The sequence below is a fragment of the Balaenoptera acutorostrata genome, chromosome 8 (genome assembly GCF_949987535.1).
Source record: "Balaenoptera acutorostrata chromosome 8, mBalAcu1.1, whole genome shotgun sequence".
NCBI classification, from domain to species: domain Eukaryota; kingdom Metazoa; phylum Chordata; class Mammalia; order Artiodactyla; family Balaenopteridae; genus Balaenoptera; species Balaenoptera acutorostrata.
In genome coordinates, this window is record NC_080071.1 from 59,569,437 (window position 1) to 59,630,848 (window position 61,412).

At 42.5% G+C, this 61,412-nt stretch overlaps 1 long non-coding RNA gene across 1 annotated transcript; it reads right to left on the minus strand.

Annotated features, from left to right (window-relative positions):
* Positions 1-1,012: 1,012 nt before the first annotated feature.
* LOC102998749 (uncharacterized) lies at positions 1,013-34,109 on the minus strand. The gene is made up of 5 exons (XR_451777.2): positions 34,003-34,109; positions 27,779-27,913; positions 26,416-26,511; positions 21,361-21,464; positions 1,013-1,263 (listed from the first exon to the last, which is right to left on the minus strand). It is a non-coding gene; the product is annotated as an uncharacterized LOC102998749 (long non-coding RNA).
* Positions 34,110-61,412: the final 27,303 nt, after the last annotated feature.

Consider the following 61,412-nt stretch of genomic DNA (forward strand, 5'->3'; position numbering starts at 1 on the left):
GATGGACTTGGAGGTTATCATACTAAGTGAAGTACGTCAGACAGAGAAAGACAAATATCATTTGCTATCACTTATATGTGGAATCTAAAAATATTATACAAAGGAACTTGTAAATTTACAAAACAGAAATAGACTCAGACATAGAAAACAAACTTACGGTTACCAAAGGGGAAATGTGGGGGGAGGGAATAATTAGGGATTTGGGGTTAACAGATACATGCTACTATACTTAAAATAGATAAACAACAAGGACCTACTGTATAGCACAGGGAACTGTATTCGATATCTTGTAATAACCTAAAATGGAAAAGAATCCGAAAAAGAATATACATGTATAACTGAATCACCTTGCTGTATACCTGAAATATTGTAAATCAACTATACTTCAATTAAAAAAAAAAGAAACCACTGAAAAAAAATCTCAAACTACTCAGAGGAAATCCAATGAATTGTTTTTGATAACCAATCTTAAAAACTGAGAGTTATGTACAAAAACCACAAAAAGTGGTCTATTGTGACTCCTAAGAAAGATCAACAGAAAAGGAACTTCTTAAACATAAAGATAGCTTCCCAGCTGCCTAATTTATTAAGAAGAAGCAAGAAATTTATAGCTTCCTACTCTTTCCTGGGTGTTGTTCTACTCTTTGTCTCCTAACTCATATAGTCAAGAAGATGACAATGGTTTCTGGAATATTCCATAAACATGAACTCACAGTCTCAAATCATTTAAATTTGTGATTCTATTTTTTTCCTCTCCATTTTATTCCAATCCATTTTATTCTAAAGGTAGGGATGACATAATAATAAATGGAGGATGCCACCTACTACTTGGGAAATATAAGGTGTGGAAAGTCATTACATGCAATAAAAATTCAGTGATTGACTAGCTTGCAGTTTCAAATATCTACAGAACCCTGTGTTCACCCACAGGCTCCACTGACGATGTGATTTCTGCACCTTCTTATCAAGCCCCACTACTGCACTATGTGACAGTTGAATCACTGCACATAAAAGAAAAGGGAACATTAATGCAGGGAATGAGAGAAAGGCTAAAAGCAGGATGAACGTATGAATAGAAGCCATAGCATTTGCAGGTCTCCTTGTTTTGGGGGACCTTGGGAATACAGACAGATTAGGATTTGGGGTGACACTGGACCAAGTCTGAATCATCCCCATGCATTTATAACCTGGTTATACAAATGCTCTTGTTCACTGAAGGATATTCTTCTGGCACCATAAACACTGTGGAATATAGCCTTGAGTCTGTAAAGAAGCAGAAAATACCACTAAGAATCTAAAACAACCATCACAAAGCTCAAGCACTATACCCCAGGAGATTTCAGCCTGTAGGAGAGGATCTCTGGTTCTTACTCTGAGCTTTATCAAGACTAATTTACAAGCGTGGGTGATTTCCCACTCCACCGTGCATTAGAAGTAAATCCCTGCTCAGACATCACCTTCTCTAGGAAATCTCCCTGTGTGAGCCTAGATTCCCTACACAGTTCATTCAGCAGCATAATTGGTGAGCACTTCCCACAGGCCAGGTGCTCTCTTTCCCAGTACCTTGAACATCTCATTCTGAATCACGTGGCTTGTCACAAGCTGGTCTCCCTGCCAGACCACTGGCTTCTTGTGGGGCGAAGTTTCCTGCCTTTGCATTTCTATTCTCCTAGTATCTAGCACATAAAATACACATAAAAGATGCTCAATAAGTATGTGCTGAAATGCAGTGTGTGACAGCACACCATAAAGGAGTCAGGGGTCAGGCAGGCAGAGGGTCATATACGGCTGCTTTCCTTGGAGGGATCATTCATTCAACAGATAGATAAGTAGTTTGGGGTTCTTCAATAGAGCCCACCAGAGAGTATCAAGTAAGTCAACCACAACAGTGATTGAGAGCTACAACATTAAAATAATGGAAGAAACTCAGAACGTTTAGTCTGAAGAAGAAAAGAGCTGAGGTGTGAGCGTGGGCCACTGTCAGGAGACGGGAAGCACCCAAGGGAGGAAGGGCTGTACCTGTGGACGTCGAAAGCCAAACAAAACACAGCGACTGGTCAGCCGGGATAGAATCCCCACGGCTCCCGTCTCAACCTGCCCACTCCCTGCAGTCTCTAAGCTGGGGCTCCCTGGACACTGGACTTCCTCCCTCCCCTGATCGCCTTCTGGCATCGACGGTCGCACATCAGAGCTCCCCGACACTGACGCTCGGCCACCCCATCTTCAGCTGCACTCTAGTGACTGCGTGTCCTTTTGATGGATGTCTCAGGTTTCCCCAAAACGACTTCCACAGAGCTCACTCATCGTTTCCTCTCTTCCCTCCCACCGCCCTCACCCCAAGGCTTGTAGGTGTCACAGCATGACACCCTTGGCGTCTGGAAGGAGGGCAGAGGTTTGAGCCTGTCCCAGGCACATCCCTCCTCTGCTTATACCACGGGAAACACTTACGTGGGCACTTCTCGGCAGCTCCTCTCCTGCCCGGAGCCTGGGCCTCATCCTTGACCCTCATCCAAGCCCAACTGCCTTTGCAGCTTTGTCTCGTGTTCCACAACTGCACTGAGTCCCTCCCACGGCCCCTTTGACTCACTGTCTAATCCCTTGGCGATAGGTATGAAGGCATCACTGGCCTATTGGGCTTTTTCCTGTGTTCCCCCAATGTTTCTGACTATTCTAGAAGCTTCAGAACTCGTCTTTTCTCTACCTGCTCATCTCCTTGAGGGAGGCCCCACCTTTTACCTTTGCTTCCTAATGAGCCCTCAAATAGAAACCCACAGCCCACTCCATTTATAGATGGAATCTTCATGACCCACCCCCCCATGATTTTGTGATACACATATTTTTTAATTCTCAAAATACATGTATTCTAATTTAAATAACAAATATATGCTATAACACCTTGGAGGAGGAGGTGCTGTCCTGAGATCCAGAAAACGATGGTTTGTCCCAGCTCCACAAATGGTTGGGAAGGCTGCGTCCATCCAGCAGAGCTGTTCTTTCCATTCTTTTCTTTACCGGGGGTCGGACTCACTGATTCAGGAGATATTCATACAAGAGGGCACCCCCCCAAAAAAAAGTGTTCCTTATTTGGGACTTCTTAAATAAATTATGCTGCATCTATATGATGGACTGCTAGGCAGATATTAAAATAAATGAGGTAGAGCTTTATATGCTGCTATGGGAAAATATCCAAGAATGATGTTTATAATATTATACCTTTTGTAAAAATCATCTCACAAAATTATGGCGTATTCATAAAAATAAATTCTAGAAGGAATTTCAAGGAAATGATGACAGTGGTTACCTTTAGGAAGAGAGACAGGGCTGATAAGTGGGCAGGGGAGACTTCACTCTTCATCTTGTACCTTCCTGTATTATTTGATTTTTCCAACTGGGTACATGTACATGTTCATAATCCCTTTTATGAAACCCTTTAGGCCAGATGTATTTTGGGATTCTAACTTTTCCAATTTAAAAGATCATATGATCTGTCTACCAGATATTATATAAAATCTTCAGCAGAGTCTGGGGCAACATACCCTATTCAAGCTTGTATTTCCTCAGTGAAGTGTATGATTATCCACACTGAGATTTTTTAAAAGACTATGAATCTCATCATTGGATGAGATCAAGTCAGGTTTCTCCACCACGTTGGTTTTCAGGGCTTTTTGGAATTCATAATTGCAGATAAGGGACTGAGGACATATATTAGCACTATTTGATTTTTCTTATGATAACAGGGTGTGAGCAATGAGATAATGGATGATTTTTTTTCTTTATACTTTGCTATATTCTATTCCTTACTTTTCTCTGCATGCTTTTTACTCCCCAGAAGCAGTTGACAGTAATATGCTCAGAGGAACAAGAACACACACTCACTAGGAGAGAGTGGCAATCCCTAAATGACAACTGAGGGCAAAAAAAGCCAGTAATCCAACAAAGGACAAGTAGCTCTAAGTTCTGCTGGGTGTTAACAATTTGGGTCAATTTGTTATTGCTTCGCAGGGCAGAAGAAGCAGGGTGAGAGCATTCCCCATTGAATTCAACCTCACAATAGGAAAGAGGGAGATAGGAGAACAGTGCCCAGCAGGCATTCGAACTGTAAGTATTAGTGCAGCGGAAAATGGCAAGAGGACCAAGAGAAAGCTCATGACTAAATTCTAACAATAAAGTGTACGTGTAGGCTTTTCTTTACTTCACAGTTTTCATGGAGTGGCACCTTTGCTATTCACAGGTGGCACACACCTTTTGATGAACCCATTGATCCTGTACGTACTTGAATGAAACTGTCTTTATTTTAGGGACTTTTGGTACTTCATTTGTGACTGCCTCACTGACAAAGATTCATGGACAGATGGCAGGAAGAACAGATTTCTAATTTTATTTCCAGGCTGCTGTTTTTTTTTTTTTTTTTTTTTTTTTAATCAGAATCTCTGGGGTGACAGACTCAGATATCAGCTTTTTTTTTTTTTTTTTTTTTTAATTATTTATTTTATTTATGGCTGTGTTGGGTCTTCGTTTCTGTGTGAGGGCTTTCTCCAGCTGCGGCAAGTGGGGGCCACTCTTCATCGCGGTGCGCGGGCCTCTTCACTATCGCGGCCTCTCTTGTTGCGGAGCACAAGCTCCAGACACGCAGGCTCAGTAATTGTGGCTCACGGGCCTAGTTGCTCCGCGGCATGTGGGATCTTCCCAGACCAGGGCTCGAACCCGTGTCCCCTGCATTGGCAGGCAGATTCTCAACCACTGCGCCACCAGGGAATCCCCTCCAGGCTGCTGTTTGATTCATGTCTACACAGATGGGGCTGTATTGGTAGCTCATGATGTAGTTGGATCGGGACAAGGTATTGACACCAAAATGATACGTGTGAGGTTGTTTCAGTTTCACCATCAGCCAAGATTAGACTTTATAAAATATTCCCAGACACTATTATATCACCTGTGGGCTTTCTAATGCAATGACCAGAATTGCCCACAGGTGTCCCTAGGTGCTCATTCTGGATTACCTGTCAATGAGGCAGCTGGGATTTGGGAAGGGGGCTTCACCTCCCTTCTCTAGTGAGAAGGGTTTCACCAAAACTCAGCTCCCCAGGGACCACTGGCTCCTTCCCTCCTGTAGAGAATCTGTAATTGCTCATGGGCTCCTAAGCCAAGATGCTGGGCTACCAGCATTCCCAGACAACTCTTGTACATAATTAGCACCCCAAATTCAGACTTCCTGGTACCAGACAACCTGTTCATTGCCTCATCAATGAGCCCACTTTCTCATGCTCATGCTATCAAAGGGGGACCCATAGTAGAGTCAGGGCCCTTCCTCTAGAATATGGACCCATGCTGCACGTACGGTGGGCCTCTCCATGGGTCGTGAAAGGATGGGGAATCTGTTCTTTCTCTTTGCAAGGACCCCCTTTCCTCAATACAGACTTTTTTAAACCCATGTCATGTGGCATTGTGGGATTTGTTTTGACCTCTGACACTTGATAGGTTTGGGGTAGAGTGAAGCACTGCCTATTTAAAAGTTTTTAAACTCTTAAAAATATTTGGTTGTTATGTGTCCACCTAAACCATAGATTATGAATCTCCTTATCACTTTTCAAAAGGGATAAAAGACTTTTCTATAGGTTTAGATTAGTGTCCTAGAGCACATTCTGTCCACTTGTTTTCCTGTGCAGGTAGCCAGCCATGAATTAAAGATACTGATGTCTTGTATACATCTTGGCGAGATAAATACCATGACTGTGCCCAGCCTTGGTCTCCACTAGTGCAGATGTCAATGGAAAAGCTGTGTGGGTGATGATTTTACTGACACCAAACCTCCTCTTAAATCTCAAACCCTTTTTCCAGAGAAGCCCTCTGCTCTAGTCCAGAAAATTTCTCATGATGCCTTCCTCATGAGCACTGGACAGAAGGGGGTAAAACACCATCTCATAGTGTTTCTCTGTACCACCTGAAATAGTGGGCACAGGATTACTGTTTAGCAGCGTAAGTTCTATTTTTCCTTAATACATTTTAAGAACACCACCCCAAGACCCTAACTTCACAAAGGCAGGACACACTGCCTTTCTTCCTGAACCATTATTTGAAGTATAGAATGTAATATGATCCATTCATTCCCAGCCTGGCCATGGGAGAGCACAGAAGAAGGGGGCTCAAGAGGAACTCTCAGGTGGAGATAATTGGATCTTGAGCCAGGAGGTTATCTCTTTGAAGGCTTGAAGTGTAAATTGATACCACTCCTGTACCCTTGCCATTTCACTCCCTATGTCCAAGCAGAGCACAGTTATAACAACCCCCTACACAAAATACCTCCTTACTTGAGAACGATGAACACCCCAGACAGCCCTCTCAGGGGTTCGGAGAGCCAAAGATCATGGTAGCTAAAAAAGGACAAGTGCAACGTTCCACTTTGAAAGGGTGTGGGCAGAGATCTCCCTGGTTTGGTCCGCCGAACTTGAGTACCAAGGCCAAGAGTAACCTACTCAATACTGGTAACTCTGTAACCATTCGGGTTACAAGGATGTCTTCTTTAATAAGTGTCACTTAGATGACATCAAGCACTGTAGTTACCTAATCTTATTCAGTACTTAAAAGAACCCTTCAAAGTAGGTATTAGGGTGACCATATCATCCAAACCAAGATACTCTGGAGAGCAAAGGAAGTCATCAATATTAACATAAAGATAAGAAGTGTAACCAAGGGATTGTCCTGGGCAGACCAGGTGTGTGGTCACCTACTGTGAGTATCTCCAGGTCACAGATGAGATCCCTGAGGCATGGAGAGTGTAAGTCTGCTGAGGAGAAGCAGAGCTATTCAAGCCCAGGGATGTCTGACTCCAAAACTCACGTCTCTTCACACCATGCGGCCTTGCTCTTGCCTGATGTGGGAATAGTTCTGGTGCTCGCTGCTCTGGGCAGTGGTTTTCATAGCCTTGCTAAGTATTCAGCAAATCTTAAATGGAACCTTAACAGATCAAGCAAATAAGAACAGAGCTGTTTTGGTAGAACTGGCCGAATGGGGCTCACATCGTCTGGCTTCCCTCCAGCCTCCTCCTTTACCTCCTGGGTGACCCTCTAAGCCCCACCATTTCTACAGGGAACACCAGGGCCCGGCCGCCACCTAGATGTGGAGTCAAACCACATGGAAGCTATTTGGGGAAGGACAGAGAATATAATGGTCGGTGCCAGGTGAGAACCTCTGCTGCATTTAGAAGTCCTGACCATTTAATTCTCTGTCACTCTGCTTTTTCCACCTGCAGCATTCCTGCCAGACGCTCACGCAACACCGTGAGCCCATTAGTAGCCAGAATCCTAATGACACCCGGAAGGGGCAGGTGAGCTCCAGGTGTGGCTGAAGCCTGCAGAGCTCCGGTGGGCTGTGTGGCGGAAGAGCTTGCCTCATGTTCTACTGCATCCCTCAGGGCTTCCTTCTCCTCCCCTGCCCGGTGCTGCCCCACCTTCAGGAGCAGACAGATCACCCGGGCATCTTGTTAAAATGCAGATTCTGATTCAACAGGTCTTGGTTGGGGCCTTAGAGGCTGCATGTCTCTCAAGCTCCCAGGTCATGCCTATGCTGTTGGACTGCACTTTAAGTAGCAAGAGCTTAGGCGACAGACACAGATCAGCAACACAGATTTTACAGAATAGAAGTATCTGATTCATATGGACATGTTTTCACATCCGGAGAAGCAGCTCAGAGATGTTAAATGCTGTTCTTGTTTAAACGCAACTTAGTGTGTGTCTGGTTATTAGCAAAAGAAAGTAGAGCTTACACCATCCCGTTCACTTCTGGGAATTTACAGAGAAAAAGCAATACGTTTATAGGAAGTTCTTGCACGAGAAGCTGTTAAGTTTGATCATGTTTTGAAAAACATCTTTGACTAATTTACAAATATGTGCTACTTTCCATATGCACATTTTAAACTTTCATGGGAAAACTGGATAGGTATCCCCTGGGTGGCAGTTCTTGCTCTTCTTCCAGGAATAAAATGTTCATATTACAACATGACCCAGATTTTAAAATTGAGGGAGCAGAGGTTCTGCAAAGCCACATGAGCGCTTAATTAGTGCTGTTCGAAAGGCACTTTGATGTTTCATGGGAAACCCTCAGGGAGCAGTGATGGATGGGACACACTGGCAGCAACATAAGTGATCTACCAAAGTTACCTCTTTTTCACTTTGTTCCTTTGAACTTAAAAATATACTATGCATATTTTAACCATAGCCCATAGCTGTAGCTCCACCCTAGGCCCAGGAATGGGGACAGGAAAATTTTGCTTGGGGTCCCTGCATTTAAACCTCCACCATAGACATTTACCTTCATCACTTTTACAATTGTTCTTCAAACAGGTTCACCAAAACAGTGACTTTGTCTCCTCACCATGCTTGTTGTTCACTCAGCAAATTAATATTCCCAGTAATAAGAAGTATGAGTGCAAGAAAATGGGCATTTTCCCATGTTTTGCTCCTTTTGTCCAGTTTTATATTTTTCCTTTGAAAACATTTCTCTTTTGCAGGTTAACGAAGCCTTTACTCAAAAGCATTAGTCTTTCTACCACTTGGATATTTTAGGTAAGGGGTATTTAATACTGTCCTAAAATTATTCTCTATTAGAAGAGAAAAGAAGCTTTGAAAAGTCATGCTTCATTGCTTACATTTTTAATATTATTTATTTTATTTTACTTTCATTGAAAGGAATGTTTCTTTCATTAGGGAGAGGAATGTATTATCATGCTGGGATGGTGGAAATTTTTGAGATAAGTCCCATAATTTCCTACATGTAATGTCTCGTTACACCTAAAACAACCACAGGTTTACAAGCTAGTTGTTGATGGTCCCGTGCATAGTGTCAACAGCTTAGGAGAGAGGGATTTTTGCAAAGCTTTTTAGTGCTGTCTGGCATGGATTTAGTGCTTATGCTTTTTGGTCTCAATAATTAATAGGATGCAACATTTGTTGCTTCCTAGTATATCTTGCCCTCCAGAAATATTGCCTTACATTCTGCCTCCTGAGGGTCTCTTGTCAAATGGAGGCTTGATTATAGTAGCTGTGAGTCAAACCATAGATGACCAAAACAGCCACATACAAATAAAGTTGAACAATGTACTACATCAGACAAGGGAGTTTGTCCAAGCAGGCAACAGGGAGATCCCACTGGAAGCAACAAAAACTAACCCTGCTCTTACCAGATAAGCATATATGGGCACATCTTTTGGGCTTATTGGGAGGGTGGTATGATATCCTGGTGATGGCCATAAAGTCACAACCTACCTCTGGAAGTTGGTTGGGATCCACCCAGAGTGGGGTGCAGGCTCAGGGCGGGGCAAGAGCCTTGTTCCTAGATCTGTCAAGGCCAAGCGAGATGACTTGCCTACTTTTATACTGGAGTCATAGAAACACGGACAAATCTAGAAAGAGCATGGAGTCAGCCCTCTGAAAATCTAATTGTGCCAGAAAGCAAGGGAGCGCTTAAAGAATGATGAGGATAGGTCAAAAGAACACAGAAAGTGTTGAAGAGGTTTTCCCACTGGCCAAAGCTGGTCATGAATTTTTGTTCTTTGTTTCTAAGATCAGTTTTCCTACAGTGTGATCATTTTTATTACTCTTTTTAAGGCACTAACTTGCTATATTTCTCTAAACATAAGACCTCTATAAGGAGTCCCAAGATACCGTGAGTAGGAGATTGCTTGCTGACCTTTGCTTTTTATAGTCCTCTAATGACCTCATAACATTCTGTGTATTTCTTAAATTTACTCTGCTGTTGGCCTATGACCTGTTTTGCTTTCTCTCGGAAAGTAAACTTAGATGTGAAGCCAAAATATCACCAGAAAACCCTCCCTGCTTTTTTTGCTCTTTTATAGTTGCAGAACAAGAATCATAACAGCTGTAAAAGGAACAGACTTCTCAGATTCTATATGACCATCACAGTCTCCTCCCCGTAGGTGGGTCTACACAGGAAGCCAAATCAGAACCAGAAGTTTCCCCAACAAGCACAGAATCAGAAGGGAGGTTGATGAACTGGCTCTTCAATGCAATCATACAAAGCCAGGCTCGCACATCACCTCACTGGCAGCCAAACCAGGGAATGCCAAACTTGGCCGAGCTTCCCCGCCCACTGCCAGTATTTGGCTCTGTTTTTTTCTCTTCCCCAAGCTCGCAAGGCTTCTCAAACTCCTCTTCTGATTAATGTGTTAACATGGGCACTTCCTGACAGGTATTCTGAAAAATATTGTACAACTTTTTAAATGTATATGTCAAAAGCAACCTGTCTACAAGAAGAATGGTAAAAGAGGAGTTGTCATACTCAGAAAATATTATAATCTGCACTATTCATTTATACAATACTAACATTTATATATGTTATAATATATGTTATAAACTTATAACTATAAACTAATGCCATGAAATACAACAAATGGAAGAATTTGTTATCAAGGGATGAGTAGAGCGAACTGAAATGATTTTAAGGTAAATATGTTTAAATTCCATTCCTCAAAGAAATATACTTATTTTTTTAAATGGGAGGATATGAAAAAGTTGGTGACTATGAATCAAGCATAAGTTCATATGAAAAGAATTAGTAAAATATCCTGACGATGAAAAATATGGTCCTTGAACTTAGAAAACTTGAGACTTAAAAAAAAAAGAAAATTTGAAACTAGACATAACTTTTAAATGAAAATATGTGTAACAGGTTGTCTTTAGCCCCAGGATTAGTGAATAAGTACCATTTACTGAGTGTTTACTTTGTGTAAGACATGTTGTTAACAATTCTTTTTTAATTGAGGTATAGTTGATTGTGTAAGTTTAAGGTATACAATGTGTTGGTTTGATACATTTATATATTGCAATATGATTAGCATTAGCTAACACTTCTATTATATTATTGTATTTCTTTTTTTGTGGTGAGAACCACTAAGGTCTACCCTCTTGGCAACTTTGAAGTTTACAATTCAGAATTGTTGATATAATCATTATACTGTGCATTAGATCTCCAGAACTTATCTACTAATTGCAAGTTTATACCGTTAACAACATCTCCCCAATTCCCCACACCCTAATCCCTGGTAACCACCATTCTACTCTCTTTAGAGTATAAGTTGTTATGAGTTTGGCTTTTTTAGATTCCACATATAAGTGAGATCATGCAATATTTGTCTTTCTGTGTCTGGCTTATCTCACTTAGCATAATATCCTCCAGGTTCACCTACGTTGTTGCAAATGTCCCGATTTCCTTCTTTTTTAAGGCTGAGCAGTGTTTCGGTGTATATATAGACCACACTTTCTTTATCCACTCATCAGTCAATGGATACTTATGTTGTTTCCATATCTTGACTACTGTAAATAATGCTGCAATGAACATAGGAGTGCAGATATTTCTTCAAGATAGTGATTTCAATTCCTTTGGATAAATACCCAGGAGTGGAATTGTTGGACCATATGGTAGTTCTATTTTTAATTTTCTGGTTTTCCGCAGTGGCTGCACCAATACATTCCCACCAACAGTGCACAAGCGTTCCCTTTTCTCCACATCTCACCAATACTAGTTGTCTTCTGACTTTTTGATGGTAGCCACTCTAACAGGTGTAAAGTGATATCTCATTGTGGTTTTGATTTGCATTTCCCCAGTGATTAGTGATATTGAGCATCTTTTCATATACCTGTTGGCCATTTATATGTCTCTTCTGGAAAAATGTCTATTTGGGTCCTTTGCCCATTTTTCAATTGAGTTATTTGGTTTTTTGCTATTGAGTTGTATGAGTTCTTTATATATTTTGGGTATTAACCCCTTTTCATATATATGATTTGCAAATATTTTCTCCCATTCCGTAGGTTGCCTTTTCATTTGTTGATTGTTTCCTTTGTTATGCAGAAACTTTTTAGTGTGATGTAGTCCCACGTGTTTACTTTTGCTGTTGTTACCTGTGCTTTTGGTGTCAATTCCAGAAAAATCATTGCTAAGACCAATGTTAGGAAGCTTTCCCCCTATGTTTTCTTCTGGGAGTTTTATGGTTTCAGGTTTTATATGTACATAATTTCATATCCTGCCTTTTTTTCCCATTTGATATGTTTTTATCATACCTATTTGCCACATTATTACATCATCTTCATAACTATTATTTTTAATGACTATGATATTAAGACTGATTATGGTGAAAATTTGTAACTTTAATTTTATAGGGAGATGGAGTAGTATAGGTACTTATAAACCTTAAAAATTCTATTAGATTACATATCAAAAATTTTATAATTAGTGACATCAGCAGCACGGTGTCATGAGTCGTTCCTTTTTTCTCTCCCTGTTGATTTACAACTAACTAATTGGACATCCATAAGCAAAAAAAAAAAAAAGCACCCTGCAAGGCGTAACAGGACACCTGTGAGATCCATCCCTCTGTGCATCTGAAAGAAGGTGGATTGGACCCTAGAGGAACTGGCAAAGAGAGGGAATTGGAGGCAGAGCTGGTGGCGGCAGAGAAGGCTGCGAGCCAGCACGACTTTTCTAGCAGAGGAGGTGGAGGGTGAAGGCAGTGGGGGGCAGGGAGCGGGGCCTGCCCAGCCATGTGCTGAGCTGTAGGGATCAGTTGCTCTGTTGCTCTCTCTCAGGAGAGGCCAGAGTGACGGGGGAGAGGAAAAGGAAAGGGAAGCGGGCAAAGAGAACTGAAGAAAAACGTCTCCCGCTGTCTGCCTCAGGAGGCAAGAGCACTGCCCAAGGACCTCTGCGACTCCTCTACTGGAGGACCTCCCTATCAGGCATGGGTACACTCAAAGCCCCAAGTGCTAACTGGCTCACTGGCTCTGCCATCACCTTTTGCTTTTTTTTTTTTTTTTTTTAAATACACTGCCCAATCTTAGCAATTAATTAGCGCTGGTAAGAGAAACCAAAAACTTGTGCTATAGCACCACCTTCTGGAAAATAAAAGGAATGCTCTTAACTACCAGTCTGTAGAACGGTTAGAATCAAAATAAAGCCTTGCCTAAATGAGAAATTTGCTACTTCAAATGCAGCGACAGAGGTACTTTTCACCAAACACCGTGAAAAATCATGGTAATATGGTATCACAAAAATAAAGTGACAATTTTCTAGCAAAGACATGGAATATTGGGATCTAACTGATAAAGAAATTAAAACAGCAGTTATGAAGAAATTCAATGAGCTACAAGAAAATTCAGGAAGACGATACAATGATCTCAGGCATAAAATTAATGAACAGAAGGACTACTTTACCAAAGAGGTTGAAAATCTGAAAAAGAACCAAACAGAAATTCTGGAACTCAATAAATGAGATGAAGAATGCATTACAATACTTTGGAAATAGAGCAGATCATATGGAAGAAAGAATTAGTGAGCTCTCAAAGATAGAAATATAGAAATGATTCAAGTGGAAGAGGAGAGAGAACTAAGATTTTTAAAGAGTGAAGAAAACTTATGAGAACTATCTGACTACATTAGAAAAGCCAGCATAAGAATAATGGGCATCCCAGAAGGAGAAGAAAGAGACAAGGGAGGAAAAAACATATTTAAAGAAATAATAGCTGAGAGCTTCCAAAACTGGGGAAGGAACTAAATATACAAATCTACATAGCTATAGAACATCTTATTTTTGCAACACAAAAAGACCTTCCCCAAGAGACACTATATTAAAATTGTCAAAAGTCAACAGTAAAGAATTTTAAAGGCAGCCAGGGGAAAAAAGCAGTAACCTACAAATGTATCCCCATTAAGCTATCAGCAGATTTCTCAGCAGAAATTCTATAGGCCAGAGAGAGTGGAATGAAATATTCAAAATAGTGAAAGATAAAAATTATCAGCCACGAATACTCTCTGGCAAAGTTATCCTTCAGATATGAAAGAGAAATAGTCTTTCCCAGACAAAAGCTAAGGGAGCTCACCACCACTAGACCTGCCTTATAAGAAATGTTGAAGAGAGCTATTCAAGTTGAAACAAAAAAAGGAAAGTACACAGAACTCTGATTAAGGTGATAAATAGTTAGTCAGAATTAGAATACTATAACTTTTTTTAGAATAATATATTATATACTTACCTATAGCACAAAGGTTAAAGGAAAAGGATCATTAAAAATAACTATAGCTACTACATCTTGGTAATAAAATCACAGCATAAAAAGAGATAATTTGTTACATCAAAAATATAAAAGGGGGAAAGTAAAAAGATGAAGCCTTTATAGGAGAGTGAAAGTAAAATGCTATCAGAAGAAAAAGGACTATTTTGTTTATGAGATGTTTTACGTAAACCTCATGATAACCACAAATCAAAAATCTAGAGTAGAGACATGAAATATTAAAAAGGGGGAGACTGAGCAAATCATCATGGAAAACCACCAACTTAAAAGGGAAACAGAAACAGCAGGAAAAAGAAACAATGGAGAGACAAAATAATCAGAAGGCAAAAGATAAAATGGCACTAGTAAATCCTTACATGTCAATAATCACCCTAAATGTAAATGGATTGAACTCACTAATCAAAAGGCACAGAGTGGCTGGATGAATAAAAAAACCAAAAAAAAAAAAAAAACCCGAAAACAAGACCCAACTATATGCTGCCTGCAGGAGATTCATTTCAGCTCTAAAAGACATATAGGCTCAAAGTGAAAGGATGGAAGATGGTATCTCAAGCAAATGGAAACAAAAATAAGGCAGGCATAGCCAACTTATAACAGACAAAATAGACTTCAAACCAAAAAGGGTAACAAGAGACAAAGGAGGTCATTATATAATGATAAAGGGGTCAATACATTAAGAAGATATAACAATTTTAAGTACATACACTCCCAACACCCAAGTACCGAAATATTGGGTTGGCCAAAAAGTGACTTCGGTTTTTAAGTAAAAATAAAAGACACATTTTTCATTTTCACCAAGAACTTTATTGAACAATGTATTCACCGTTTTGTTCCACTACCTTCTGCCATTTTTCAGGCAACTTCATAATTCCATCTTCCCAAAACTTTTTATCTTTGTGAGCAAAGAACTGTTCCAGATGCCTTTTATAGTCTTCCAGGGAATTGAAATTTTTTTCCTTTAAGAGAATTTTGTAAAGGTCGAAATAAATGGAAATCCAAAGGTTCAATGTCTAGTGAATACAGCGGATGAGTCGGAACTTCCCAGCCAAGCCGTAACAGTTTTTACCTGGTCATCAAAGAAACATGCGGGGCTTCCCTGGTGGCGTAGTGGTTGAGAATCTGCCTGCTAATGCAGGGGACACAGGTTCAAGCCCTGGTCTGGGAAGATCCCACATGCCGCGGAGCAACTAGGCCCGTGAGCCACAACTACTGAGCCTGTGCGTCTGGAGCCTGTGCTCCGCAACAAGAGAGGCCGCGATAGTGAGAGGCCTGCGCACCGCGATAAAGAGTGGCCCCCACTTGCCGCAACTAGAGAAAGCCCTCGCACAGAAACGAAGACCCAACACAGCCATAAATAAATAAATAAAAATAAATAACTTTAAAAAAAAACATGCGGTCTTGTGTTATCCTGATTGAAGATTTTGTGCTTTCTGTTGATTAATTCCAGATGCTTTTCGTCGAGTGCCGCTTTCAGTTGGTCTAACTGGGAGCAGTACTTGTTGGAATTAATCCTTTGGTTTTCCAGAAGGAGCTCATAATAGAAGACTCCCTTCCAATCCCACCATATACACAACCTCACCTTCTTTGGATGAAAACCGGCCTTCTGTGTTGTTGGTGGTTCTTTTGGCTTGCCCCAAATCTCTTCCATTCCACCTTATTGTACAGTATCTACTTTTCATCACCCGTCACAATTTGTTTTAAAAATGGAACATTTTTCTTACTTTTAAGTAGAGAATTGCATGCAGAAATACAGTCAAGAAGGTTTTTTTTTTGTTTAAATTATGTGGAATCCAAACATCAAAGCGATGAACATAACCAAGCTGGTGCAAATGATTTTCAACGCTTGATTTAGATATTTTGAGTATGTCGACTATCTCCCGCGAGGTATAACATTGATTATTCTTAATTAATGTCTCAATTTGATTGCTATCAACTTCAACTGGTCTACCTGTCTGTGGAGCATCGTCCAGCAAGAAATCTCCAGCACAAAACTTCGCAAACCACTTTTGACATGTTCGATCAGTCACAGCACCGTCTCCATACACTGCACAAATCTTTTTTTTTGCATTTCGGTTGCATTTTTACCTTTCTCGAAATAATAAAACATAATATGCTGAAAATGTTGCTTTTTTTCTTCCATCTTCGATACTAAAATGGCTACACAAAAATTCACCAACTTTGATAAGTTTTTTTAAAATGCATGCTGATATGACAGCTGTCACAATACAATCTAACAAAATTGTTTCGAATGAAGTTAAAGACAACTAAGCGCTACTAGATCCATCTTACGGAAAACACCAAATGAACTTTTTGGCCAACCCAATATATTAAGCAATTAATAACATGTCTTAAGGCAGAAATAGACAACATAAAATAATTGGAAGGGATTTCAATATTCCACTATCATCACTATTGCTGATCATCCAGACAGAAAATCAACAAAAATGTTGGAATTGGACCACACTTTAGACCAAGTGAACTTAACAGAAATATACAGAGCATTCATCCAATAGTCTAATATACATTTTTCTCAAGTGCACATGGTATGTTCTCCAGGATAGATCATATGATAGCTACAATATAAATCTTGGCAAATTTAAGAAGATTGAAATTATATCAACTATCTTCTCTGACCACAATGGTATGAAACCAGAAATCAACAAGAGGAAAGTGAGAAGATCTACAAATATGTGAAAACTAAGCAACACACTTCTAAACAACCATTGGGTCAAAGAAGAAATCGAAAGGAAAATAAAAAATTATTTTGAAACAAACGAAAATTGACATCGTACAGATATGTACACACCTTATTCTATGGCACCAGTGAGTTGGTACACGAATGTTCCACACACTAATCACATATTTTACTTGTTTTGAATACAGGCTGAGAGAAGCAACTCTCTTTCTTCTGTTTCCTGGGCATCACCAAACTGTTCTATTAACTAAAATTATTTCCTTACCTTCTTTTTTTTCTCATACAAGTGTAGAAGGAGAATCCTTGAATTTACTTATTCACTCAACAAACATTTATAGATTGCATAGTTGTAGGCAATACTACAGACCTACTGAATCAAGTAGGGTCCAGGAATCTGTGTTTTCAACAAATTTTCCAGGAGTGTGTGATACCCACTGACAGTAGGAACCACTGACTGATGATTGACTGTCTAGGTAACCACTAAGGAGATCAGTCAGGAACTCATCACAGACAGGCAAGAGATGGAAGAAGCATAAATTAGGTCAGTAGAAGAGTGAGGAAGAGGAGACAGATGTTCAGAAATGTGAGGTAAATTGGCTGGTGTTGATGGGGTAGGCAGTAGATGGGAAGAAAAAGAAAGAAAGAATAGATCACAAATTTCCAAAATGGAGATCTAATCACGGTGGTGTCAGGGACTGAAATTTCGAGTATAGAAGGAGATGAACACTTAAAAGACAAAAGTATGAGCTCAGCTTAGTTCTGTTGACTCCCAGGTATCTATGAGAGACCCAGGTGGAAGTGTCAAGAGGAAGGTTGGAGATCCAAGTAAAAATTTCAGGGCCTGCGATGAAGATGTAGATTTGGAAGTGATCCACAGAGAAGTGGTAGTTGAAACCACACCAGAATCCAGGATCATGGCAGGGAGAGGGAGAGAGAATAGATGGGCCAAGGGTGAAAGCTTGGGGGCCTTAACTCCACAGTGAAGAGCTGAACAACTGTGCTCTTTAACATTTTAATATAACCCAAATGTTTTAGCACATCACAAATATGAACAAAGAAAATGTTTGAAAGTTTATTTCAGCGTAAAATTCACAGTTCCAATCATTAATTCTTCTTGAACCAAATTTTTGTAGGGCTAACTTCTATTTAAATAACTTCTAGATTAAAAATGTAGTCAAATTGTGTCAGAATTTAGTCCTTGGAATGAGGGAAAGAGGGGGACTGATGCTGGGATGTGAACCCACTGCTAAAGAAATTGGCTGGGACATTCTCCCCTGAGAGAGAACAGGTCCAAGACCCTGGCCACCATCCTCAGACTTTGAAAGACATCCTAGTAACTAAAAAAGGATCTGAGAGTTCCTTCTATTGGTCAAATGACTTTGGGATGAATGAACCTTGTTCTAAAGGTTAGACCACAGGAGAATTGGGGATCTGTTTCTAAAATCACCATTATGCAAATGATTCATTGGACCATTGAAGATTAGCATTATTTGTTTTTATAAGCAAATCCAGGCACTTTCCTAAAATCTGCAAAAGAACATCAGAAAGTCATTTCTTGCATCTGCAAGTAGAATATTGAGAGCTGGAGATTCCTGGACTCCAGAGGAGTCAGTCACTAAAGGAACTACATCTTTAGATGATACTTGGAAATTCTTAGCACAGTATAAAAAAGTGAGATTCATTTCTTTCTGTGCCTTAGATGTGAAGGAGTGTTTATTCAAGGTCTTGGACTTTATACTCCGGGAATCTGAAACTTTCTCCCAAAGGAATCGTAGACACCCATGGTCCAAAGCTGCACAAAATACCTGATTAAACAAAAAAGTACTGATATCCCAGAGGAGCTCCCTGTGTCTCTGCTGGCACCAACATGAAATCCAATAGCAATCTATTCCTCCGAGGTAAGCATCTAAGCCTTCCTTTAACTTGTCCTGTAAAAAATTTTTTATGAATGAGTGAACCAATCTATCTATCTCTCAGGGGAAAAAATCATATTGAGGAATTCACTGAGAATAAAACCCTGAGAGATACAGAAATGAAAAACACAAGAGAGAAAACACAGAAGGGAAAACTACATTGAGATGATGCCAGAGTGTAAAGGCATGACTACAGCTCCTATCAGCTGTAACAAGTTCTCAGGTGTCTCTAGCACCAAGACATTCATTTCAGTGTCCAGAGTCCTTGGGGTTTTTTGATAAAACACAGAAGCCATATTGGTGTCCTTTGCAGAGTATTGGGAGGTTTTGTAGTCCTTGTATCGTCTGCCAACACCAGAGGACTTGGCACTTCTCAAGCTTAGCTCAGAGGGATGCATTTGAGCCAATGCTTAAATAAAATAAAAAGATAAACCTGATTCCTTTCACAGGCCCTCACAGTTCCATCCCCCTTGTCCCTCATGTAGCAGTGGATGACAGGAGGAGCCAGGGTCCCCCAAGGCAGAGGGAGAGGGCCTGCCAATGCAGTTTGCATCTACTTTGCTCACTTCTTATGGCTAACAGCCCCCCCATAAGACCCAAAATGTTTCCAGGTGGATCCTGGCTTTACCCAACCTCTTTGACTCAAGACTATCAAATGGATCCTTCCTCGAGTGTCTCAGACAAATATGTACCAAAATTTCCAAATTGGTTTTACCAAATATAAAAATTAAATAAATCTGTATATCTACTAGAAGAATAGGGCAAAGCATTTAAAAACAAGAGTGTAGTACTTTATCAGTAGGTGCCCTTGTTTAGTATTGGATTAAACCATATTAAATTGTTGGTGTTTGACTATTTTTGACATAAAAATGATAATTTCGTGTGGTTCAATCTAACAGGTGAGGAATTACTGGGATAGCAAAGGCTAATGGTGCCTAATCTGGGAAAACACTAACCAAGGCAGATTTGTCTCCAGATTCACACTGATGTAGGAAGAAGGACTAGCTCCCCAGATGCCAAAGATTCCTCAATGTTCCCACTTATAATCTCATAGCAGAAATCCTTTTTCCTCAAATGCTGTCAAACGTCCCTTATGAGCCCCTAAAAATTACTAAAACTCAGGTATTTCAACAGCCCACTCTAAGTTTAAGAGAAATTAACTGTTTTGCAACTAGAAAAGATTATGTAAGTAGAGCGTACCACTGTGAAGAGCAAGGGACAGTATGGGAACAATTGGGGACCTACATTATTCTCCCTGACCCTTGACCTACACACTGTCCAGCTTTAGAAGACAGACACTTCACTCTCTTCCCTGAAACAGGGTTTTGAATTGTCTAGAAACAAATGAACTCCTCAGTTCTCAATTAATCAGTACATCTCCAGAAAGAAAAAAGTCAAAAACAAAAAACTTCTCATACATATTTAAAAGTCAGTTCCAACAGTGATACACACACACACGTATACACACATTGAAAACTTCCCAAAGTTTTCCCGGTTGAACAAACTACTGAGTCCTTGAATTAATAAACAATATGGACATTGGTTTTAAGTGAGCATTGTTGGTTTTTCTGTAGTCTCTTACTTAAGGACAAAATTCTTCTCTAGAAAAGTTTTAACTTATGCACACACACACACATTTGTAGAGCCTTTCTGTTTATGCTTCTAAAAGAAACTTTTAATCGTCTCACGGTGGGGTAGTTGACAAATAATTATAAATAGCAATGACAGGGAATCCTAAACTCCCCTAAACTCTCTGACTCCTGCCCTCAAAAGTCCCAGACACTGACGTATAAATGAGCTGATTTTTCCTTTGGATCTTCAGCCCAAAGCCCTGATGTAGAAAGTTGAGAGCTACATTGGCATACGCAAGGGACAGTATGCCCAATTTATGAAAATTCCTTTGCATAAACTGGAGGTAAGAAGAGTTTCTCCAGAAAATCTAGAGTTTAATCCCCACCCCAGGCCTTCCAGCATTTGGACAGCTCCATTGTGGGCAACATCCCGAGCTCTCTTTCCTTAGTCTAGTAGGAGGAAAAGTCATGGGGGCAAAGAGGAACCAGAGAGGGAGAGAGAGTGCACCTGCTTCCTCTCAGGAAAGGAGATCCAGCCCTGCATCTCCTGCATCTCACCTCTACAGCCTCCCTTTGAAAAAAGCCCCAACCTTCTCACTCCTCCAGCCTATGGACAGAAAAGCACACAAGACAGGGGTGAGAGAACATCTCAATTTGAGCTTGTCACTAGGAAAGCCCTTCTCATTGAAATGTCCTCACAATGAAGGGAGTAACCAATAAAATAGCCTTAGCCCTTGGCCTATTTTGGTGGCAACACTCCTTCCTTTTGGAGGGGAGTGGAGGCAAGAGGGAATGGGGATTTCCCTTAGCCTGTAGAGCATGCATTCCCTCTTTCTGAACCTTTAGCTGTGTATACTGCAGCTTTCTTGGGCTGGCTTATCTCTGCCCCCAATTAATTACATAATGCCCCCCATGAGAACCTCAGAGCCTGAACAATCCCACCCCACTCCTGGACCACGTTATGCAGTAGCTCACCTGCACTGGTAGAAGTCTCAAAATAAGACTCCAAGGATTTATTTTACAGTCAGCCTGTCTGGATTATATCTCAAACCATTCTCAGGATTTTGGAATGTCCACACAGCAAACCAGCAGTGGGAGCTGCTCACCTTCTCTGAGATAACAGGTGAACGAGCAGATGATGTTCGATGAATTCCTTTCACCCTGTTCAGCCTCTGGACCAGCAGCAAAGAGAAGGAACATCTTCCGTCCCCTAAAACAAGAGGGAGGTTGCATCCTGTAAAACTTGCTCACACTGTTAGAGAGGGAGGAAATATCTACATCCCCACCAGAACCTCACTACCCCTCAAGCATGAAGCAGGTTAATTCCTACTCACCACACTTTGTTACCAAGGGCCTTCCTTCCTGAAGCCACCCTTACCAGTGAGTTACCCCAACATTCCAAAAAGTGAAATCTACACCTGAAGAGAATAAAAGCAGGGCATCCCTGCTACGCAAGCTCAGGAGGCTGAAGCAGAAAGCTGGTCCTGTGTCCTTCTCCCTTCTCCCTCCAGTTCTACCCCAACCCTCATATGATGCCCAAAGGGATCTCCTACACCACCCCAGCCCCTCCAATGTACAGTGACATATCCCCTATCTCAAGCCAAGCTCAAAGATATCATTGTACAGGAACTTAATCCATTCTGTAATAATGTATTCAACCCTTTCTTGGGTGGATAATCTGAATTGTCACTCATTTGACTTTCCAGGACCCCTGCTCTACTACTCCTGTCTAAAACCGACTATGTTCGCATTTCTCAGGAACTTTTTGGTGTTCCTTTTCCCTACTAAAGGAAGCTGAGGGTTTTATGCAGTCACCTAAATGCCACATAAGGGGATTAAAACCTGGGCTCCTATTTTAATATGTGTGTAGCTTAGGGGCTTCCAGTCCCTGGAGAATCTAGTCGTCCATTTGATTTTTCATCTTTTTCTAAGTTTTAAAGACTGACATGGCAAGATGAACATCCTTATCTTGATCTCAGTTATGGTTCTGGATATAGTAGCTCAAAGAGGTTGGGCTTAATACCCTTTCAATCTACAGAGCTGATCGTTATTTGTGATGTGGCAACACATCAGCCCACACATCGAGTTGGGGTGTTGGAATGGAAAACGTTAATAAAGCCAAGGTGTTGTTTCTCTGAGCTTGTCATTTCAAAGGCTATCACCTCTGGATAGCATTTCACCAAACGTGGTTTGTACAGCTTATAGCTTACCCACTTCTCAACCGTATAATCTGGCCTCCTCTCTCACCATGCTACTGAAACAGCTGTTCCCAAAGTCCCCAAAGACCTCTGTGCTACTTTAGCCCTTCTTGACCTCTTAGCAGATTCGTCATGGTTAGCTTCTCCCACTCCTTCCTTCTTAAGATACACTCCTCCCTTGGTTCCTATGATGCTTCACCCTCGTGAAGTTCCCGCTCCTTCTCAGGCTCTTCCTTCCCTGTTTGCTTTTTGTTTGTCTGTTTTTGCACATTCCCACCAATGTTGATGTTCCTCAGGACTCCATCCTGGACCTCTTTGGTTTCATGCTATGGGCATTTCCTAGACAGCCTTATCCACTAGTCAGTATCTATAGCATCTTGAGGCCAAGGCCTATTTCTCTCACCTGTATCCTCAGTCCCAGAACAATGGCTACACATAAGATACACCTAACAAACATTTGGTGGGTTAAATTGCTGTTTCTCTTTAATAACATCAAATCTATGGCTGGCTCCCAGGCCCACTCCATCAGCCCCTGTATTTCCCCACAAAAAGTGTAAAGTTTACTACACTGTACTTCCCAAAGAAAGACAGAGATTGTTCTTTCTTTGGCCCTTCTCCTGTCCCTTGGGTAAAATTTCTCAGGTAAGCTCCGGAATAGTTTTTCAACCTGCAGTTCACTGCCTGATAGAAGATCATAAAGTTAATGTACTAGGTTATAACCACAATTTTTAAATTAAGCAGAATATAATACACTAACATAGGCAATATCAAAATGTTTTATACATGAGGGACGGGATTTATTTCTTTTCTTTTCTTTTTTTTTAAAGTATTTATTTATTTATTTATGGCTGTGTTGGGTCTTCGTTTCTGTGCGAGGGCTTTCTCTAGTTGCGGCAAGTGGGGGCCACTCTTCATCGCGGTGCGCGGGCCTCTCACTATCGCAGCCTCTCTTGTTGCGGAGCACAGGCTTCAGACGTGCAGGCTCAGTAATTGTGGCTCACGGGCCCAGCTCCTCTGTGGCACGTGGGATCTTCCCAGACCAGGGCTCGAACCCGTGTCCCCTGCATTGGCAGGCAGATTCTCAACCACTGTGCCACCAGGGAAGCCCGGGATTTATTTCTTAAATCTCTGTATGTGTGAATGTGTGCATGTAGCACACATTGAGTGTACTGGTAAAAATGTAAAATTTATATATTACAGTGAATTATGGTCAAAAAAAGTTTGAGAAAAACTGCTCTGAAGTGTCCACATACTATATCCAGGTCAAGGGTAATCCCAGTACAGTTTATCTCATAAACAACATATCCTTTTACTCAGCCCTAACAAGTATCATGAACTTAAATCCATTACTGAGCAAGTTTCAGAATAAGTAATCTTTTCATTTTAGTAGTTTCATAAAAAGATGGGCTACTCAAAAATTCAGGGCTTGTGTTGTCACTTAAATTTTTTCTTCTTTTAAGCAAATTTCATCAAAATAAAAATTAAGGGCTTTCCCTAGTGGCGCAGTGGTTGGGAATCCGCCTGCCAATGCAGGGGACACGGGTTCGAGCCCTGGTCTGGGAAGATCCCACATGCCGCGGAGCAACTAAGCCTGTGCGCCACAACTACTGAGCCCACGTGCCACAACTACTGAAGCCCGTGCACCTAGAGCCAGTGCTCTGCAAGAAGAGAAGCCACCGCAATGAGAAGCCCACGCACCACAACAGAGAGTAGCCCCCGCTCGCCGCAACTAGAGAAAGCCCACGCACAGCAACGAAGACTCAACGCAGCCAAAAATAAACAAATAAAATAAATAAAAATTCTTTTTAAATTAAAAGGTCGTGATATATTTTGCCAGAATATATTTTCATAGCATCAAAATGATCTGTTTCAGAAAATGCATAGTTCTATGTGAAATGAGTATCAGGAGTTCTACACTAGATAAAATCCTTTGGAAATCCATACATGTGGCAAGTTTGGACTGACACAGACATTCTTCAGGACTGGGAAGGAGACCCATGATTCTCAAATTTTACCTCCTCCAGAGGGCTTACAAGAAGGACAACTAGGAACCTATTCCAGGCCCTAAAAATAAGGGTATAAGTGGTAGAAGAATCTCCTTTCCAATGGTGGTGAACTTTTGAAATCCTGGGATAAATATATCTGGTAGATTGGGAGAGTGTCACCTTGTGCAGTTTCAGAACCACACATGGAAAAGGCCATAATGATGCATCACAATTCTCTTTCAGTGTTTTTTGTTGTTGTTGTTGTTTTTAGTGTGCTTGTTCAACAACGATATATAACCCAACACTACATACATCGTTGTCTCCCAGTTTCCCTGTCTTCCTTACCCAATATCATACCCATCTAGGCCATATGTCAGAGAGTAGGGAACCTCAATGGGGAGCTGGGATTATCAACCTGTCGTGAAGCCCTTGCCATTTTGCCCTGGGGAGCATTTGTATCTTCTCCCTGAGAGTTCTTGACCCCTTGGGACTTTTCGTTCATAGGTGCAGACGGTCTGGGCTTCATTGCCTGTCTTAGGTGTTGGACTTCTCCCCTAGTCCAGCACTCAGAGGTATAAATAACTAAATTATATAGTTGCTATATGCCAAGCAGGAGAAAGGGGAAAGCCCTCTAAGGAAATAAGAAACTCTGTACAATAGAGACAGTGGGTATCTGTAATATCATTCAATGCACAGTGGCAGAAAATGAGACTGGAGAAATCACCATGTAACCCGGAGATGAGGGAAAAATCAGGCGTATCAGCAAACATGACCACCCTGCAGACGAAACAGTATTCCCATATCAAAGAAGAATGTGTCTATAGAAGAGGCGAGTCATGATCAACTCTAGCAAATTGGTCTCAAAGAGGAAAAACTGTAGACGCAGGCTTGTTGAGGGGAGAGTGAGGCTAAATCACAGTAGTACACATCAGAAGTGTGACTGAATTGAGTCCAATCCCAGCTCCCTCACTTACTATCTGTGGGGCCTTGGGCAGTTAGTTACCTAACTGCTCTGAGTCCCAGTTTCCTCATCTATAACGGGGACAATGGCAGTGCCTGACCCACAGAATTGTTGTGAGGATTAAGGGATGCAACCCACGCAAAGTGCTTGGCAGATGCCTGCACATGGTCAACTGATGATAAGTGTTAGCTGCTAGTGTTACTTATGTTACTGTTAACACTAATAAGCAATTCACCCGAGACAGGTGTTTAATCATATTTATTCACTCAATAAATATTTACATCTAGCGCCTGTTATATGGGAGTTCGGCCACAAACATGACCCATATGGTCCCTGTTTTGACTGAGATGGTGCCTTGTTCATCAAGCTTCTCTATGGCTAGAGTGAAATATCATTCAAATATTTCTGCCCAATGTTAAGCCCACCAAAAAGTGTTTTGATCACAGTTTGGCTTCCCCTGTACATTTGCCTGCAGGAAGAGTGCACTGGGCCAACTGTCTGTACAGTATGGTTTCTCTTGTAAACTAATGTAATGAGTCTGCATTCTAAGCAATCTCTGGGGAGTCTGAGCAGTCTTCCAGAGGCCAAGCGACTCTAGAGCTCTGATGCAGTTAGGTATCTGGTGGGTTAAGCAGCAGACTCCAGGCTATAATGAATGCCACCCTCCAGGGTCCTGTTTCACCCCATGTCTCTTCACCCTATGAAGCCGCCCAGCCCTGGACACTCTGCCCAGTGGGCTGGCATCTGCCTATTTTCGAATAAAGACAACTGAGGCATGAGAGGCAACAGCCCTGAGCCTGGACCCTGAGGAACTCCAACTGAGCCCCGACTCCACCCCATCTAGCCACCTGACCCTGGGCAGGGCACTCAGAGTGCAGGGACCTCATTCCCCAGGGTGGTGGACAGGATTCAAGAGTGGAATATACGTGGAAAGGCACTGGTGGCATCACAGAGGAGGCAGGCGTAAGAATCACAACCATAGGATCCCTCCTGCCTCCCTGGAGCGCTCTGGCTTACCCAGAGGGAGGTAGGGGAGACCTGTGTACCTCCAGCTGCAGGGAAGACCAGACTGCTGGCAAGGACAGAGCTGCTCCACGGTCATTGCTGCAGGACCTGAATGAACCAGTATAGGTGGAGTAGTGAGCCACATGTTGATGTCATATGAAGGCCCTTGAAGTTTTCTTGGGCCAAAATAACTCCCCCACCTGCCTGTTAATTCCCAGCGTTAGTCACTCACTGCTTGAGGGATATCTTAGGTGTATTAATATGAGTTAAGGTATAATTGATCTGTTAGGCAACAGATTAGCTAAAGAATACATGAGTAGAGAAAAAGTTATGTAATTCACAGTAAAAACCCTTCGATGGCTTCCCTTGTTCTGATAATAAACTACGCAATTCTTAATGTGATTGCCAAAGCCTTGCATGGTCTGCCCTACCAACCCTTCCCAAGGATCCTTGTGCCACAATGACTGCACTAGGACCACGTGGCCTTCTTCAGCTCCTTGAACAGACCCAGCTTTTCCCTTCCTCAAAGCCTTCGCACATGCCGCCGGCATCAATCAGGGTGATGATGGTGCATATATATATTCTTACATGCATGCATCCACAGACATATATACATAAACATGCATACACACGTCCATACATAGATACACATATATACATACAAAAGTATACATATACATATATACATACATACATATTTACACATATATATGCACAAAAAGATTTATTTTAAGGGATTGGCTCATGCAATTGTGAGGGCTGTGAAAATTCCAAAATCTGTAGAGCAGGCCAGCAGGCTAGAAAAACTTAGGCAGGATTTCTATGTTACAGTTTTGAGACAGAATAATTCCTTCTTCAGGAAACCTCAGTTTTTTGCTCTTAAGGCCTTCAGCTGATTTTGAGGCTCACCCAGTGTCAAAGCAATCTCCTTTACTTTACAAGTCAACTGACTGTAGATGTTAATCGTATCTACAAATACCTTCACAGCAACATCTAGTGTTTGACCAAACAATTGGGCACCATAGCCTAGCCAAGCTGACACATAAATTTAACCATCACACTGCCCCTCCGCCGGCGATTTCCCCTCCCTCCCTCACCCGACTGGCACCTTCTTGCCTCCTAGATGTCACTGTAAGCATCACTTCTTCAGGAAGCCAGCTCTGCCTGTCACCTGATCTAGGTGCCCACAGTGGTTCTGTCTCTAAGCACCTTTTATTTTTCATCTGTTGCCCTGCCCCAGTTCTAAGCATACCTCTGAGTCTACTTATTTCCTCACTGTATCTCCCCACCTGGATCTAAGCTCTATCCCAGCAGGGTCACATAGGTTCTGGTCACCATTGCAGGTTGCTCTAGCCCATAGAGCATCTTCAGGTACCTTAGAAAAGGCTCCCTTCCTCCAGGTGGATGTGCCCCTCACAGGTCAGGGCCTGGGGAGCAAACTGGGCTTCCACTGCCTGAAAGCGCCTGTGCAGGAGTCAACCTGTGCAGCCAGCAGAATGAGAGACAGGGCCTGCAAGAGAGGACAGGATGAATGAGTATCCCTGACACATTTGAACAGGGCCCATGTTCTGGGATGCTTAGATTTCAACTTGAGAAAAAGACATGTAAAAACATGAGGAGCAGCAAGCACTTCCCTGGTGGTCCAGTGGCTAAGACTCTGTGCTTCCACTGCAGGGAACGTGGGTTCAATCCCCGGTCAGGGAACTAAGATCCCACATGTCTCGAGGCATGGCCAAAAAATAAAAATTTTTTTAAAAAATAAAAAACACAAGGAGCTTGGTGGTGAGGGAGCAGGGTTCAGGCTTGTGTGGGGGAAGTGGGGTGGGATTCAGGCAGCAGGAGGGCCTTAGTGGGGGTAGACAGAAGACTAAAGGATACGAGAAAGATACCAAAGAGGAACGCCCCCAGCAGGAGGAAGGGAGGACAGAATGGGGTGTCAGTGGCAACTGGAAATTGGAAAGGACCCAGAAACATACCCCATCAGAATTAGTACAGATGCCGGGGGACACCTAACCCAGAGACCCTCAACGGCAGGCACTGCCCCCCAAGAGGACACACTGGACTCTCCAAGAAGGGGCATACTTACTCTGTAAAAGCACTGATTCATTATTATAGTACTCCAAGTTTATACTTTGGAAAAAGCTTTTAAAAACCCATTATTTTCTTAATTCAGAATACATACGGAGAATAAATCTTTGACATGGGCCTGACTAGGAGTGTCATCCAAAAAGCAAGATGCTTCTAAACCCTCCTCAGCCTTTAAGAGTTTGTGCTGTAGGTAATACCTGAAACTTTGGCCAGCTTGGCCACCCCCGTCTACTCAGTCCCCTCGGGCATGTGCACTCCAGCCCTCAGCCAGTCACTCACACTGTGCAAGCTCGGCCAGCTTCTGAATTACTGCCTGGGCCTACTCTCCTCCAGAACAGAGCTCTGTCGGGGCCCAAACAGTTCCCTGCACAAATAAAAACCAAGCTCTGCAACAGAATTCGGGGCTGCCCTGGAACCGGTCACAAGTGACAGTTGAAAATACCCTCATCTTAAAAAGAATAATCCCAGGGAGCAACGATTTAGAAGAGGCCAGAGGCTGCCAGCCAGGACTGACACATGTTTAATCAGCGGTGTATTTATTCCACAGACATTCACTGCGCCCCTGTGTGGGCCAGTCACTGGGCCAGGCTGGAGGACACAGCAGTGAACAAGAGAGATCCCGCTGTGCTTCTCCAGCAGACTGCCAGCTACAGGCTCCAGAGATGGAAGAAAGGGGCACCTTAAGATGCTTATCTAAATCAGCTAGGTCATTGTGCCCACCCTTCACGGGCTGGGTGTTCCAGGGTATGTTATTTATTATCCTCCCTTTTAATTTTTTTCTCCTCCACCCCTAGGGCCTAGACGAGTCAGGAATATTTCTGGGGTTTTCTATGTTCTTCACCATAACAGACGTTGTGCTTGCATCTCACAGGGTGAGGGGCCTGGCCCCAACTTTAACAAGCAACAGTCCAGCCATGCCAGAGCTGATTCGGATGGCCTGTGTGAATTGGTTTGCAGACCTGGTGTGAGGTCCTTCCTTCCTGTCTGTGAATTCTCTGCAGCTCCTTCAGTGATGCCTAATGAGCATGGGGGCTGGTGATATATGTTAATTTAAAAGTAAATTCACACATTCAACAAATAGAATGCTTTCATTTCAAAAATAAAACTTACTCATTTTATATTTTCAAATATGAAGCTTTAAGATTTTTATATTTATCAAAAGGGCATATGCATTTTAAAAGATTGAGAAATGGTGCTTCCTATCTGGGCCCTGAATGGGTTACAGGCCGACTTTGATCCTTTGAGCTGTGCAGCAATCTTCAGCCACAATCAGCCTCCTCTGCTTACCCCAGGTGTGCTGCACATGATCATTTCCTTAGAGCAGCACGACCTGCATTGTCCAATACCATAGACATAAACCACACGTGGCTATTGAGCTTTGAAATAAGGCTAGTCCAGACAGATGTGCTAGGAGTGCAAAATACACACTGGATTTTGAAAACATGTTACCAAAAAAGAAGAATGTAAAATACTTCATTAATAATTTTATATGATTAGATGTTGAAATTATAATATTTTGGCTATATTGGGTTAAGGAAACATATTATTAAAATTAATTTCACCTGTTTTACTTTTCTTAATGTGGTCACTAGAAAATTTTTAAGTATATATGTGGCTTCCATCTGTGGTTCACATTACATTTGTATTGGACAGCACTGCTCTGGACAATCCCTACTGCACCTTAACCTGAGGAAAAAAAGACAAGACTTAGAGGCACTGGTAGTTAGAAGAGATTTAGTGGATGTAGGGGGCTGGGGAAGGAGGATCAATTCTTTGCTTAAGAAATAAACTTTTATAAGATCTAGAATTAAAAGTGCATACCAAGAAAGAAAGAGAGGAGGGGAGAACAAAGGACAGGAAGGGGAACGGGAGGGAAGGAGAGGGAAAGGGAGGGGAGGGGAAGGAAAAACATCAAAGGAAAAGGACCTCTGTTTCAGTCAATTCAGGCTGTGATAACAAATTACCATAGACTTAAACAGCAAATATTTATTCTCACAGTTCTGGAGGCTGGGAAGTCCAAGATCAAGATGCCAGCAGATTTGGTATCTGGTGAGACCCTGCTTCCTAGTTCATAGACGGTTGTCTTTTTGCTGTATCCTCACATGGTAGAAGGGTAAAGAAGCTCTCTGGGGTCTCTCTCTCTTTTTTTTTTAAATTTATTTAATTTACTTATTTACTTTTGGCTGCGTTGGGTCTTCACTGCTGCGCGCGGCTTTCTCTAGTTGCAGCGAGTGGGGGCTACCCTTCGTTGTGGTGCGCAGGCTTCCCATCGCGGTGGCTTCTCTTGTTGCGGAGCACAGGCTCTAGGCGCGCGGGCTTCAGTAGTTGTGGCACGTGGGCTCAGTAGTTGTGGCACACGGGCTTAGTTGCTCCATGGCATGTGTGATCTTCCCAGACCGACCAGGGCTCGAACCCGTGTCCCCTGCATTGGCAGGCAGATTCTTAACCACTGCGCCACCAGGTAAGTCCTGGGGTCTCTTTTATATGAGCACTAATCTCATCCATGTGGACTTCACCCTCATGACCTAATCACCTCCCAAAGGCCCCACCTCCAAATACCATCAGCTTGAGGGTTAGGATCTCAACACATAAACTGGCAGGGGAGGGGGGGGTGGACATAAACATTCAGTCTATAACAACCTCTAACCTTATTCTATCCCTCAAGTCTCCTCTCCTCCGCAAACCCTCCCAATGACCCCAGCCAGACTGACTGGCCCCCAGTTTCCCTGCTATCACATCTGTCATCTGAACACCATTTAGCAGTTTGCGTCAGTTCCACAAGCACATTCTGTGGCCTGCTCTGTGTGAGGCATTGTTTGGGACCAAGGGAGAACCACAGTAACGACATGTCTGCCCCGAGGCAGTCAGTCTAGTGGAGAAGCAGACATGGAAACAGCACTGGCCATACCAACCTCCCAGGGCTGGAGACTGCACACCGAGAGCTGTCTGCTCCTCCAATTCTCTCTTCACCCCCATCTGGACTGCAAGCTTTAGAGTAGGTGGCGTGTCTTATTTCTTCTGCCTCCATTGCTGAGCTTCGATATTCATAAAATGCTAACTTATTGGAAAAGGTTTGCGATATAGTGGCTTTAAAATCAGATGACTGGGATTTCCCTGATGGCGCAGTGGTTAAGAATCCGCCTGCCAATGCAGGGGACACGGGTTCGAGCCCTGGTCCCGGAAGATCCCACATGCCGTGGAGCAACTAAGCCCGTGAGCCACAACTACTGAGCCCACATGCCACAACTACTGAAGCCCACACGCCTAGAGACTGTGCTCCGCAACAAGAAAAGCCACTGCAAGGAGAAGCCTGCACGTAGCAACAAAGACCCAATGCAGCCAAAAAAAAAATCAGATGACTAGGTTCAAATCCCAGCTCTGCCACTTAAACTAGCTGTGGTTTGTTTTTTTTTAACATCTTTATCGGAGTATAATTGCTTTACAATGGTGTGTTAGTTTCTGCTTTATAACAAAGTGAATCAGCTATACATATACATATATCCCCATGTTTCCTCCCTCTTGCGTCTCCCTCCCACCCTCCCTATCCCACCCCTCTAGGTGGTCACAAAGCACTGAGCTGATCTCCCTGTGCTATGCGGCTGCTTCCCACTATCTATTTTACATTTGGTAGTGTGTATGTGTCCATGCCACTCTCTCACTTCATCCCAGCTTCCCCTTCTCCCTCCCCGTGTCCTCAAGTCCATTCTCTACATCTGCATCTTTATTCCTGTCCTGCTCCAAGGTTCTTCAGAACCATTTTTTTTTTTTGGATTCCATATATATGTGTTAGCATACAGTATTTATTTTTCTCTTTCTGACTTACTTCACTCTGTATGACAGTCTCTAAGTCCATCCACCTCACTACAAATAATTCAATTTCATTTCTTTTCATGGCTGAGTAATATTCCATTGTATATATGTGCCACATCTTTATCCATTCATCTGTTATTGGACACTTAGGTTGCTTCCATGTCCTGGCTATTGTAAATAGAGCTGCAATGAACATCGTGGTACATAACTCTTTTTGAATTATGGTTTTCTCAGGGTAGATGGCCAGTAGTGGGATTGCTGGGTCATATGGTAGTTCTATTTTTAGTTTTTTAAGGAACCTCCATACTGTTCTCCATAGTGGCTGTATCAATTTACATTCCCACCAACAGTGCAAGAGGGTTCCCTTTTCTCTACACCCTCTCCAGCATTTATTGTTTGTAGATTTTTTGATGATGGCCATTCTGACTGGTGTGAGGTGATACCTCACTGTAGTTTTGATTTGCATTTCTCTAATGATTAGTGATGTTGAGCGTTCTCTCATGTGTTTGCTGGCAATCTGTATATCTTCTTTGGAGAAATGTCTATTTTGTTTTTTAACCTTAGCCAAGTTTTTGACCTGTCGGTGCCTCAGCTTCCACATCTGTCAACTAGAGAAAAAAATGGTACCTACCTAGTAGAGGCCCTGCATTAAATGAGCTGAGCTGTAAAAGTCTTTAACATAGTCTGACACATATTAACAGCTAAATAAGTACTAGCGATAGATATTATCAGCCTCTGCCACCTGATAGGATGGGGTGATAGGATAGGGTGGGCAGGGGAGAAGGAGTCCAAGATAAGTCCGAGATTATACTCAGGTGAGTGGAGGAAGTGGTGCCTTTAACAGAAGTCGACAACACAGGAGGAGGAGCTGCTTTCAAAAGGAAGGTGGAGAATTTGATTTTAGATTTACAGCCTGGTAGTCAGCCAAGGGATTTATCCAACAGGCAGTTAATTCAGGATTGGCAAGAGGTCTGGGCCGCAGACAGATTTATGAGTCAGTGCAAATTAGTAATTAGAGCCAGGAAGCACTGAACACCTGGAAAGAAGTGGTGAGTGCTGGAGTCTGGGCACACACCCAGAGCAGGAGCGCACCTTCAGGCAGAGCCAATGCCTGCCACGGGGAAGGAGGCAACCACTAGACAGCAAGATCTGAAAGGCCCTGAAAAGTCCCCCATTCCACACCTACTGAAAACAAAACCCCCCTCCTCCACTGGCCTGAAAAGCACAAGATCATACCCCTGACGTGGATGAACCCCAGGAAGCCTCGATTAATGTGCCCCTAACTCCAGGGGGGCTGAGGGTCTCAAAACTCGGGCGAGGAGCCATGGACTCCGGTCTGCGGGCTGATGGGCAAATGTCACTTGGTGGTGGCATGGATGAGGCCACCCAGATGGAACCTCATGCCGAAGTATGACAGGGACCGGAGGCCGAGGCCTCTCCGGAACATGCGGGAGAGGCGGTCACAGGAAATGAGCCGCGGAAAGTTCCGGGAAAACGCGCACAGACTCAAACCGTTTGCGGCCTGGGAAGCATTCGGTGATATGCAGCTCACCCAGACCCGGTCTGAAGCCACTGGCCATTCTGACCAGCCTCTCCCGGCGCCCAAACACCCATCTCGCCATAAATCCGAGACCGCAAAGGCCTGGCGAGGGTCCCGCCGAGATGCGAAGCGCCTAGTGAAGAGCGAGGAATGAATGCTACCTGCTCAACCGACACTTCCCGCTTCCCGCGGGACACGGACGCTTTGCTTTCTCAGATCAGAGTCAACGGAGAGCGTGGTCGTGCGCCCACCAGGCCCGGGGCGCGGCCGAGCTTCTGGGGCGGGGAGACGCCACCGGGGCGGGGGTCACCGGGCCGGGGCGGGGGTCACCGGGCCGGGGCGGGGCGGGGCTGGGCGGAGGTTCGGACGCGCACGCGCAGAGCACCGTCCGCGCCAACGTCCGCCCCGCGAGGACCCCGGGCACCGCGGCCGCTGGGCCGTTGACGCCGCGGCGCGGGGAGGACCAGGACCCAGACAAGCCAGCCAGCCCCGCCAGGACCCGCTCGCGGGGACCAGGGGACAATGACCAGGCCAGCAGCAGCCATCCTCAGTTCTCCCTCCAGGGCATCCTTGTAAAGAGCGCAGCCGGGCGTCTTGAGGACCCATGACCACGAGACGAGAGTGGTGGCGTTTATCCTTGTGCTCTGGAGCAAAGAGAATTTAGGCAAAACATGTTTAAGCCAGCCTGGCTGTTTTCTGCAGTAGATTCAGTGGTTCTTGAAAAGCATCTTGGTAGGAAAAAGAAACTGAAAACTGTACCAGGCAAGGGCCGAAGGAAACCGTTCTGTAAAGAGAAGTGCCTCAAATAGCTTCAGATACCTTGATGCGTCCTTAAACCCACTTGTCAAGCTTTTCAAAAACTCAGAGTAAATCTCACTGTACGATTCATCTGTGTTGTACCAATGCAAGTACAAATGGATGTATATTCTGCTTTCAAGAAGTGGATGTTCAAAAAAAAACAAAAAAAAACAAAAAAAACAACAAAAAAAGAAGTGGATGTTTCTTCATCCATTGCCCGCTCCATGAAGGGAAAAGAGTTTAACTGAAGCAGATACCTGGTTTCCCAAGTGTAGGAAAGATAAATTTCCTTCCTTGAAACAGCAAGGACAAAAACGTGCCAGTATTCATTTGAGGATTTTATCACCAGTGGTCTGGTCTCCCTGAGATTACTGGGAAAAGTATGTCAATATTGCAGGAGGGCTGTCCTCGTTTTCAGAGTAGTGGCTTGCTGTGCTCTGGACAGAACAAGGTTATGGGTTGGACCTAGGAAATCAGTAAAGGAACTTGGAGGGAATAGCCTGAGGTGTGGAGGAGCTGCCCAGGATGGTGAGGATAGCTGGTGTACACTGATTGAGCTAATTTGTTACTTACTTTGTTAGCATTGTTTTTCTAGCTCGAGACACTGAATGAGCCATATGGCAGATCTGTATGCTTACCGCCTTGAAGAAGCAGTTTTCAGATTATATTCCCTCTCTTTCCACAGCAGCAGGTATTGAACTTGGACAGCAAAATTCTGATCTTTGTGTGTCTGCTATAACTTCCTGTGTATGTCACCAGAAAAGAAAACTGCAAGTGATTGTCAGCTACAAAATGCAGAAAGCTGAGTCTCATCAGCTGGAACTTGGCAAACTTGTTTTGCCTACTTTATATTTAAGGACCTCACTGAACTAAGTAAGCTAATGTTACTAACAGTGAAAAAGATTCTCTCTGAATGCCTTCTCTTTATCATGCTCCTTTGCATGTATAAAGAAAAGATTTAAAGCCAAGAAAATATCTTTTAAAATAATTATGTTATAAAGATGTCATCTTCTGCTTTTGGTTTATCATAACAGACAGGTACTGAAAAAATTGGGAAATTCTATGCAATAAATACAGATTTTCTTTTTAGATACATTTTGACCCCACCAAATGTTAGTGAATTCTAGTTATCCATGTGTAAATGTTCTCTTATTTAGATAAAATATTGGTAAAGCAAGAATTTTATAGTCTAAATATAAATTCTGTTTTACTTGGTGTGTTTAGCCTTTTGCTCTTATTACATACTGAATCTTTCCTCAGTTTCCATATCCCTCCAGTAGGTACTTGTTTTTAAAAATTACATACTTTTTTGTTTTTTTGTAAACTTAAGATAACTTTATGCTTGTTTGACTTTGCTTTTACTTTATTTTAGATTAAAATGGCATTATTTCATTCTTTTTATGGCTGAGTAATGTCCTATTGTATGTCTATACACCACATCTTCTTAATCCAATCATCTGTTGGTGGGCACTTGGGTTGCTCCCATGTCTTATCTATTGTAAATAGTGCTGCTATGAACATTGGGGTGCATGTATCTTTTCAAATTAGTGTTTTCGTTTTTTCCGGATATATACCCAGGGGTAGAATTGCTAGATCATATGGTAGTTCTATTTTTAGTTTTTTGAGGAACCTCCATACTGTTTTCCATAGAGGCTGCACCAATTAACATTCCCACCAACAGTGTACGAAGGTCCCTTTTCTCCACATTCTCTCCAATATTTGTTATTTGTAGATTTTTTGATGATAGCTATTCTGACAGATGTGAGGTGATACCTCATTGTGGTTTTGATTTGCATTTCTCTAATAATTAGCAATGTTGAGCATCTTTTTATGTGCCTGTTATCCATCTATATGTCTTCTAGAAGGACATTTTAAATAAGATTATTTATCATGATTTGATATGTTGATTCCCTATGTTTACTGCTATATCGAAAAAAAGCAGCTTAGTTTCTTTTTAGCTAGAGTAAGGATTGTGTACATTTAATCTGCTTTGGTATGTCGAAGAATTAGGAATCCTTTCAGTTTATCCACAAAAACAACGAGTACCTGTTTGGAAGGAGAAAACAAGCTTATACAAGTTAAACAAATAATTCTTGAAGAATAGATAGATTAAATGCTCAAAAAAAGAAACTACTGCTGCTAATTAATTATAGTGAGTAGTTTTAAAATTTTTTTACTGTTTTTAAATCATATTCCTTGTCTTCTGAATTTTCCTGTTAGATTCCATGAACTGATTCTAAATCCTGCTACCTAATGTTTGGGGCTTGAGAACACAGGTTGATGTTCTGAATGATTTAAAGACTTAGCAGGTCATTAGTATACACATCTTCATCTAAGATACATAAAAAATTAAGGCACTCTTAAATTTTCATATTTCATATTTATAAAATTTATATTTATATATTTTAATATCATGTAATCTCCAGTTATATGTATAAGCAATCATGTTCCTGAAGTTTCAACAAAAATACGGCATTTAATTCAATATAATCAATATAGCATTCCTTCAATTGTGTGCCATACTTTCAGGCTGATTTTATAAAGAACATGAAAACCTATATCATAACATTACTATTCTTGGGGGAAATGGGAGAACAGAAAGGATTTTGTGGTTGTTTGCTTGCTATTTGTGAAGTTTCTTACATAAGAAGCTATGCCTAAAAATTAATTTTGCTGAGCTTTTATCATTAGTCTAAATATTGCAGTAAAATGAGTGATAATCCATGATGACTGTAAAAACAAACACCTGTTTATTTCAATGCTAACAAGTTTGTTGGCAACTCGCTTGACTTTCTGAGGCTCTCAGTTATCAAAGAATTATTAATTCACTCAGTAAAATATTAGATAAGGCAGAGTCATCTCCTAAGATGGAAGCGAATTTAAGGGAACTATGGAAATAATTCCATAAAACCTATAGAAATATTTGCCACCATAGCTTCAACAAAGTAATTCTATTCATTGACTTTTTCCCTCTGTGTGTGTGCTCAAAAATGAAGATTGGTTGTATTTACTACTAAAATAGATATACTGTGTTACGGTGAGAGTGGCCAAATACTTGCAGCCAGTATACTTATAGGTTAAGGTTCAAAAGGCATAAACACTCAATATTTTTAATACCCAAAGCATATTTTAAAATTCTCCAGTCTGGAGTATTCTAACATAAATGTTCAAATACTGAACAATAGCTAATATCAAACTTCTTTTTGTACAATTTTTATACTTTATACAAACAAGCTGATTTTGCACATGGCATCACCATAAATCCATTCAAGTCAATAAATCCTTTTTGAATTCCCACTCATTCCCTTTCACCTTCTTCTTTTGGGGGTGCCCCCTTCTCTATCCATCATTTTCAAAAACTGGAGCTGCCTGTCTGAGGGTCACGTGAAGGGTGAAGAGGGTGGTAGGCTAAGCAGGAGTTTGAAATTAGGGATGCAATTTACATACAATGCAGGCCGTCAGGAGTTTCTGTTGTAACTATAGCAATGAAAATAATAACTACAATAATAATGACCAATATTTGCATGCCACTGTCCAGTTTCCAAAACATTTGCATGCTCCACCCACATTAAGCCTCATAGTGTGCCTCTGGGTACTTAATAAAATCTCACTTTGTAATTTTTACTGAAACATTCATTATATCCAGCTGTCAGTTTCTTGAGGGCAGTGACTGTGTCTTGTATTTTATGAACGTACAACACACATAAGCCCCCTGGAAGTAAATGTTCTTAAACTGATTGCCAAGTGGTTAAGAGCTTCAAGTGGAAGATTTGCTGGATTTTATGATGAAAGAGCTATTAAGACTGTTAAGGAGACCAATGACACCATCAGAGAGAACAGTGGGAAAATCTGTGGCAAATGGGCCAAAGTAAGGGGATTGGACACAGGGAGACCAGGAAGAGAAGATTCCAGGAATCCCCCTTGGAAGGATTAATCCTGGGCCAAAGCTCTTCATTATTTTTAATGGCTAAATTGTTTTCCATAATATCTGTATATCATAGTCAACTATTTTTTCCAATTCTATTTTTTATTCTATTTTTTTAATTTTATTTTATTTTTATTCTATTTTTTCTAATTCTATTTATTTGAATTTTCTCGTTTTTTTTTCTTAAGCAGACTTGTTGAATATTTAATTATTAGATTTTCCCAAAAAAGTTTTTGGTTTTATTTATCAATTCTACTCTTTTCCCATTTTCTAAATATTTTTTCTGCTTCTATCTTTGTTATCCCTATTCCTACTTTTTCTGAATTTATTTTTCTTTTTCTGCCTTCTTGAGTTGAAAGGTTAGCTCTTTTATTTTCAATCATTCTAGATGAAAAATAAAACATTTCAAGTTATAAAACTTACCCCTCAATATAGTTTTAGTCGCATGTCATAGGTTTTGACATAGAACCTTTTCATTGTCATTTATTTTTATAAGTCTATATTTTCTGGCTTTAGTCTTTCTTTGAGCCTGAGTGTTAAGAATTTTTTAAAATTTATTTTTATTTATTTATTTTTTGGCTGCGTTGGGTCTTTGTTGCTGTGCTCAGGCTTTCTCTAGTTGCGGTGAGCAGGGGCTTCTCTTCGTTGCAGTGCACTTCTCATTGTGGTGGCTTCTCGTTGCGGAGCACAGGCTCTAGGCACATGGGCTTCAGTAGTTGTGGCACACGGGCTCAGTAGTTGTGGCTCGCAGGCTCTAGAGCGCAGGCTCAGTAGTTGTGGTGCATGGGCTTAGTTGCTCCGTGGCATGTAGGATCTTTCCAGACCAGGGCTCGAACCCATGTCCCCTGTATTGGCAGGCAGACTCTTAACCACTGTGCCACCTGGTAAGCCCCAAGAATTTTATTTTTAAATTTATCTGTGGCTAGATGTCTTTTGTTTGCCTTTTTATCATTTCCAGTTAATATTGATTGCATTGTGATCACTAATGATTGTTCAAAGGGAAAATGACTAGAAAATGAAATAAACAAACTGGGGTGGGGGTGGGGAACATATGCATGAGACATAGCCTTAAAGGGTAAAGAAAAATAATGAAAACAAGGCACAAATAAGAAGAGGAAGTGAGAGGGCTCAAGTGGCTGGACAGAGCAGAGAACTGAGTCGGTCAGTTACTAGCATGGCAGGAGGTTTGGGTTATTTAATATGGTACATGATGGAAGACAGTGTTAGGAGACCAGAATGACATAGGGAAGGGAGAGTAATGCATAAGAAAGACAGACCTCCAAGAAAATCCAGATGCTCCTTGTTGAGAAGCCTCTTTGAAGACTACCAAGAAATGCCTGACTTGATCTGCTCTAATGGTTTAAGTGTTAAGATGATAATATTTTCCTGCACCATCCCTTGATATTTTAGCTTCTTGGGTGGACTTACTATTTCTATATCTTCCACTAAATTGGAGGGATGAATTTCAACATAGAAAATGAGCCAAGAGCCCAAACTGAGGAACCCATCCCACTCATACTATTTTCTCCATCCAACAGTCATTTTTGAGTTCCTGTTATGACCAGTACTGTGCCATATGATAAACACAAAAGGTCATCAGCTTCTAAACGTCTAACTTATTCACAGCCCATATATGTATGCCAATTCTCTTTCTGCTGACCAGAAAGGAGAGAGAGAACGAGTGACTGGCCAAGGTAGCAGTTATTTCACAGCCAGAAGAAAATTCCATATACCCACTGTCTACCTACAATACCACAGTCACCAGGGGAGCAGGAGAAGAGATGCGTTCCCTGAGCCACTCCCTAATTATTTCTTTCAATGAGGGGTTTCATTAATGAAGCTTGCCCAGAAATGTCATGGCATCCACAAGTCCCTAGGGAGGCATTGGTACTTAGTGGTGACCAGCCAGGATGCTGGAGCAAGGCTGCCTGGGTTTGAGTCCTGGCTTTACTACTTCTAGAGTATGACCTTGGGCAAGTTTCTTAAACTCTCCTGCCTCCGTGTTTTGGACCTGTAAATGGGTACTATAATAGTCCTTGCCTCATTAGATTGATTTGAGGATTAAATGAGCTAATACTTAGAACAGTGCCTGGCACATAGTGAGCACTCAATAAAAATGAACTCTTATTGTTATTCCAGAATGCAGGTGCCTTCACCAGTGCAGAGTCACGGAGGCATTGCCGGCCCTGCAGAGAGAATGAAGCTACCAAAGAGAACACAGACACAGGATGCTCAAGTTAAACAAAGCCACAGCATCATGCAGTCCTTTTCATTAAAAAATTAAATAGCCATCTAGAAAGTTGTGAAGCAAATTGGAGAGAGGCCAAGACTTCCGTAGAAATCACTGAAAGGGATTTTGTACTTAAAGACTTTTCTTTGAGCAAGTGCATAAGTAAAAGTTAGCAACTGTCTGTGATGAGCACTGAGAGCCCTGAAATAAGTAGTGGGACTCCTAGCAGGACAAGAACAGCATAGATCACCCAGAAGAGGGTCCAGAAAGAACATAGACTATCCTCTGAGCCACAGTGGATAGGCTTATTATCAGTTCTTTAGTACGAAAGAACAGGATAGACCCACTCTAAAATCTTTAGGACAAAGCTCATTACAGTATGGATTTAGTCATTCTTTTTAAAAGAGCATCCTTTTTGTCTTTATAAAGTCATAGGCGAACCAGGCTTTGCGCTAGACATTGGAAACACATGATGAACAAGACAGACCCTGCCCGCATAGAGTTTATGATCCTAGGAGAGACTGACATTAACCAAGTAATCACACAAATGTCATTGCAAGCTTTGTTAAGTGCTCAGAAGAAATATGAAGTGGTCAGTGAAGATAATATAGGGGACTTTGAGACTTGGGAGTCTGACAGCTTTCTGAGAGATCAGCAACAATGCCGCGCCCTGAGGACAAGAGGACATTGCCTGGGCGAGAACTGCAGCAGATGGTGCCAGGGAATAGCATGCTTGAAGGCTCTGCGGTGGGAAATGAGGGGTGTGAGCCAGCAACTGGGAGAAGGCCTGCGCGGGGAGCATGTCAGCGGGATGGAGGGCCTGCCAGGCAGGGCCACGTTAGCATCTTTGCTTTCTTCCCAATACAGGGCAGGTCCCTGAGGGGTTTAGGCACACGCAGTTGACGTTGACATGTTCAGATTTGTGTTTTCAACGGATCCTTCCAGCTGTAGTGTGGAAGCAAGTTTGAGGGACTAGAATGGAAAAGAGAAGTCTATTTTGGGAGGCTTTCAACCTGGCTGTTAGAGTCAAGGTTATGGTGCCCACAACCAAATACAGAGACCCCTTTACTGAGTCGGATCCCAAAAGGCTCATACCTATCTGGGTGCTCCACGTGCTAGAGTGACACTCAAACCATAGGAGTCCATGTGACCACAGTGAAGCTTTTATTTGGGTAAATTTAGTTGAATCAAAAAGGTGTCAAGAGTAACATCAGCCATATAGAAGTTTGTGAAAATAATGGGTTTGACCTAGTGAAATAAGCTGGGAATGTGAGACTGAAATGATTAGCTGATGTGCTGGGGTTTGAAGAGGCTGCCTGATTTCAGAACAACTGAGCGATAGAGGAATTAAACAGATGAAGATCAAATTACTATACCAATTTTATTAAAAGCAAAGTTGAAGAATTGGCTTAGGGCTGTGGGCAAGCCACGTTGCACATATTTCACTTCTGAATTCAACCTGCCCTGATCGTAGTGGGCCCTGTGATTGGGGAAGGTGGTGTAAGATGGGGCTTGTTTGGGGGACTTTTGCCTTTGTGGGCTCCTTCCTCCATAAACAAATATTAGAAATTATATTTTACGGCTGAATTGGTACAAAAGTATAATCCAGGGTGGTTTATATTCATTTTTTCTTCTGATTTTAAAAGAAAAGAAAACATTTCATTGCCCTCTAAACTGGGGTATGTCAGCCCAGCAGAGGGCAGAATCCTAGAGTCGCAGGCAGGTGGGTCCTGAGATGGAGGAGAGGGGATTTCAGCTGAAAGTGCCAGTAATGGACAGTGCTACTCTCATAGGGTCTGCCCATGGAACATGGCTGGTTGTCCCTCCAGCAAAGTACACTAGGATCCAAATAAATGTTCTGGTCCTGGCTGACCAAATTTGTGTACCAGCAGATTCCAGTTCCCATGGATCCATGTACCAAGCGGCATTAAGAAATACAGTCTGGTAGCCAAAAATAATGTTAGTGTGCTTTCCAGTCTTTGTGTCCCCTGAAGAATGTTCATTGAGATCTGTAACTCATCACACTTCCAGAAAGCCTGTTTCCTCCTAATTCGGTCAAGCCCTGCAACTAACTGCCCTTACTGCAAACCCACCTATCTAACCCTAGTCTGGCTTGTCTGTCTTCCCCAACTCTTTCTTCCTTTTGTTTCCTCCCCACCATTAACCTGCTTGTTCCCCAGGAAGGGAAGCACAGAGACCCGTGGGGAGGGGGAAATGCCCCTCCCTGTGAGGGGTAGAGAGGAGGAAGGAGGAAGGGGTGGGGAGAACTCACCTACTGCGTCGGTCTTTGCCCTGTCACACCGCAGAAGCTAAAAGCCTTAAAAAATAGCCTATTTTGTTACAATGACAGTAGACAATGTCTAATAGAAATAGAAATGCCCTATAGCAGGGCCCAGCTGTCTCTGGAGATGCAGGTGAGCCAGTGGGCACAGGAGGGGCTGGGTAGGGGGCAGGGAGTGGCAGAGAGGCCACACCCCCGTTTTTGACTGGAAGAAGAGAAGGGCAGTGTTATCCAGCCCTCCATGTGCCCGTTTGTCTTAGCTCCTGGGGTAGAGAGCAAGTGCGTGGCAGAAGAATGCTATGGAATTCTTGGCCAGCCACTTGGCGGGCAGAACCGAGGGCTCCATTGCATAGATGAACCAGAATTCAAAAACAACAACATCAAGTACAGATTGTAAATTATAGGCAAAAGCTATGGAAATGTTTGAGGCAAGCAGTACCCTTTAAACAGTTCTGTCCTAAGGGGCCTTATTTCTGTCTGTGTGTTTGATTTGTTACACATGGACAAGTGGCATGTGTGTGTTTCAACAGCTGGTGCTTTTAGACTCCAGAGGGTGGTTCCATGAAATCTCCAGGCCTGTGATGCAGCCCAGTTCCCAACATGACCTGCATTTCCAGGGAGGATGAGAGGTCCATAGTTTTACATCTTTGAGAAAACAAGATCCATGCCTACTGATAAGGCAAGACCTCAAGAAATATCTAACTCCCAGGGATAACTGCCCATTTTCACATGGTAGGAGAAACCATACCTCTGTATCATTACAAGCTCAAACAAGCCCTGGAAGGAACTCTGTGCTATTAAATCTTAAGGAACAGTTGGTGTTCTATATATACACATTTCTACTCACCAGGGAGACACTGCAGCTCCATCTGCTTGAAAAAGATGTCGAAATAACCTGGACCTGGAATTGCCAACACATCTCAGGAGGGTGGTGCTGGGTCTTTCAACCAAGCAGGTTCCATCAGTGGTGAAACTAAGCCAACCCAGCGAGGGGCTAGAAGGCACCCAGAGTCAGGCCATACGGTTTTTAAAAACTTGATAGAAGCTAGGGGATAAATTGCCATGACATTTAAAAGCTGCAATAGTTTCTATTTCACAGGCAGTGAAAACTTTATTACTCTGTTAGGGTAGACTATTCCAGCATTCCAAGGAAACTGAGAATTATTCTCTGTCTCACAGGTGGTTGAGGAAACAAGAATGAGAAATTACAAGTAGGAATCTCATAGGGCACAGACTCACTTGTACAAAACATGTAACTATCTTTGGGTGCCTCAGAACCTCATTTGTAAAATGGAGATTTGATTCCTACCTCAAAGATTATCACAATGGGGGGCCTTCAAGATGGTGGAGGAGTAAGACGTGGAGATCACCTTCCTCCCCACAAATACATCAGAAATACATCTACATGTGGAACAACTCCTACAGAACACCTACTGAACGCTGGCAGAAGACCTCAGACCTCCCAAAAGGCAAGAAACTCCCCACGTACCTGGGTAGGGCAAAAGAAAAAGAAAAAAACAGAGACAAAGAATAGGGACGGGACCTGCACCTCGGGGAGAGAGCTGGGAAGGAGGAAAGGTTTCCACACACTAGGAAGCCCCTTCACTGGTAGAGATGGGGGGATGATGGGGGGGGGAGCTTCGGAGCCACGGAGGAGAGCGCAGCCACAGGGGAGCGGAGGGCAAAGCGGAGAGATTTCCGCACAGAGGATCGGTGCCGACCAGCACTCACCAGCCCGAGAGGCTTGTCTGCTCACCCGCCAGGGCGGGCGGGGCTGGGAGCTGAGGCTCGGGCTTCGGTCAGATCCCAGGGAGACGACTGGGGTTGGCTGCGTGAACACAGCCTGAAGGGGGCTAGTGCGCCACGGCTAGCCGGGAGGGACTCCGGGAAAAAGTCTGGACCTGCCTAAGAGGCAAGAGACCATTGTTTTGGGGTGCACGAGGAGAGGGGATTCCTTCCCCGTCTGCACACAGAAGGCAGAACACCACCTAAGTGAGCTCCAGAGACCCGCATGGGCCGCAGCTATCAGCTCGGACACCAGAGACGGGTATGAAATGCTAACACTGCTGCTGCAGCCACCAAGAATCCTGTGTGCAAGCACAGGTCAGTATACACACACACACACACACACACACACATACACACACATCAGGAGCCTGTGCAGCCCGCCACTGCCAGAGTGCCATGATCCAGGGACAACTTCCCCGGGAGAACACATGGTGTGCCCCAGGCTGTTGCAACATCATGATGGCCTCTGCCACCGCAGGCTGCCCCACATTCCAATTATAACTACCGTACCCCTCCCTCCCCCAGGCATGAGTGAGCAAGAGCCCTCTAATCAGCCACTCCTTTACCACCCTCCTGTCTGGGTGGGGAACAGATGCCTGAGGGTGACCTACACACAGAGGTAAGGCCAAAAATAATGATAAATGGGACAATTTATCAGAAATACTTTAAAATCCTAAAAGTGATTTATTTAATAACAGGACTTCAAAATACAGTGTTAAAGTCCATACCCCAACAACAACAACAACAACAACAACAAAGTCTATTTTGTCTGATACGAGTATTGCTACTCCAGCTTTCTTTTGATTTCCATTTGCATGGAATATCTTTTTCCATCCCCTCACTTTCAGTCTGTACGTGTCCCTAGGTCTGAAGTTGGTCTCTTGTAGACAGCATATATACAGGTCTTATTTTTGTATCCATTCAGCCAGTCTATGTCTTTTGGTTGGAGAACTTAATACATTACATTTAAGGTAATTATCGATATACTTCTTTCTTTCTTTCTTTCTTTCTTTCTTTTTTGCTCTGAATTGTATACTTCTTTCTTGAAATCTATGTTGTTTGATGTTTCTATAGTCACATTCTCTCTCTACTTATTGTTTGAATGGTTTATAATTTGTGTCTTTTTACTTTCAATCCAGACAAAATAAACTATAAAATAAAGACTATTACAAGAGACAAAGAAGGACACTGCATAATGATCAAGGGATCAATCCAAAAAGAAGGTATAACAATTGTAAATATTTATGCACCCAACACAGGAGCACCTCAATACATAAGGCAATTGCTAACAGCCATAAAAAGGGAAATCAACAGTAACACAATAATAGTAGGGGACGTTAACACTCCACTTTCACCAATGGACAGATGATCCAAAATGAAAATAAATAAGGAAACACAAGCTTTAAATGACACAATGGACCAAATAGACTTAATTGATATTTATAGGCCATTCCATCCAAAAGCAGCAGAATACACTTTCTTCTCAAGTGCTCATGGAACATTCTCCAAGATAGATCATATCTTGGGTCACAAATCAAGCCTTGGTAAATTTAAGAAAACTGAAATTGTATCAAGTATCTTTTCCAACCACAACTATGAGACTAGATATCAATTACAGAAAAAAAAAACTATAAAAAATACAAACACATGGAGGCTAAACAATACACTACTAAATAACCAAGAGATCACTGAAGAAATCAAAGAGGAAATCAAAAAATACCTAGAACCAAATGACAATGAAAACACGACGACCCAAAACCTATGGGATGCAGCAAAAGCAGTTCTAACAGGGAAGTTTATAGCAATACAATCCTACCTCAAGAAACAAGAAAAATCTCAAATAAACAGCCTAACCTTACACCTAAAGCAATTAGAGAAAGAAGAACAAAAAAAAAAACCCTAAATTAGCAGAAGGAAAGAAATCATAAAAATCAGATCAGAAATAAATGGAAAAGAAATGAAGGAAACAACAGCAAAAATCAATAAAACTAAAAGCTGGTTCTTTGAGAAGATAAACAAAATTGATAAACCATTAGCCAGACTCATAAGGAAAAAAAGGGAGAAGACTCAAATCAACAGAATTAGAAATGAAAAAGGAGTAGTAACAACTGACACTGTGGAAGTACAAAGGATCATGAGAGATTACTACAAGCAACTCTATGCCAATAAAATGGACAACCTGGAAGAAATGGACAAATTCCTAGAAAAGCACAACCTTCCGAGACTGAACCACGAAGAAATAGAAAATATGAACAGACCAATCACAAGCACTGAAATTGAAACTGGGATTAAAAATCTTCCAACAAACAAAAGACCAGGACCAGATGGCTTCACAGTCGAATTCTATCAAACATTTAGAGAAGAGCTAACACCTATCCTTCTCAAACTCTTCCAAAATATAGCAGAGGGAGGAACACTCCCAAACTCATTCTACAAGGCCGTCATCACCCTGATACCAAAACTGGACAAAGATGTCACAAAAAAAGAAAACTACAGGCCAATATCACTGATGAACATAGATGCAAAAATCCTCAACAAAATACTAGCAAACAGAATTCAACAGCACATTAAAAGGATCATACACCATGATCAAGTGGGGGTTATCCCAGGGATGCAAGGTTTCTTCAATATATGCAAATCAATCAATGTGATACACCACATTAACAAATTAAGGAATAAAAACCATATGATAATCTCAGTAGATTCAGAAACAGCTTTTGACAAATTTCAACACCTATTTATGATAAAAACTCTCCAGAAAATGGGGATAAAGGGAACCTACCTCAACATAATATAGGCCATATATGATGAACCCACAGCCAACATCGTTCTCAATGGTGAAAAACTGAAACCATTTCCACTAAGATCAGGAACAAGACAAGGTTGCCCCCTCTCACCACCATTATTCAACGTAGTTTTGGAAGTTTTAGCCACAGCAATCATACAAGAAAAATAAATAAAAGGAATCCAAATGGGAAAAGAAGAGATAAAACTGTCACTGTTTGCAGATGACATGATACTATACATAGAAAATCCTACAGATGCCACCAGAAAACTACTAGAACTAATCAATGAATTTGGTAAGGTTGCAGGATACAAAATTAATGCACAGATACAGAGTGAAGTAAGTCAGAAAGAGAAAAACAAATACCGTATGCTAACACATATGTATGGAATCTAAAAAAAAAAAAAGCACCTAGGTTCTGATGAACATAGGGGGACAGGAATAAAGATGCAGACAAAGAGAGTGGAGTTGATGACAGGGGGAGGGGGAAGGGTAAGCTGGGACGAAGTGAGAGAGTAGCTTTGACATATATACACTACCATATGTAAAATAGATAGCTAGTGGGAAGCAGCTGCATAGCTCAGGGAGATCAGATCAGTGCTTTGTGACTAGAGGGGTGGGGTAGGGAGGGTGGGAGGGAGATGCAAGAGGGAGGGGATATGGGGTTATATGTATACATATAGCTGATTCACTTCTTTATACAGCAGAAACTAACACAACATTGTAAAGTAATTATACTCCAATAAAAATGTTAAAAAATAAAAAGATTATCACAAATGTTAAATGAGCTAATACAGGGAAGCTTTTCACTCAGCATATACTTGAGTACTGAATAAAGGTTAGCTATTACACAACTGTAATATATTTTATATATTCATTTACTATATGTATATATAGTAATTATATATATTAAATTATATATATATGTAAATATATATATTTAAATTCTATCTCAAGCTCTATTCCACCTGGCAGCAGAAACTGAGTCCTACTCAATGGAAACCCAACAGTACAAAGTTCCTGTAGTAGATTTGGGACAGTGGCATTAGGAGAAGACACCCACCTTTGGCATCCCTGTCTTTGTGCCTGGCATTTCCACATTTCTTTTTGCATTCCTGATGTAAGAACCGCACTCTGAAGGCTGGGAGTGTGGCATGCCCTCACCAATACCTGAAGAGTGAGAAAAGGAGTGTCAAGGGGGAAGCACATCGGCTAATATTTCCTGACACAATAGAAATATGACTTTACAGTTCCCATGGAGTTTGTGCTTATATATCATTTAGGAGCTGGTGACTCTTAAATTGGCATCTACAGTCTGGATGACTCCTCTGACCTCCAGATTCCTATATCCAATTGACACATGCACTTGAAAGTCAGATAAGCAACTCAAACTGAACAGACCCAGGAGAAGACTCTTGGCTCCCTTGCTCCCACCCCCAACGTTACGAACCCAGTCCTCCTGTCTCAGCAAATGGCTCCACGGTTCACCCAACTGCTCAAGCCAGAAACCTAGGACTGATCCTTGAATCCTCTTTCCTTTACCCCCACCTGTATGTCATCTATCAACTGATCCAGTTGGTTCTACCTCCAAAATTCATACCAAGTCTGTCCCCTTCTCTCCATCTCTGATGCCACCACCTTACACCCTAGTCTAATTCCCCATTAACCCCGTCGATAGCTTCAGATCTGGTCTCCAGGCTACCCTCTTATCAGCAATAACTCACTCTCTGTACAGTGGAATGATCTAATATAAATCATGTTACATCCCAGCTCAAAACTCTCCGTGGCATCCCTTCCCGCCTAGAAACCTGCGAACCCCTCTCCCTGGCCCTACCATCTCTGACCTTCTCTCATGCCATCTTCCTCCTTCTCTCCACACACACCCACACTGGCTTTCTTTCTGCTTTTCAACATGACAAGCTCATTTCTTCCTTGGGGCCACTTGGGGCTCTATTCCTGTGCCTTCTCTCAGTGGGCTGGCCTTTAGGACTCAGCTCAAATGCACCCCAGTGTTGACTACCCAAAACTAAACTAGTCTTCTAAGTCAGTTTGTATCACCTTCCCCTCTTTATCACATGGCTTACCATCTCCTGAAGTTAACTTATTTCTCTAGTTGTTTTTATCCCATCACATTAGAAATATATGGCATTTTGTTGTGTTGGCCAAAAAGTTCGTTTGGGTTTGTCCGTAAGATGTTATGGGAAAACCCGAACGAACTTTTTGGCCACCGCAATATGTAGTACCTTACGGTTCCCACAGAACTCACAGACACACACACACACACACACACACACACACACACACACACACCCTAAGATCCAGGAGAACAGTGATCTTGTCAGGCACACAAATATTTTTGTATAAATGAAACATCTTATTTGATACTCATATTCCTCTCACTCATTCTCATGCAATTCACATGCAAGGATAAAACTACTTGTAAATCTCTGAAACATAATATGCAATTTCAAACTTCCTTGACTTTACACGGTGGTTCCTTCTGCTGAAATGTCCTTTCTTTGTTCTTGTAGTCATCCTTCAAACCCCTGTTTGGGTAAGGAGCATGCAGAGGGATGAGGCTGGGAACTGCGGAGGCAGCAAAGCAGGGGAGGGTGGGGCCATAGTGCCTGGCTGGTGAGGTCAGAACTCGGGGCTCGAAGGAAGATTGGAGTCTCTGCAGTGAAATTCTGTCCCAAACCTGGAGCCCTCCCTCTCCTCAAGACACGAAGCAAAGGGAGGCAGCTTTGAATATCCAACAACCCACTCACCATCTCCACTTGCACCACGTGCATGTTTTTTAGGGTTCCCAAACTTTACGTATCCAAATAGAACTTGAGATGTAAAAGACAGCTCCAGTCCCCTGCTCAGCCCAAAAGCTGTGGAGACATTTTTGATTCCACCGCTGACACACACACACACACACACACACACACAAACACCCCTCACTTCCAGTCTGTGAGCAAATCTGGCCCCTTCTTACCACTCCCGCAACTGTCACCCTAGTCCAAACCTCATCATCCCTTGACTAGGCCAATGTCATAACTTCTAATTATCTCTCTTCTCCCACCCTTGCCCCTACCCTTCATTCTCTGCAAAGAGCCGAGCAATCTTTTTAAAACTTAGACCCTGTCACCCCCTCCTAAAAGCCCTCCAATGGCTTCCCATCATATTTAGACAGCTCAGCAAAACCTTTACCATGCCTACCAGGCCTCCCTACATGCTCTGGCCCAGACTCTGGTCACTGGCCACTCCTCCAGCCTCATTTCCTAGCATGTTTCCATCTGGAGCACAGGAAGGAGGTCAAAGACACAGACTTTGGAGCAACTCTGTCACCATTGCCTATGTGACATTGGACAAGTTGCCTAATGTCTCTGTGCCTCAGTTTCTGCATCTCGAAAGTGAAGATGACAATAACATTTTACCAAGCTGTTGTAGGATTAAGGGAGTCCTGAGAACAGTCTCCAGCCCATAGCAAGCTTATGTACATGTTTCTGGTTTTAAGTATTTCGAGGTCTTAACCCTTAAATTTGAAGAAACAAGTGAATATAAAAAAAAAGATTAAGGGACTTCCTTGGTGGCGCAGTAGTTAAGAATCCGCCTGCCAATGCAGGGCACACGGGTTCCAGGCCTGGTCCGGGAAGATCCCACATGCCACAGAGCAACGAAGCCCGTGCACCACAACTACTGAGCCTGTGCTCTAGAGCCCGCGAGCCACAACTACTGAGCCTGTGTCCTCTTTTCTCTGGGTTCAGTGCTGCTACCCTTCCTGATGAGTTTCTCTCCAATTCTCCTCTCTAATCTTGCCTGACTGTACCCAGCAGGGGAGCTGCCTGAGCCAGGGACGGCAGATAGCTTTCATCTCATGTGCCAGGTTTGATCTGTTGGGAGGAGCAGCCTGGAGCGCCACAGGACAGACAGAGCAGAGATTTATGTTCTCTTCTGCTCTTCCCTCACATTGGCACCTCTGTTTCACTGGGGGAGGGGAGGTGGCAGAGACAGAAGTGGCTCCCCTATAACATGCTCCCTTATGACTCCCTTAGGGAATCTTCTCAGGCTAAACTTTTTTATGACTTTATGTGGCTGTGAGTTATCTTGAGTCAGTTTTGGAATCTACCTGCTTCCCCATCTTGGTCCTTTCCAGGTAACTCTAAGGAAAAATAATACAGAATTTACAATTGTCACATATATTAGAAAGTTCTGAAATAATGCTCCATTATTTCTCCAAAATTCTAGTTCCAAGTGTTAGAAATGGTTTCCTTTGTTGTTTTTGGTCCTTGTGAAGCCACCACCTATCAAAAACATGCCCCCCAAAACAATGGATAGAATTGCCATAACATGTTGGTTATGGCAACCATAACCTAAAATCTCCTCCTAAAATCCCTTCTCTTATCTCACAATATAGGTCATAGAGAAGAATGGTGATCCTTAAGTAAATCTACTATTCTACTTGAGGAAAGTCTGTATCCTTATATTTTACTGCAATCGATCTGGATTGGGTGGTGAAAAAAGACCATGCTAAGACTTCTGAAGAAAGTCACTCTGTATTTGCTCTAGGTAAATAAGCTTGTGTTCAATTTGTACAGTCTAGTTGGAGTTCAGAGAATGCATCTAAAAGTGATAGATCTGTGCTTTATTTGTTGTATTTTTCACCTGAGCAAAACCAAAATAATCATCCAGTGAACCACGAGTGTGCTAACTTTGGAAATAACTTTATGACTTTTGAGCCCCATGGTCACCTTGATGATGGTCTTATATTCAGGAGTGTGAATGTAAAAATGTCCTGCCAGGGAATTCCCCAGCGGTCCAGCAGTTAAGACTCCGAGCTTCCATTGCAGGGGGCACGGGTTCAATCCCTGCTCGGGGAATTAAGATCCTGCATGCCGCGTGGCGGGTCCCCAACAAAAAAAAGATTAAAAATGCCCAGCCACTTGCTCAAGGGTGCATGTTACTGACAATAGCTTCCCACAAGGGCATTTCATTGACTTGTCACCTTTTTATAATCCGTATCAGAGAAAACAAGATTTTATAAATATATTTCAAAATCCCGATGTATAGCTAATGCACTCCCAGCTGTTAACCTCTGATCTGGACCCTTTTTCACTTCTCACTCCTCCTGCACCTTCAATAAATAGTCAAAAAGAAATTCCTGGGTTTGGGTGCAACTATAAAAGGGTAGCACAAGGGAGTGATTGTGGCAGTGGTTACATAGATCTATGAGATAAAATTGCATAGAACGAGTATACCCACATGATATGAGTGCGTGCATAAGTGATGAAATCTGAAGAAGTCCTGGAGACTGGTTATCAGCATGATGCTGATGTCAATTTCCTGGTTTTGCTATTGTACTGTAGTTTTGTAGGATGTCATCACCGGGGGAAACTGGGGGATAGGCCCATAAGACCATCTACTATTTTTGCAACTTCTTGTGAGACTATAATTATTTCAAAATAATAAGTTAAGGGAGTTCCCTGGTGGCCTAGTGGTTAGGATTCCGGGCTTTCACTGCCGTGGCCTGGGTTCCATCCATGGTCGAGGAACTGAGATCCCACTAGCCACAAGGCGTGGCCAATAAATAAATAAATAACAAAATAATAAGTTAAAAATAAGTATACTTATTGAGCACCTACTAAGAGCCAGGCATTGTGTTAAGCACTGAAGAGTCAGTGGTATACAAGACAACCCTGCCTCCAGAATCTTCACTTCCTTCTGCTTCTGTCTTTTTGCCTCCCAATGTGCACATCTAAAAACATGACTTCCTTTCTCCCTGTTCTTTCCTTGCCAGACTTATCTAATAAATTGTGTGTATCTGATGCCTCATTTTCTCTCCAGCCTCCATCTTTCACTATTTAACATTTCAATCTGGTTTCCTACCCCATTATTTTACTACTGTAGCCAGTATTGTCCGCTAGTGTCCCCATTGCACTCACTATTCCAGGAATTGGCTTATAGTTGAAACAAAACAAAACAAAAACCAAACAGGCCAAATCCTCCCTCACTGGTTCCACCATCTCCCATTTACCCAGCTTCAAAATCTCAGTGTTAGTCAGCACACCATATCACTTCCCTTTTATTACACTTCTAAATCTACTACACACTTTACCATGCTTTCTCTAGACGTCCTAAAATGAAGAAATCCTATGTTAGGAACAAGCTGAAAATTTATAGACTCCCAGGTAAGCATAGCCAGAAGCAGCCCCAGCCTCCCATTTTCCCACCCCTTCCCCCAGTGTCCCTCTCTGTTCATTCCTTTCTGGTGCCTAGTATCATAAATAAGTTGTTCTGAGGAATTAAGACTCACCTAAGACTTCCAGATCTCAACCCCTGATTACAGAGTCAGCAGTTCTGAGATGGAATTAAGGGCTTTATTTTTAAGTTGTTCCTCAAGTGGGTGATTCTCATGAATATTTATGAATAAGCACAGATTTCCTACCAGAATCAGCACCCCACATGCACACACCAGCACTGACCTACTTCACTTTTCCCAAGACTCTCATGGTCCCTCCCAGAGCCTTCTACCTAAGTTATACTCATAACTTTATCTTTTTTTCCTTGAGGCAGGTGTCCAATATTACAAAAACTTCAGGCTGCCACAAAACTCCAATTTGCTGCTGGCTTGGAGCCTGGCTTAGGTGTCATTTCCAGAACAGGACACAGTCACACAAAGAGAAAACTTTGTCGAGGCATCTCCACCTCCCTTCAACCATTCCACTCTTTCCTTGCCCAAGTTCACAGCCTCCCACTGAGCTACCCACCCCGCCCGGCCTCCCTGCCCAGACCTGTTGGGGTGCAATCCTGCATCACCTCTCCTTCCACATGACACCTCCTGGCCGGCTGTTAAGCAATCCAATCTGTAAAACAAGATAATACACCACAAAGAGTGGATGACCCACAGCTGCTTGGGTCAAGGAGGGTGTGTCATAGAGAGTTGCTTAATCCCAGTGAGATCCTGGCTCTAGGATAAAACTGGAGAAATGGGATGTGTCAGAGGCTGCCTAAACATTTGTCCGTATTTTCCCCTCGCATATACCATCACTGAAGCCCTAACACTTCTTGCAGTTCTTGAAACAACTATTCAGTTGACGAATTTTACCAAGCACCAGGTGTTCAAATGACAGCAAGCTAGAAGACAGCCTCTGCACTCGGTCTAGTGAGGGAAACAGCCAGTGAAGAGGCAGACAGCGGGCGTGATGAGTGCCATGTTGTCGGGACACGGGCAGGGCACTCACAGCAGGCTTGGGGACGGAAGGAGGAGAAGAGGGTTATATAGGAGTTGCTAGGCAAAAGGAAGTCTTGGGGGCGAGGGTATTCTTGTCGGTGTTATGTACGAGGTGGGGCGGATACAGAGGCGAGAGAATATATTGCTTTTGAGGAACTGAAAGCAATTTATTCTGATGGATGTAAAGAGTTGTGTGTGGGGATGGGAGGGTGTAGCAAGAGATGAAGGAGAAGTGAGATTGTTGAGGCAAAGAATCAAGTTTGACCCCAACGTTACGTTCTCTGCCTGGCAAGTGGGACACAATCACTCACTGATGGATGACCAGAAGCCAGAGGAAATTCCAGGGTCAACTGCCTGTGCTGGCCATGAGCATTTAGTCTCAGGGTAACTTCTGGATATGCTGTAGGGCTGTGTATCTTGGGGGCACTGAGAAAGCTCTTTTCTTAGAGGACCAAAAAATAAACTTCTGATATATTATTGTTTGTATTTGACTTATGTAGGGTTGCCAGCTTTAGCATATAAAAATACAGTATGCCCAGGTAAATTTGAATTTGAATGCATGGGACATACACTAAAATATAATTCGTTTTTTATCTGAAATTCAGATTTAACTGGGTGTCCTATATTTTATCTGGCAACCCTACCTAATGATGAGCTTTAGGATGAGTCAACAGAATATGGAAGAAACTGCTTGAGTCAGACACTTCTGGTGGGAGTGGCATCAAATGAGTTGTTTGGTGACCAGAGGGCAAAGCAGCCAGTTGAATCAACTTTTTACTTTTCACTCAAGGCAATGTTAACATGTGCAGCACAGAGCTGTTTTAAGGTCTGACAGAGTGAAAAGTGAAAATTTGCCTCCATCTTTGAGCCAGACGGCTCCTGGATTCCTTTGCTTGGAAATGTCAGGACACCAAAGGCAAAGAGAAAGGATTTCTCTGCCTTTTCTGTTCCGGTCAACGGTGCACTCTCACTAAGGTATCACCCACATGACTCTGCCTGAAGGCGGAAAGCTTGACTTTCCTGAGCTGGCTTAGACTGAGGACCAAAGAACAGAGGCAATGGGTGTGCAGCCCATCTGAACCTCTGCAAAAAATCTCAGCTCTTTATTCCAAGGTGTCCTGATCTGGTATTACCACTTCATGGGCAGCAACTTCCAAGACGAAATCAGTCTCAAACTCCACCCAAGCCAAATATAATCTGCACCCATTAAGTCCTTTTTTTTTTTTTTTTAATTATTTATTTATTTACTTATGGCTGTGTTGGGTCTTCGTTTCTGTGCGAGGGCTTTCTCTAGTTGTGGCAGGCGGGGGCCACTCTTCATCGTGGTGCGTGGGCCTCTCACTATCGTGGCCTCTCTTGTTGCGGAGCACAGGCTCCAGACGCGCAGGCTCAGTAATTGTGGCTCATGGGCCTAGTTGCTCCACGGCATGTGGGATCCTCCCAGACCAGGGCTCAAACCCATGTCCCCTGCATTGGCAGGCAGATTCTCAACCACTGCGCCACCAGGGAAGCCCCCATGAAGTCCTTTTTAAACCTCACCCAGAAAAGGTCCCAAGCAAATTCCAGTAGATTCTAATAGAACCTATAGCAGGGGATTTACATATATTGTTTGTTGTTTCTTTGTGAAAATATGCCAGCGTCTTACAGGGAAGGGGAACACAGAGGCTGTTGACATTACTGGTTCAGGAGCCAAGATTATTCAATTAATATTCTCTAATCCCATAAGAAAGTAAAAGCATTACATTGCTGAACCAGGGAAAGTTTAACTTCCCAATGGGGGTTTCTGAGTTTTACACACGCACCATCTCCCAGCACTTCCACGGCAATAATATAACACGAGTCCAGAATCCATTGTCCATAACCCTGAATTCAACAGGCTTTTTCATACTCATTGGGATGCATACTCTGATCTAACTGGCATGAGGCTCTTTGTAGTCTTCACGTGTCCCACTCAGTGTGAGTATACATATGACTCACTGCAGAAACATTAGTGTTTGATTGCAAACACTAGCCCCACCTGGAGGGCGATTGTACTCTTTCTAAAATCCAGAAAATGTTGCATTCAGAAATGCATCGGGGTTTTCAGATAAAGCAGTGTAGTGTGGGTCTGTAGGGATTTCTTCTCCCCTTTCATCAGTTAGCTCATTTATACGCAAAAAAGTAGAACAACTCTCTAAGCAGGAAATCTTGGTGGGAGACTCCAGAAAACGACTTACTTGTTATCAGTATCCGAAGAAGAAAACTGTGGAAAGCAGAGCGGCCTGGGCCCCTCTTTTCTTTGACTTCCTTCCTTCCGGTCTACCTCACAGGCATGAAGTATGGTTGCAGGGGAGGAGGCTGCGGTGCCTGCACCGTCATGGTGTCAAGATACAACCCCGAGACCAAGAAGATCCAGTATCCTTTGTGTTGGCCCCAGCACTTCTGGAAAGAATGCAGGGCCTCCACTTCCGGGCCATATGTCCCCTCTCCTCTCTCCAGGCATCCATCGCGCTCACACAGCCTCCAGGCCTGCTCTCCTGCAACTTCCCAAGCTCCAGACCTTTCCCATGGACTTTCTTCCCATCAGAGTATATCTGTCCTGTGTGCCAATCTCTCAGGGCCACGCTCTCTATTGCTGTACAGCTACTTCCTTTGCTTTTGAGTAGGAGATCTCAGAGTGGGGGCCAGGCAAGAATGGCTTAAACACAAAGAGGTGATACATTGTCCTGGCAGAAGAATTAGGTCAACATACACTAGAAGAGTTATTCCCCTGGAAGGGCTGAGTGAGACCTCAAATCATGCTACATGATTGAGCATTTTAGGTCACCTTGACTTAAAATGTAAATTTGCTCACCAATTGAATGTGGTGGGGGAGTTGTCTAGCATGATTCCCAAGTTTTTGTGTTAGGTCCCTGGGTGATACTGTTCACAGATTAGGAAGAGGAGAAGCAGAGGAGGGAAAAGGGGTGAGTTTAGCTTTGGACGCATTGCATTGCAGTAATTATGGGACACCTGAGAGGGATTGTCCACAGGTATCTATGTCGACAGGTCTGTTATTCAGAGGAGAGTTCTCATCCGGAGCTATAGTTTATTCAACTTTATCAACATAAATACTGACCATGATAATAAAAATAGCTAACATTTATTGAATGTGAGGCACTGTTCAAAGTAGTTTACATATGTTATCATATTCAGTCCCCAAAACAACACTGAGATAGGCTTGAGTATCACTCATACTGAAAAAAGCAGAAACGGAGGCAAGAGGATTAAATAACTTGTCAATGTCATGAGGGCCAGTTAGTGGTGAAGGCAAGTTTTCAGCCCTGGTGGTCTGGAATGTAGCAGGAACCAGAGAAGAGCTTTTAAGTGCAGGACACTGTAGAACAACAGACAGGGAAATGGGCAAAGAAAGACACCCTCACAAAGGAGACCAACAGGCAGTAGCCAGAGTTGAAGAGGAGCATCTAGAAGAGAAAGTTCCAAGATGGTAGAAGTGCAATAGTATGAAACACCAGGGAGTGGCCCAGAGCCATTAGATTGCTCCCAGAGCATTGTCAACAGGGACGTGGGGCTAGAAGGCGAGGTACAGATGGTGAGGTACAGACAGGAGTGACTGGAGGGCCAGGAAGTCTTGGACAGCTTTTGAAGAAACTTGACTAAGAAGGGGAGAAAGATGGGCTATTAGCTGAAGAGAGGCAATGATTTGGGGATTTTTTTTAGCACAACAAACACTTGAACTTACTTCTAAATTCCAGGGAATTTAGGGAAATGAGACCCTAGAAAGGAAGAGGTTAGGAAGGCAATTGATAATGGAGCGAGTCCATGGGGAGACAAGAATAGATGGGATCCAGAGCACAGGGGAGGAGGTGGGGGGATTCCTCACCCTCTAGGCCTGGAATGGGGATGAGGCTGACTGCAGCTATAGATGAGTAGGGGTGGGCTGGGCGATGAGGGAACTCTTGCCTCTATTTCCTGGAGGAGGCATAAGGGTAAGACAGGAGAGCAATGAACACTGGAAAAGTTGAGAGAAAAAAGGAGAGTGAGATAACATTAAGAGGAAGTAAGCTTAATGGGGGAGGGGGACTGGAGCACACAAAAAACAAAACTGCACAGTGAACCCAGGGTCCACTCTTGCTCTGTACACCAAGCACTCTTCCAAGAGACTAAATTGGACTAATGAAGCCTGGACCCCATTCCCAACCAGTGAGATGAGAATCTAGTGCTAACACATCTGCCGTGTCATCAATACAGAATCTAGTGTGGGAGAGATGGTCAAGACAAGGGCATAAACTCATGGCTTCCAAACTTGGCCATACATTTGAATCAGCTGAGGAGTTTTGAAAAGTGATGGAGTGATTGCATCCCAGAGATTCTGGTTTAATTAGGCTGGCGTGCAACCAGAGTATTTGTATTTTTAAAAACTTCACACAGTTGAGAATCACTGGGGTAAATTACCCCATGGTGGTTTACATAAGTCAGTATATCGTCTTATGATGAGTAAAAAGCTTTCTTTCTCTGAAATGAGAAAAATAAATGGAGAGTGAGTGTCTCTTGGAAGTCCTATGCAAAATTCATTGTTCTTTTTTTCCATTTCTCTCTACCATTCTACTCCAGCCATATGTAAGTCCTTTCTTGAACACTTCCAAAAAGTTATGGTTTTACATCTAGTGTTCTCTGTATTCTCAGGGAAATACAGTCTCATGACTCTTCCTAGACTGAAATTACTCCCTGAATTATGTTACCCACTCTCTGTGATTCCTATGTGTTCTCTTTACAAAATCCCATCACAGCCATTATCCAGTTACAGCATGCCTGGTTCCCATCTGCTGTCTGTATGGGGCTGCTGTCACCACAGTGGAAGGTATAGGAAGCATCAAAACCAGGATTCACCCCGTGCAGGTAAGAGCGCAATGTGATTGGGACCAGATGTTGATATAGGCATCCTACATAATCTAATGTACTTCAATTAGATCACCAACTTTGAAATCTTTTGTGCTTTTAAATTCTCATTTTGTGAGATTTAGTGCTTCATAGCTAGGGATCTTTTCAGAGATTGGTGTATAGGGACTTCCCTGGCCATCCAGTGGTTAAGACTCCACGCTTCTACTGCAGGGGTCTCAGGCTCGATCCCAGGTCAGGGAACAAAGATGCCACGTGGCTGCCGCACAGCCAAAAAAAAAAAAAAAGAGAGAGAGAGAGATTGGTGTTTAAACCAAGATTCATTCATTTTTAAAAATATATCTTAACTTCTCAGTCTCATCCTTGCCCTAAACTAAAACAAGGACAGTCCCGTCTGATAAGAGAAGAAAAAGAGATAGGAAACTACAAGTTTATAGACGATACTGGTTGTCTACCACATTTCAAAATTACTGAAATAAATGAATTTCAATTTTATTCTATGAATAAGAGGCTAATTGTGCATACAAATGCTCCCCAAATGCTCCCCAAATGTCTCATGAGTAGCTGAACACCATGCTACAATAAAGCACAACTAAAATGACAAAGCATTTACTAAAGCTTAGAGGACTTTTTAAAGAAATTGCAATGTTATTTTTATATACTAGAATAAGAGTTTCTTCAGAGGTTAAGTTTTAAAAGCAGGGTATAGAAAGAAAATTATGGATCGCCACAATCTCCCTTGAAATTCCTTCCCCTAGAAGATTGTGTTTAGAACACGGAGGCTCAGACAATGTTCCTCTGACAATGTGTTGCATTGATGGGCACTTGGTGATAGTGCATGTCTTTCAACCATAAACTTAATGACTTTTTGATCTTATTAAGATCTTACTCCACACTTGGCTCATCACCTTAACAGTTATGGAAGCAACCTAATGCTGCAGCTGGCCAGAGTTCTTCTGCTCAAATCCTGATAGTACTTGATAGTTCAGTAGTGTCCTGGAGCAGGCTCGTACTGGCATGTGAGAGCTGCTTGTTAAGTGTTCAGGGATTTTATGAGCTGTTCTTTAAGCACAGCCGTTATTAAAAATTATACAAACTTAAAAGTAAACAATGTTAAAAACAAAGTTGATAAATAGCAACATTTATCATCGCCTAATTATTTTACTACATTTTTCTATTACCTATGCTCTTGAGGCCATTTATGTCTATTGTAGCTACACCGTGGAAATACCACGTAAAGGTATCCCCCTGCGCTTCTCTTCCAGATCCACATTCAGTGACATCACATTGGAAGCTTGATATCAGCCTCCATGGAAGTATGTATATGACTAAAAATGGTAAAAGCTACAAATAAGGACTCTTCCCAGAGAACCAGTTGTTAAACATTTACTAGCACATGTACAGCCATGTTTTCCTCTAGCATTAGAACAATGTCTTTCCTTTCAGTTGAGCCACAGGTGAAGTATTTGGCTTTCATCTTAAGGGTCATGCTGTTTGAAAAATGTTTATTTAAAAACATTTGAATCACACTCAGGCCAGCGAGTTGAGCAACTCATGGAGAGATACATGGGACAGATACACATGGTGGGACCCACAGAGTCATGTTTCCCATCTATTCATGGACTGAGTCTTTGTATAGAATGGTCAAAGTAAATTGTCATTTCTCATTC